The sequence below is a fragment of the Dasypus novemcinctus genome, chromosome 7 (assembly GCF_030445035.2).
Source record: "Dasypus novemcinctus isolate mDasNov1 chromosome 7, mDasNov1.1.hap2, whole genome shotgun sequence".
NCBI lineage: Eukaryota > Metazoa > Chordata > Mammalia > Cingulata > Dasypodidae > Dasypus > Dasypus novemcinctus.
This window is the reverse complement of record NC_080679.1, coordinates 12,224,212-12,294,952: the sequence shown is the minus strand read 5'-3', so window position 1 is coordinate 12,294,952 and position 70,741 is coordinate 12,224,212. Positions and strand designations below refer to the sequence as shown.

The following is a 70,741-nucleotide window of genomic DNA, read 5'->3' as shown; positions in this document are numbered from 1 at the left end:
CATCGCTATTTAGATGGTGTGTGTGTAAATGGAGAGCGCATAGAATCACACGGTATTGCCCTGACACTTGACCGGTCCTGGCCAAGCCCTTCGGTGGAGAGGATGTTCCTGCGGCCCCACCTGGATGTAAAGTCTAAGCGCTGGATGGTTCAATGGCCTTCTGGCTTTTAAGCGAGCATGCGGGGGAGGTCTGAGAGGCCAGAGGCCAGGTTACCCTGGGAGGTGACGGAAGCTCGTCTCGGGGGGTCTCCTGGGTCCTCGGCAGCAGCTCCAGGCCGGGCACGGGAGAACCACGCCAGTGGGCCCAGGCCGGGCAGCTGCAGCTCTGCTCTCTGCCAATGCGCCAGCCCCTCTCGGTTTGAGGGGAGAAGGCCGCAGAGCACACGGCCCTGCCCTCTGGGACCTGCCACCCTCCAGGCCCTCCCTGGACGCCTGACTTGACCTTTATAAAAAGAAAATAGACATGTTTATCTGGGTTTGGAGCATCTCCAGTATTCTTTTTTTTTTTTTTTAATCTGATTAAGTCAGTTCCACTGCTTTTTTTAAAAAAAAGATTTTTTTTTAAATTTCTCTCCCTTTTCCCCCCATTGTCTGCTCTCTCTGTCCATTTTGCTGTGTGTTCTTCTGCATCCGCTTGCATCATCCAGCGGCACTGGGAAACTGAGTCTCTCTTTTGTTGCGTCATCTGGCTGCATCAGCTCTCCGTGTGTGCGGAGCCACACCTGGGAGGGCTGCGATTTTTTCACATGGGGCAGCTTTCCTTGTGGGGTGCACTCCTTGCATGTGGGGCTCCCCTGTGCGGGGATGCCCCTGCATGGCACAGCACTCCTTTGTACACCGCAGCACTGCGCATGGGCCAGCTCACCACACGGGTCAGGAGGCCCTGGGGACCGAACCCTGGGCCCTCCATATGGTAGACGGACGTTCTATCAGTTGACCAACGTCCGCTTCCCAGTATTCTTGATAAGGACAGGGAAAGCAGAGAATGGGTCCCCGAAAGCTGACCCCCCGTGGCCAAGGTTTGAAGAGCTGTGGAGGTGATGCCGATGGACCGCGAGGAACGTAGTGGAAAAATCTCTCTGCTTCTGCCCTACTCCGTCTGCTCCTCTACAGGTTGCCCAGATGGTGCCCACTGGCACGGCCTTCCTCTGCCTCGGCGTGGGAGCAGCCCTGTCTCAAAAATCCCACCGGGGTGGGAGAACCCTCCGGGTTCAACCCAATGGTGTGACGGCAACTACTGTTTTGCCCTTGAGCCTACAGATGAGCTCAAGTCTGATCTTCCCATTTCTGGTCGTTTGGGGAGAAGGAAAGACTGGGTTTCTCAAAGATGAGAACACTCTCCTACTCAGGGTCAAAATACACCATCATAACTGGGTGTGGACTGGGTGGCTCTCCACAACACGCCCCTGGGAGCGCCTGCTCCCAGCCTCACACCTCCGCATTCCAAGATCGGAGGCCAGAAGGAGAGTTTTTAAATTCCAACAGCTAAACATATTCCAGCCTTCTGCTGGCTTCACTGGATACGAACAGTCCAAGGGGATAAATACCAGGACAGGGAGACACCACAACAGGGTTAGAGGTCATCTAACCCTCTGGCTTCCTGGACTTGTCCAGGCAACCTACCTGGAAGCACAGAGTCCTTGGAACGCTGGAAAAACGGTGGCCCCGCCAGAAGATTGGGGCTCCTTCTGCTCTTAGGAGCTAAGTCTCACCCAGCTCTCCAGGGGTTGCCCCAGCCCCACAATCTCTGCTGAGTAACTCTTGATCCCATTTGCTTCATTCTCAGCAAGGTGCAAATGGCTAGCAGCAGCTTAAATCACTACCCTTCCTCGGGAATAAAATAGGCAGGTAGAGGTTAAAGGTCCGATCAGAGACCAGGTGTCCCTCTGTAGGTTGGGAAGGATGTGGCCCAAGTCAAAAGAACAAAATAAACAAAACAGATTAATGTAAAAGAAAAACTCCTTGATAAACAAAATATCAAACTTTTCACAAAGACAAGTTCTGACCCTGCTTTTGCATGACCTCGCTTGCGGAACCCTAACCCAGCCCTGATTCTAACACAACCTGATGCACAGACACAGGCAGCCCGCCCACGGGCCAGAGTTAACTAGTTTGATTTTTCAAAAATATTGTATTAAGATATTATATATTTTGGGGTACCCCCTTAAATTTTGTGCCCAAGGAAAATGTCTGACTCCCTTGCTCCAGTCTGTGCTCCAGCCTGGGGGGTGGGGGTGGGGGTGGGGTCCTCCAGGGCCCTGCAGGTGAGCTGGACAGAGCGGCCTATGGCTACATGGCTGGGCCTGTCTCCTCAGTCAGTGCCTCACCCCTCACTGTGGTGAGCCATGTTGAGGGGTGTAGCAGTCAGCTTTTTCACAAACAAACCATTCCCAAAATTTAGTGGCTCGACACAGCAATCGATTAGCTGACAATTACGTGGCCCAGCAGCGGGGGCTAGAATCAGACAGAGGCTTCTCCTGCTGGGCCTGGCTGGGTCGGTCACACTGCGGCCAGTGAGCAGGCGCGGGCCTCACGTGTGTCCAGCAGCAGGCTGTTGGCTGGAGCCCTTGGTTCTCCTCCATGAGACTCGTGTCCCCCAGTAAGCAGAGGCATGGAGGCCAGAGGGGCTGACCTAAGAAGGGAGGCTGGAGCCAGGGGCCCTGACAGTGATCTTGGAGGTGCGGGGGAGGGCAGGCAGCAGTGGGGTGACACCTGACTTGTACCAGCTCCCAAGAGCTGAGTACAAAGTTTTCAGGAATCCTGCAGGCTTTTTGTTTTGTTTTGCTTTTTTTAGGAGGTACCGGGGATCAAAACCAGGACCTCATACGTGGGAAGCAGGCGCTCAACCACTTGAGCCCCATCGGTTCCCCTGCAAAAGCTGTTTTTAAACATAGCCATTACTAAAACTTAGAATTTAGTAGAATATATTAACAGCAAAGGTAACACATACTCAAAACTTTCCTCATTCTTTTGTGGCGTTTGCTCTCGTCTGGGCCCCAAGGCCATGAACTTCTACCGAGTCTGCGTGGTGGAAAGGCCACTTCCTGGCATAGGACTGCACATCTCTTCCCAATTCTGCGTTCAGTGCTGTGACGTTTGGTAGCTTGAAATTGATTGCTTTACACCCTGGAAATCAGCAAACACGACAGAGCGGTCCCTCTGCCCCCAGAGCTGGCTGCTCAGCTTTGCCAGCACACCACTGGCCCGAGCAGTGCAAGGAGATGCAGCCCCAGAGGCAGCGGCTGCAGGGCCCAGGGACCGCGCGGGGGCAAGTTGGAAACACCTGGCCCTGTGTGCCCCTGGCAGGGCGGCACATGCTCTGAGGTCCCTGGCACCTCTCTCTGCGCATCCTCCCTGGGCCCCCTCCGGCGCCCAGCATCATCTCACTTCCGGCCTCCGCCTTGCAGGAACGAGCCTGCAGCCCCCTCTCTGGGCACCCCGCCCGGTCACCTGGGGTTTCCTCGGGCACCCTCCTGCGTGGCGCACGGCTGGCACGCCCACTCTGCCATCTCCCTGCCTCGCGGGTGCGCACCCGCCGGCTGCATAAGGGTGCAGGCTGCAGACTTCAGCGGCTGATGACCCCTCCCTGGGGCTGAAGAGCCTGCCTTGGATACGCAGGCGGACGACGCGGACTTCCCACTGTGGTTCTCAAGTCAGCCTCGGGCGAAGGGCCTGGCGTGAAAGGGGGAGAAGCGTGGGGTGCCCTTGTCTTCCCAGGGAGAGGGGCGCACTGACCCGCAGCTCCAGAGGGGCAGGGCCGGGCCCCAGCTTTCCTGGATAAACTGCCTGAGCCAAAGGCAAGAACGGGGCCCGGGGACCCCATTCCTAGGCCAAAAGCCGGCCTTTAAGGGAGGGCCAGGGAAGCAGCAGGAGCTCGGGGCCAGGCGGGCTCCGGGGAGGCCCTCGGGCTCCGGGGTGGACCACAGCCCTCCGCTTTTTCACTGTTGCATATGATGGATGAATGTGAAGCCGGCTAATAAGATAGGGAATTCATAGACGGATCTGGAACCTGGCAGAGTCCACATGGACATCTGGAACCCCCAAGATGGCTGCTGGCGGACCCCCGCCCCCAGGATTCTGCTACCCAGAACAAAGACTTCTGGAAGCAAGGAAAAGCCCAGAGGTTCTGTAGGAACTTTATCCTTGGGTCCTCACTAAGGGATTGATGGGTGGGGTAATCAATCCAAACAGCAAGCAGCTGGAGTCCCTCCCCTGCCAGTAGCAAAGGGGGGGAATAATTAGCAATTTAAAAGCAAACGGTGAGGTTCGCGTCTGCTCTCTCGCCCTGCTGGTGGCCTTGTCCTACCTTCTCTGTGCTGCTCTCACCATTTTTCCTTTGCCCTGTGGCCACGCAAGTAACCCCGGAGATTTATAATCTGTAATGGAGAATTGTAGCTTGTAAATCAGCCCTCTTCATCCCTTTTCATCTCCTTCCTCACTACCTGGGACCCTGCTCTGTTACTTTCTGTTATTTTCTCCTATTTCTCTTCCCTCCCTACCTGAATAAATTACTGGCCTAACTCACCCGGCCTGCTCTTGAAATTCATTTCTGCAGCATAGCCAAGAACCTAGATAGAATCTGGTAACAAATGGGCTGGTAGCAGGATCCCATCTGGAAATGGCTTTGGGATTCCAGTCGACCTGGTCCATATTGCAAAGGAACAGGTGGGCGCACACGGGGTCCACTGCCGGGGGGAGCCGGCACTGAGCCGGCACTGAGCACCGTGGACAGGGCACTAGCTGGCCCGCGCAGAGAGGGGCAGAGGCCAGGGGCGCCGGGCGTGGCTCTGCGGGCTCAGGGCTCAGGCGCACCAGCGGGGAACAGGGCCCTCCCCCATTTCAGCCAGGTGCTCAGTGAGGCTCCAGCCAGGGGGAGCCCCGAAGCCCAGACCCTGCGTCCTTCTGGCTCTCGTGGCTTTGGGTAGAGCGTGCAGACGAGTCTTGGTGGGAAAATGCCCTTGCGGAGACTCCCAGCGGTGGCCAGGGGCGCCCCTTCACTAGAGGCGTGGAGCGGCAGCAAGGGGGAAAATGCAAAAGCTGGCAAGAGAAGAGAGACGGTTTTCTGAGCACTTCGGAGGCTCCCCGCTGGGGAAATGGGGTTGGTTGGCTTGGCTAATGGACAAACAACTCACAGGCACCCATGAACCATGCAAGGGCAGGGAGGCTGGGGTACCCCATCCATATTAGTCAGCCAAGGGGGTGCTGATGCAAAGTACCAGAAATCTGTTGGTTTTAATAAAGGGTATTTTTTTTTAAGATTTTTTTTTTGTTGTTTATTTCTCTCCCCTCCTCCCCCCGACCCCAGTTGTCTGCTCTCTGTGTCCATTCGCTGTGTGTTTATAAAGGGCATTTAGTTGCGGTAAATGCTTAGCGTTCCAAGGCCCTAAAGAGGCCAACTCAAGGTCGAGTTCTCACCCAAAGTCATTTGCCACGTGTTGAAGCAAGACGGCGGCCAATGTCTGCGAGGGCTCAGCCTTCCTCTTCTCCCTTAAGGCTCCATGGCCCAGCTTCTTCCGATCTCAGCTGTAGGCTGGGGGGTTTGTTTCTCTCTGGGCTCAGCTGCTCTGTCCTCTTCACAAGGTCAGCTGTAGACCATCAGGCGAATGGCTCGTCTCTCCCTGGGGCCGCAGGATCAAAGCTCTCTGCTCTGCCGTGTCTGTGGAGCTCTCTTCCTCTGTGTATTTGTCCCATGAGCTTGATCGAGTGTCCATTTATACAGCCTACCAAGGGGGCAGACACTCAACCCTGCACGCCCTAACGACGCGGTCGAATCAAAGCCTCTTGTGATTGGGGACGTTAAACTGGCCTTGTCTAAATATTTTGGTCGATCCTACTTGGTGTAATTAACACCTGTTTTAAAAGCTTGTATTTTACCAGGTATTTTAAAAATGGCTTTTCTATTTTAAAACATCTCCCCGGGGAGTGTGGTCTCTAGCTGGGCGGGAAGCGCCCTGTCCTTGTCAATGGCATAGCCCAGATGACAGCAGCTGGTGGCCCTGCCCCCATTCTGGAAAAAGCCACTGTGCAGTAGGAGAGAATGCGGAAAAGGCAGGGCAAGCTCTGGCCAGCTTACAGGTGTCCCAGCAAAGCCCTGCCCATTTCTGCTTATCTGCACCATCAGGTCCAGCTTACTTTCTTCTTTTCTTTTTCTTTCTTTCTTTCCTTTCATTATTTCATTCTTTCTTTCTCTCCTTCCTTCCTCCCTCCCTCCCTCTTTCTCTCCTCTTCTTTCATTCTTTCTCCTTTCTTTTCTTTCTTTCTACTTTTCTTTCTACTTCTTTCTATATTTCCTTCCTTCCTTCCTTCCTTCCTTCCTTCCTTCCTTCCTTCCTTCCTTCCTTCCTTCCTCCCTCCCTCCCTCTCTTCCTTCCTCCCTTCCTCCCTCCCTCCCTTCTTTTTAAAGCATTCTTCAAGTTGGTGCCAGTTGCTAGCAACCAAAAGATTTATAACTCGGGAGGCAGATGTAGCTCAGTGGTTGAGCACCTGCTTCCCGTCTCCCCATATGGGAGGATTCAGGTTCAATCCCTGGTACCTCCTAAAAAATGTTTTAAAATGAGAGATTTATAACTTGGGCTTGCCTGAGTTCTGCAGGCCACCTTCAAGACCCACCTCCAGTCCAGGCTGTGTAACACTTTTCTCTCTGCAGCCACCTCCCCACCCCAACCCACACACATCATCTTTACCTGGGCCACCGGGAAGACTGGCCAGGGTGGCCTGTGGCACCGGCCCTCGGCCTCGGGCTCTGTCCTTAGGGAGCCCTCATTAAGTCGGGTCCCTTCTGAGACTTTAGCGATGAACATGGCTTTCATGAAGTTCAAGACCAAGCCACCTTCCTTTTTCTTTCACAGTGGTGAGGGTCCCCTCGGTGCCAGAGAGGTGACGATGACACTGGTGGCTGGGGAACCCAGCAGGGGGAGTAAAGGTGGGGTGGGCACAAGGTGGGGCAGAAACGACACAAGTAGGGCCATGCTTATTGTCCAGCCGCCTTGTTCTGGTAATACAGCCTGTGCATAAATTCAAAATCATCTAATTCTGTATCCAAGTGTGCCTAGTCTCTAGAAATCCAAATAAGTAATATAGACCCTACAGGCTTTGAATATTCAGAAAGGATGTAAGACTGAATGTATATTCAAAGTTGCATCCAGATGGAATGTGGGCTAAATATTAATTCAACCTCACCAGAAACGTGGGGGATATGCTAATTCCAGCTCCCCTGAAATGTGGGGGTACGTTAATTCAAAACCTATCTGGTACTCAAATACTTAACAAGGAAAGTCATTTTCTTTCATAAAAGCACCGTTAAACTCCCCACCCTTATATCTTTTATGTATAAAAGGGAACCCAAAATTCTGTTCAGGGCTTGGTTTTTATTAGGACAGGAGTCCACCGAGTCTAGCCAGTCAAAATAAATCATCTTCCTTCTCAGAGTTCTCGTGTCCCGGCCTCGATACCGCATACACATGACATCTCTACTACACTAGAGGGGAAACTTCCTGCCAGGGTTTTTCAGGCCACCACAGGAGACCAGAGAGGTCAAAGTCACAGTTGCCCTTAAGTAAAACTTCTCAGAATCTCAGGCTGGCCCACGAATGAAATGCATCACCATCTTCTCCCACAGGGTGCTTTGGCTCGTAGAAACCATGACTGGTGGAAAGCCTCTCTGACCAGCTGCCCGGGGCCGGGACAGGCAGGCCTGGAGATGCTTTCACCTGGGGCAGCTCGGGGCTTGTCCACTCTGCCCTGCGAGCGACCCCCCAGCACTGCTGTCTGGGCCCAAGACGCTGGGCACCCTGGGCCAGCCCGGCCCCTCCCTGCCCTCACCCCAAAGCAGGTTCCCTGTGCCAGGCAGATGTGGCCTCCAGCCTGCCGTCTCCTGTCTTAGTTCGCTAGGGCTGCCCTACCGAAGGACCACAGGCTGGGTGGTTTAAAACCACAGCACTGTGTTGTCTCACGGTTCCAGAAGCCTGTCCAGCAGGCCCCTTCCTTACCTCTCCCAGCTGCTGTTGGGAGCAGCCATCCCCGGCGCTCCTTGACTTGCAGGCGCGTCACTCCAACCTCTGCCTCCATTTCCAGGTGGACTTCTCCTCCGCGTCTCTGTAGGCAGATTTCCTTTTTCTTTCTCAATGGGTAGAGCCTCCACCTACCACATGGGAGGTCCAGGGTTCAAACCCAGAGCCTCCTGACCCGTGTGGAGCTGGCCCACACGCAGTGCTGATGCGCGCAAGGAGTGCCCTGCCACGCAGGGGTGTCCCCGCGTAGGGGAGCCCCATGCACAAGGAGTGCCCCCGTAAGGGAGAGCCGCCCAGCGCAGATGAAAGTGCAGCCTGCCCAGGAATGGCACCGTGCTCATGGAGAGCTGATGCAGCAAAATGATGCAACAAAACGAGACACAGATTCCCAGTGCCACTGACAAGACTACAAGTGGACACAGAAGAACACACAGTGATGGACACAGAGAGCAGACAACTGGGGGGGAGGAGAGAAGGGGAGAGAAATAAAAAAATAAATCTTTAAAAAATAAAAAATAACAAAGACACCAGTCATGCTGGACTCAGGATCCACGCTGCTCCAGCAGGACCTCCCCTCAACTAATTCCACCTGCAACTTACCCCAGCCAGCTAACGTGGAGGTGAAGAAGGTCAACCACCACACCAGGGAGCCAAGAGTGCCTACAACTGCAAGCAGGAGAATTGCATCCAGCATCCATGTGGAATCTAAGCCCCCTCTTGATATAGATGTGGAATGGACATAACCATTCTAAGGTCCATAGGATGGAGGAATAGAGTATGGATTAGAATAGACTTACTGATATGCTATTCATGAACTATTGTGATTAGTAATCAAAGAAAATGTGGCATTGGTGTGGAGAAAGTGGCCACGGTGGCTGCTTGGGGGTAGGGAGTGGGAAGAAGAGATGTGATGTAGGGGCATTTTCAGGACTTGGAGTTGTCCTGGGTGGTACTGCAGGGACAGTTACTGGACATTGTATGTCCTCCCATGGCCCACTGGGTGGACTGGGGGAGAGTGTAAACTATAGTGTGGACCATTGACCATGTGGTGCAGCAGTGCTCAGAAATATATTCACCAAAGGCAATGAATGTCCCATGATGATGGAGAGGGTTGTTGTTATGAGAGGAGTGGGGTGAGGGGGGTGGGGGGTATATGGGGACCTCATATTTATTGAATGTAGCATTAAAAAAAAAAACAAAAAAAATTCCACCTGCAGCCACCCTAAATCCAGGTAAAGGCGCATTCTCAGGGGCTGGGAGCTAAGACTGCGGCACATCTTTTGGGAGGAACATAATTCAACCCAGAACACCTTGTAACCCAAAGAAGGGGCCTCCCTGCAGGATTCCAAGAGAGCATAGCCCTGTCGTCACCTTGATTTTAGACTTCTGCCCTTCCGAACCAGGAGATGAAAAATTCCTGGGGTCCCAAGCCACCCAGCCCGAGGGCCAGCAGCCCTAGGAAGCTCATAGAGGCCCCAGAGAGGGACTCAGAATTTAGGTCCGGGATGGAGTAAACGGTTTGAAACGTGAACCCCGATAAGAGGCAGCCCCCTGGTGGGACGGACCTTGGGTTAAAGAAGGACCATTCCTGGCTTCTCCCAGGTTTGACTGAGAAAGCTGGACAGGGACGGGGATGGGAGAGGAGCCGCCACTCAGAAGTGGGGTGGGGGATCCCCAGAAGCCTGCCCCGCAGGGGCCCCACGGCTGCCTGGAGGGCTCTCTGCGTGCGGGGAAGCGGCGGGAAGGGCGGGTCCAAGCTGGGACCTGGGTCAGGCTGGACCCGTGGAGTTCCCTTCCAAGGCCCCTTCTCTTTCGGTTGTCCCTGCCCCAGGGGGTGGGAAGTCCGGCTGTTCACCTCCCAGGCCGGCGCCTTCTCCGCTGCAACCTCGGCGGCCAGACGGCTGCGCACAGCCTTTGTAAACATGTTTACCTCCCGGGGCCAGGCCAGGGCGGCCCAGCAGCCAAGAGCCACCCAGCCTGTCTCGCCATCCCATCCTCCCTCTCAAGACCGAAAGGATCCCGCGGGCGCGGGCTTGCGGGCGCTTCGCAGAGGCACCGGCAGCTGGTGGGGGGGGGCCCGAAGATTTGAACGCAGCCTCCGGGGGGATGGGCACAGCCCCCAGAAATGGGCACCACGCTGGGTGTCTGAGAGGCCCCAGTTTTAGGGTCTCTGCTCCATGCCAGGTCCAGGTTAGGTGCTGAGGTGATGGTGGGCAGGAGAGCCCAGGCCCTGCCTTTACGGAGCTCAGCACCTGGGGCCTTAGGGAGCTCAGCACCCGGGGGCCTTGGGAGCTCAGCACCCGGGGGCCTTGGGAGCTCAGCACCCGGGGGCCTTAGGGAGCTCAGCACCCGGGGGCCTTGGGAGCTCAGCACCCGGGGGCCTTGGGAGCTCAGCACCCGGGGGCCTTGGGAGCTCAGCACCCGGGGGCCATGGGAGCTCAGCACCCGGGGGCCTTGGGAGCTCAGCACCCGGGGGCCTTAGGGAGCTCAGCACCCGGGGACCTTGGGAGCTCAGCACCCGGGGGCCTTAGGGAGCTCAGCACCCGGGGGCCTTAGGGAGCTCAGCACCCGGGGGCCTTAGGGAGCTCAGCACCCGGGGGCCTTAGGGAGCTCAGCACCCGGGGGCCTTAGGGAGCTCAGCACCCGGGGGCCTTAGGGAGCTCAGCACCCGGGGGCCTTGGGAGCTCAGCACCCGGGGACCTTGGGAGCTCAGCACCCGGGGGCCTTGGGAGCTCAGCACCCGGGGGCCTTGGGAGCTCAGCACCCGGGGGCCTTGGGAGCTCAGCACCCGGGGGCCTTGGGAGCTCAGCACCTGGGGACCTTGGGAGCTCAGCACCCGGGGACCTTGGGAGCTCAGCACCCGGGGGCCTTAGGGAGCTCAGCACCCGGGGGCCTTGGGAGCTCAGCACCCGGGGGCCTTGGGAGCTCAGCACCCGGGGGCCTTGGGAGCTCAGCACCCGGGGGCCTTGGGAGCTCAGCACCCGGGGGCCTTGGGAGCTCAGCACCCGGGGGCCTTGGGAGCTCAGCACCTGGGGCCTTGGGAGCTCAGCACTGGGGCCTTGGGGAGCTCAGCTCTTGGGGGCCTTGGGAGCTCAGCACCTGGGGCCATGGGAGCTCAGCACCTGGGGGCCTTAGGGAACTCAGCACCTGGGACCTTGGGAGCTCAGCACCTGGGGCCTTGGGAGCTCAGCACCTGGGGGAGGGAAGCAGACCAGGGACCCGGCAATGGATAGGCTACAGGCGCAAGGAACGTGGGAGCCTGGGCAGGGAGGGTCCCTGGAGGCAGGTGCTAAGTTGAGACCCTCTGAGGGGCCTCACCTGGTTGAAGGAGTGCCCCGCAGGCCCTGCAGGGAGGGGTTGGGCCCCCAGGCCCAGGTAGGGTTGCTCCTGGCTCCTGACTCTGCCTCCTTACCTCAGCACCCCTCTGACCTCGTCTGGCTGGGTGCCTTGGCCCTGCCAGTCCCCTCCTGCCCCTCCCCCCCACCCCTCCTGCTCCTCCTGCCCCCCCCCCCCGCCCCCCTCCCCACTCTCCTGTTCCCGGCGTGCTTCCCTCCAACTTCTGGCTGCAGCCTTCCCTGGGACACGCCCCACGCAGCCCCTCCCCCAGCTCTGGGCATGTGCACGTGCTATCCCGTGACCCCCCTCAGCTTACCCCGCCCCCTGTTCTGGTCACTGCATGGACACCTGCTCCTCAGAAGGGCTCCCCGCTCCCAGCCCCAGCTCCCCCAGCTCCTCTGATGTCCCTTTACAGCCCAGATCCCCTGCTGGCTCGATGCCTGAGGTTCCAGAGGGCGGGGAGGACCCGGGGCTGTCCCGCCACGCCCCGGGGGGGCTGGCACACCTCCAAGTGAGTGCATAGGGTGGCCTGGGCGGGCCTGGGGTCCTGGGTGCCTGCATTTCCAGCCTGCCTGGATGATGGGTGCTGCTCCATTCAGGGGCTCGAGGCCCTGCTCCCCACTTTTGGCCTCACCCGCAAACCCCAAGCTCCTGCAGGGTCCTAGACCTCTTTGTAACGGATTTACTGGGTGTGCGTGACAATCACCTGTGTGTGGTTAAGGGGAGATAAGCTTTGACCTTTGAACGAGGTGGTGAACTGTCCCTGGCCCCAGGAGCTTCCTCTAGCCCTGCCCCAGCCCTCGCCTCCCCCACCCTGGGCCACCAATGACCTTTCTGCCATCATACAGTAAGCTGCCTTTTCTAGGATTTCATGTATGTGTCTGTACGTAGAGAATACCATGGTGTCTGGCTTCTGCTCAGCATAAGTACACTGTTTACCAGTGGTTTCCTCCTTCTGATTCCTGAGAAGCTGTCCACTGTGTGGATGTGCCACAAATGGTGTATTTGGCCACCACAATTAAAGCTGCTCTGAGCATTCCTACACCAGGCTTTGTGTGGACATGTGCTCTGGTTTCTCTTTGACGGACACTTCCAAGTAGAATGGCTGGGTCACGTGGTAAGTGTATGTCTGACTTTCTAAGGAACCATCAAACTGGTTTCCAAAGTGGCTGTGCCATTCCGCATTCCCAGCCGCAGCCCAGGAGAGGCCCACTCCTCCACGTCCTCGCCAAGACTTCCTATGCTCAGTCTTTCTAAGTTCAGAGATTGGCACAGGTGTGGAGCAGTTCCCTAGTGTGTGCTTACCTCGCATCTCCCTACGGGCTAATGATGTTGAGCATCTTTTCATGGGCTTATTTGGCATTCGTATATATTATCGGGTTAAGTGTCCGTTCACACCTTTTGCTTTTTTTCCCATCCAGTTGTTTGCTTTCTTATTATCGTGTTTTAAGAGTTCTTTGTTTAATCCTTTTTTTTTAAAGGTGGCACCAGGGCTTGAACCCAGGCCCTCAAATGTGGGAAGCAGGTGCTCAACCACTGAGCTACACCCACTCCCCTGTATAATCTTGATAGTAGTCCTTCATCGGATATGTGCTTTTTAAAATTGAGATATATTCACATACCGCACAATCTATCCAAAGTGGGCAATCAAAGGCTCTTAGTATAATCACAGCATTGTGCGCTCATCACCACACAGAAATGTGCTTTGCAAAGAGATTCCCCCAATCTGTGGCTCGTCTTCTCATTCTCTTCCCAATATCTTTCAAAGAGCAGCAGTTCTTCATTTTGACGGAGCCCAATTCATCAAGCTTTTCTTCGATGAATCATGCTTTCGGTGTTGCCGCTAAGAGAGGCGCATCTCCCCTCCAGGGCCTGGCACCCGCGTTCCTGTATGCCCTTGTTGCTCAAGCCGTGTTTGTGAGAAGCGGAGAGGAGGAGGAAGGCAGCCAGGGCGAGGCAGGGAGGCCAGCAGGCTGAGGGGCTTTGGGCCTGGCTGTGGGAAGAGCAGAGGTCCGGGGAGCATGGCTCGAGGCCGCTGCCTAAGGCTCTGCCGGGAGAAGAAAGGCTGATGGTGCCTGAACACACCCCAGGAGGGGGGGGGCACTTGGGTGCTCAGATGCCCTTTCCTGTCATTTGAGGCCGAGCAGGCACTCAGCGTCTTGCTCTCCCACGGGGACGGTCGCCTGTCCTTGGGTGGGCAGCGGCTGCAACTGGAGAGGCTCCAGGCGTCGCCCACTGCCCCCGGACTGCTGGCCCTTGGAGTCCCCGTGAGCAGAGGAAGGTGCTGAGCGGTCACTGCTCCCACTGCTACCTGGGGTCCCCTGCATGTCCCCAGATCCCTCGCAGGGCCCCCTGGCCCTCCGGCTTTCATTCCCCCACCTCTTGGCTTCCACTCTCCTTGGCTCCCCCTTCCCTTTCCTCCCCCTTTAATAATGGAAAAAAAACAAGTATTGGTGTGGAAGGAGAGAAATTAGAACTCTCATGCCCTGCTGGTGGGAGTGCTGGATGGTTCAGTCACTGTGGAAAACAGCCTGGCAGTTCCTCAAAAATTCATCAGAGCATTACCTTACGACCCAGCAATTCCACTCCCAGGTGCATACGCGAGAGAAATGAAAGCACGCGTCCAAACGCTTGTACTCAAAGGTTCACAGCAGCCAAAAAGTGAGAGTATCCCCAGTATCCACCAACTGATAAACAGACAACAAAATGTGGTCTAGCCTTGGAGTGAAATAGAATTCAGCCACCAAAAGGCATGATGTTCTGATGCACGCTACAACATGGGTGAACCTGAAAACATCCTGCAGAGTGAAAGAAGCCAGACACCAAAAGGCACATATTATATAACTTCATTTATATGAAATATCCAGAATAGGCAAATCTAGAGGGACAGAAAGCAGATTCGTGGCTGCCAGGAGCTGGGCAAGAGGGGACTAGGAAGTAACTGTTTAATGGGTTTAGGGTTTTTCTTCTTGGCATGATGAAAATGTTCAGAAGTTAGTGGTGATGGTAACTCGGGAAGAGGACTTGGCCCAGTGGTTAGGGCGTCCGTCTACCACATGGGAGGTCCGCGGTTCAAACCCCAGGCCTCCTTGACCCCGTGTGGAGCTGGCCCATGCACAGTGCTGATGCACGCAAGGAATGCCCTGCCACACAGGGGTGTCCCCGGGTAGGGGAGCCCCACGCGCAAGGAATGTGCTCCAGAAGGAGAGCTGCCCAGCATGAAAAAGTGCAGTCTGCCCAGGAGTGACACCACACATATGATGAGCTGACGCAGCAAGATGACGCAACAAAAGACACAGATTCCGGGTGCTGCGGACACAAAGAACACACAGTGAATGGACAGAGAGAGCAGACAACTGCGGGGGGAGGCAGGTGGGGAGCAGGGGAAGGAGCGAAAAATAAAAAAATAAAATAAAATAAAATCTTTATAAAACAAAGAATAAAAAAACACATTGTGAATGTGCTAAAAGCATATTGTCAAATGGGTAAAACGGTGCGATTTGTGTTATGTGAATTTTACCTTAAAAAAAAGGAGAATAGTAATAATAGCATCTATTACACCAGCACTTCGGGTACCGATGTGAGGATTCGGCGCATGCCAGCGTAGCTGGCGCTGAGAAGACGGTGGAGTTCAGCAGGGGAAGTGTGGGGGCATCGCCCATTGCTGGAGCTGCCCCAAAGCCAAGCACCCACCCCATGTGTGGGACCTGGGGAGAGGTGGGACCTGCCTCCTCCAAAAGCCAAAGGGTCCAGTTCCCACCTGGCAGCAACCACACCCCAGGCTCAGCCCGTGGATGCTCCCAGCCAGGGTTTTAATCAGAAGGTGACACAAAAAGGCAGGATTAGCTGGTGGCAAGTCAGAGCCAAGTCGTGACAGCAGTGAAAGCCCAAGGGTCTGACTTTGCATGAGCTCCTCCCGTGCCCCTTGCCCGGAGGCGCCCGTGGCTCTAACCTGCCGTCCCTGGGCAGGTCTCCACTTTCCAGAAAGGGCTCTCCTTCCCATGAGCACTTTCCTGCTCGGCACGGCCTAAGTTACTGGTTTCTGTAGTTGGCAACGGAGAGCCCTGACGGGTTGTGGCAGACACGGGCGTTGCCTCCCCAATATCTGTGCTCTCGCCCCTCCTGCCTATCAGAACCCCGACCTGTCCACCTTCTGCTCCCGGGTCCATGCCCATGGCTCCATTCTGTGTGTCTACAATTTGGGGCAATGAAATGTGGTGAAGAGTTTCAGGAAAGGAGAGAGCTCCTCAGCTTATTTCGATGGTGAGGGTCACATTGAGATTGATGCCAAAACAGTGTGACCGTGAGGGGAGCCAAGTTGTGGGTGAATCGACACACTGGAACAGCAGAGCATAAAGATGGGGGAGCCTGGTTCCTTGCGTGCATCGCCGTGCTGCTGAGTCAGCCAGCCCTGGAGCCACCCTCCCCGGCCTACCTGGGAAGCGTGATGATAAATCCTCCTTGCGTTGGACATGGCGCTGAGGTTTCTGTTTCTTGCAGCCCAAAGCATCCCCGGTGCCCCATTTCTCTTCCCCACCCTTCCATGAGATCGTTGGGCGCTCCGCCATCTCCATACCCCAGAGTTGCAAACTGTGTGGCACAAGGTGGGTTCCCAGCAAGAGCTGGTTGAATTTAATTGAGTTTTTTCTTTCCCGGTCCTCCAGATGCCAGAGGCAGTGCGGGTGCCAGCGCCTCCAGTGATGGCTTAAACGCCTCTGACACCACAGACTGGTCACCGGTGCTGGTCACCAGCCCTCTGTATTGGCTTCCTCTGGCTGCTGTAACAAATGACCTCCAGTGCAAATAGCACCAGTGTATTACCTTCTGGAGGTCAGAAGGCTGATAGGCTCTCCCTGGGGTTAAAAATCAAAGTGTCCACAGGCTCCTTCCTTTCTGGAAGCTCTAGGGAAGAAGCCATTTCCCGCCTTTCCCATCTCCTAGAGGCCGGCCACCTTCCTCGGCTCATGGCCCCGTGGCTCCCTCTTCAAAACCAGCAGCGTTGGCTCCCCCTCTGGCTCTCTCCCACTTTTCAGCACCCGTGATTACCCAGGGCCCTCTCAGAAAATCCAGGATTATCTCCACATCTTAAAGTCAGCTGGTTAGCAACCAGGTAATGTACCGTAGGCACAGGCTCTGGGGCTGAGGGCAGGGACAGCCTGGAGAGCCCTTTTTTGCCTACCACACCCTCTGAACCCCGTCTCTTCCCCCTGGCTCCCCTCAAAGCTCTCAGTTTTCCTTCTGAGGCCTCTGCCACACTCGACCCCCCATGCTGAGTCAGAGCTCCTACATCCCCCTGGGGTCTCCTTGGAGGTGGGGGCTGGTCCTAGAAGATCTCGAGCTCGGCTAGCTGGCCCTGACATCCGGGCACACAGTCTGGCCCTCGTAGCCAGGCATGGCCACATGGCTCGGGGCAGCCCTGAGGGGTGCAGCTGTGAGGGAGCGGGGGGGGGGTCCTTCCTGCTGCCCAGAAAGCATCGTGAACCATCGTGAGGGCGGTTCAGGGCAACACTCACCCGGCTGCCACCTTCACCTGGACCGCCAGCAGAGCGAGAAGAACGTCCACCTTGCTTAAGCCACTGTCCTTTGTGGCCTCTCCGGTGCAGCTGAACCTATGGTCTAACTAATTCAGTAGTACATGCTCATCAAGGCAGAGTGGGAGGAAAAAGTCGACCACGTCCTCACCACCCACAAGCAGCCACTAATACGTTGGTCATATTTCTTTTTTTTTTTTAAAGCACTTTTATTGAGATATAGTCACATACTATACACTCTATCTAAAATGTTCAAGTTTTAGTATAATCACAGTGCTGTGCATTCATCACTACAAAAAGTTTAGAACAATTTCATTCATCCAGAAAGGTTTGTATTTCTTAAAGATCTTTTTTTCTCTTCACAGGTCCATTACCCACAGTTGTGTATATATATATAATTTTTGTATCCTAATCTTTTTCACTCAACATTCTATCATGCATATTTTCACCTTTAACGGTTATGCACTATGCCATTACATATTTAACCCTATTGCTGGGCATGGAAGTTCTATCCTATTTAAACTTCTCAGGTGCATTAAGCTTTTGTTACTATGATTATCATCATTGTCATTATTAAGGGCAAAAGTGTAATTACTATGTCAAATCATACTAACATTTTAAGACCATTGGTACATGCAAACAGTGTTTTCCACAAGAATGAAACCAAATCCTGTTGCCTCCAACAAAGGACAATTGTCCATCTTACTTCATCCTTACCAGAACTGAGCATTATCTTTTTTTTGCCATTAATTTTTTTATCTTATTTTTAAAAGATACATAAATCACACAAAATGTCACATTAAAAAATATAACAGGTTCCCATATACCCCACTCCCCACACGCCCCTTCCTCCCACACTGACGACTTCTTTCATTAGCATGGTACATTCATTGCATTTGATGAGTACGTTTTGGAGCACGGCTACACAGCAGGGATTATGGTTTATCTTGTAGCTTTCACTCTCTCCCAGTCCATTCATACTTAGCAGAAAATGGCATTTGTCCCCTTCCTCCCTCCCTCCTCCTTTCCTTCTTCGACGTCCTCTTTATTTCTTCTGGGGACGGCCACTTCTCTTGATTGTGAGCCAGCTCTTCCGTCAACGCTTTGCTTCCTTCCATGGCGGCATTGCTCTCTCGGGGTCTCCTTGCTTTTCCATCTATGTGAATTCTGCATGTGGTGAAGACACCACCCTTTCTACCCAGTTGCTGCACAGAGAAGGCGTGGCCTTCTACGTCTTCTGACCCTGCCGGCCTTTGTAAGCTTCGGCCGGCAGAACCTTCTCCAACCAGCCGCCCGCCTGCCCCCCAGGCCTGGCTCCCTGCGCGGTTAAGCTCAGCTTTGCAGGGGAAGGGGGGGGAGGGCCGGCATTTGGCCTGGTGAGGAAGGGGTGGAGCTGGCCCCTGAGGGACCCGCAGTCACTCTCACACCTTTGCTGTCCCCAAGCTTGGGTGGGGGGGGCTGGGGGGAAGGGCTGGGTCCCTGGGTCCCCCGGTCTCCCTGGCGAGCAAGCTGAGCGTGGTGAAGGAGACAGGTTACATCAGTCAGGAGTCTTCACTGGTGGGTGACCAAATCCACAAATGGAAAATTATTAGCTCCTGGAACAAAACCAGGGGAGGTTGAGTGGCACCAGCTATATTAGTTTCTTACTGCCGGTGTATCAAGTTACCCGATGCAGGGGGTTAAAGCGACACAGATTTACTCTCTCACAGTTTTGGAGCTCAGAGGCTCGGGCTGGCTCGGCTGGCCGAACAGTTCTGGGTTCTACGAGGTCTGATGCCAGGTGCCAGCCCCAGCTGGGCTCCTACCGAGAGAGCCCGGCTCCCTCAGGGTGGCAGAACCCAGCCCGGCGCAGCTGAGGTCCCCATTTCCTTGCTGGCTGCCAGGGGGGCACCCCGAGCTCTTAGAGGCCCCTCTCCAGCCTTCAGCCGCGGCGCCCTCTTCCTCAGAGCCAGCGAAGGCCCCGCGACGCCTCGGCTTGGCGTCACTCTGACTCCTTCTGCCGCTTGCCAGGGCCGCGGTGACCCGACTGGGCCCACCTGGGTAAAGCCAAGCACTCCCGCCGTCTGAGGGCCGCAGCCTCCTCCCGTGACACCGTCTTTGCCACGTCAGGTGGCAGGGCCCGGGTCCTGGGAGGAGGCACGGACATTCCCGCGGCCTTACTCTGCTCCTGGAGTCCCCTGAGATCTCATGAGCCGGCTGGGGGTTTGGAGACGGCGGGTGCCCATGGCAGGACGTTTCCCGCACACGTTCAGAGCTGCACCCTCCAGACCGCGCCATCACAGAGGAGGGGGTGTCTCTCTTCCAGGGCCGGTCTGAAAACCCCCAGGGAAGGACCCTGCTTGGCCCAGCTCTGGGCACTGGACCAAACACACTGGCCAGAGGAGGGACGCTCGGGGGCTACGATGGGCCCGGCCGAGAGCCCGCCCCTGCGACGAGAGGGGTGAGGCCTGGTCCAAAAAACAGCCGAGGGTGCCGGGCCCAAAACCAAGAGCTGGTTTTTGTGCAAATCGTGATCACAGTGCCCAGGGGCCTGGCCCACACTCCCTTTTACAGAGTCCCAGCCCCACCACTCACCTTTCCCCAAGCCTCAGTTTCCTCCCCTGTAAAATGGGCAGAAGGAGCCCCTGCCCAGCCAGCTATTGCAGGCCCTGGGCAGCCAACGGGAGGATGTGTGAGGAGGGGGCTCTGGGTGAGCGAGGAGGCCCTGGCTGGAGCTTCTGGGCTCGGGGCTCTGAGTGCGGAAGCTGCCACCTCTGCCCCTTGGCCGGTCCCTCTGGCCCTCCAGCCCACCCCTCGGGCCTTGTCCTTCTGGGCGCAGCACCAGGGGCAGAGAGATGGGAGCAGGCGCTGCCCGGAAGGCACCCAGCCGGGCTCTGGACCATGAGCGGGCGCCCGCTCGGAGCTGGCTTGGACAGGAACCAGGTGACGAGTGACAGCGGCCGTTGGAGCCGAGGAGGCCTCAGCGCAGGGGGAGAGCAGGCGGGCGGCGGGGGGGAGGCGCGGCGAGGGAAGACTAAGCCAGTGTTTGAGGCCGAGGGGCTGAAAGGAGGCTGTGTGTGCCCGGGCGGGCGGGGGCGTGAGTCACTGGTGGCCGGGGGAGGGCGCGGCCTGGGCCCAGCTGTCCGGGCCGAGGGCGGCGGCCACCGCGTGTGAATGTGCACCAGTGTGAGCTGGAACGTGCGTGCTGGGGCGGGGGTGTCTGTGTCTGCAAATGTCTGCGCCGCCCCAGGCTCCCGGGGGGAGGGGGGCAGCGTCCCGGAGGCGGGCACATCCTGTCGCCCTCTGAACCTGGCTGAGGCAAGGCTGGCCCTCCACCCTGCCAGGGGCTCCTCCGGCACCAGCGCTGGCAAGTCGTGCCCCCCTAATTCAACAAGGGGCCCTGGCACCTGCCCCCGCCCCCATGCTGCCCGCCAGGAAAGCAGAAAGGTGGAGGAGGGACAGACAGACATGCTTGCCCAGGGTGCCCAGGACAAGATGAGCAGGGCTCCCCTCCACGCAGAAGGGGGCAAGCACATTTGAAGGAAGGGGGCGGCTCCTGGTGAGCGGGAACCGGTAGGGCTGTTGCTGGCACAGGGACTCGGGGGCCAGGGAGCGCTTTTTGGCCTGTGGGCAGCGTGCAGAGGCCCCCCGGAGGTCAGGGAGGCACAGGATTGAGGACCTGGGGACGACCACAAAGGACTATTCACAGCCCCACTGTGGGCCCGCCCCCATCCCGGAGCCCTTCCCAAGGGCATGGCAGGCAGGGCTCCAGCAGGGCGCAGAGGAGTTGGTCCGGGAAGGCTACTCCCACCTAGGAAAGGCCTTGGGCCTGTGTGGGGGGGGGGTGTGGAGGTGCGTGTGTCCCTCTGGGAGTGAGACTCTGTGCGAGTCTGGATGTGTGTGTGCATGAGACTGTGTGTGTCTTTGGATGGATGAATGTGCCTGTGTTTCTCTCTGGGGGTGTGTGTGTACAAGTGTGTGTCTCTCTGGAGGTGTGTATATCTGTGTGTGCACATGTCCTTCTGTGTGTGTTGCATGCATATCTGTGTGTGCCTGGGTGAGTGTGCCCATGTCTCTCTGTGTATATGTGAGTGCCGGGGTGAGTGTGTCTGTCTCTCTGTGCATATGTGAGCATGTGGGAGTGTGCGTGCCTGGTGAGAGTGCCCGCCTGGCCCGTGTCAGGCAGGAGCTGCTGGCCGGCATGCAGGAGGCACTGTTTAGGCCCTGGCCAGCTCCTGCCATGGCCCCGCGCCCGCCTGCTCCTCTGGGCCTCTCTCGGCTGCCCGGCTCCTCCCCCACCTGCCCGGCTCCCAGGCCAGGGAAGCCACGGCAGCCAGCGGGTGCCCGGCGCAGGAACCGGCCAGCACGGCGGGCACTGGCCGGCCTGGGGGCGCCGCCCAGGGGAGGAGCTGTCGCAAGTGCGCGGGACATGCCTTCCTCCTCCCTGAGCTCCGGGCCGTGGGGTGTTGGGGGGCAGCTCCAGAGCACAGGGGCCTTGGCGCGAGAGGCCGGGCCAGCTGTCAGCGGGCCTCTGGAATGGGGTGCCCTTCCCCCAGGTGTCCTGATAACAGCAGCTGCTGTGCCCCCTCCAGGTTGCTCCCTTGGGGCTGCTCATCGCAGGCCCAGGCTGCAGGCCGGGGTCAACACTCCCCGCCGTCCTTTCCGGGCTCCCCAGATCCCCGCAGCTTTCCCCCTCTTCTCAGGCTCCTAAATCCACTTCTGCTTCCTCTGCTGTGGGAAAATCAAACTTCCCCGTCTCTCCCCATCTCTGTGCCTGATCTCCTTCACAGCCGTTCCCCATTCTGTCTTCTTCTCCCCAGTCTTGCAGGATGAGGCCCCTCCCCTTGCCCGTGCCCATGGTCGTCCAAGGCAGCTGGAGTGGGAGGACTCCAGGGCAGGGGTCCCAAGCCCACCGACACATCGGGAACCCTGGTCCTGCCTAGACGTGTACTGTCCGCGTTGGCCAGGGCTGCTGGGACAGAGCCACACCCCGGCGGGCTGAAGCAGCAGGTACTGACGGCCTCACCGTTTGGGGTGCTAGGAGTCCAGCACCAAGGGAACTGCAGGCCCTGCTCGCTCCTGGATCTGTGGCCTTCTCGAGCTGGCTGCACCATCCAGGGACTCCCCGGCCGATGGAGGCAGCGCTGCCTTGCCTACCTGGCCAGCTCTCCGTGCCTCCTCCCCAGTGCCTGCCTCCCTGTCCAGTTTCCTTTGCTGGCAAGGACTTTGGCCATTGTGGATTAAGGTCCTATCCTTCAGCTGCGCCGCACCCTAACTAAAAAATCTTCAAAGGTCCTCAGCACTCAGCACGGGGGGTCAAGACTTGAACATGGTTTTTGTGGGGCACCATGCAATCCCCAGCACCTACTGAGTCAGATTCTGGGGGCCCTGGGACAGCATCTTTCAAACGTGGTCATGGCAACAATGACCACCACACCTCTCCCCTCCTTTCTTGTTTTAAAAGGAGGCTTGAACCCTGGACCTTGAAGCAGGCACTGACCACTGAACTATACCTGCTTCCCCTCCCCAGGCTTCTGTCGGGCCCCATCTTGGCCTCCTCTGCTTCCCGCCCCTGAAGGAGTGGCCCCATTCCCCGGGAAGACCGTTCCCCTCTTCCCTTTCCCCACCCACCTCCCTCGGACCCGGATGTACCCAGGCTTCATGGCGGGGAGGGGGTCCAACAGCTCATTTCTCTCATGAGTCCTTCTCAGTGCAGGTTGGTGCCTGGCCTGTGGGGGGCACCCCTTGACTTGGCCGTTTCAAGGTCCCTCGGGGACAGACCTCCGATGACCAGGGGCAGACGAGGGTGACGGGCTCACCCCACGCCTCCTTAGCAGGGCCTGCGTTGATGTGAGCTATGGGTGGGAGGCTCTTTGTCTCTTAACAGATAACCTAAGCTGTCTGTGACTTGTGGGTGTGGGACGGTAAGAGGCTGCAGTCCTGCCCTTGGTGACCATGGCAGCAACTCCAGTCCCAGGAAACGGTTTGACAATGCAAAGTCTATAAACTTTAAATATTCAGGGAAAATGCAGACCAAATGGGCTAGAGGCTTATCTGGAATGTGTGAAGTCCATGCTGGGGGCTTAGCCAGGAAGTGGAAGATGTATGCTAATTCAAGCCTATTGAGAACTGAGACAAAAGGACATTTGGTTTCCTCTCTGTATAAAAGGGACTCAAAAATCTTGTTCCGGGCTCAGGATTGAAACAGAAAGCTCCCGAGTCCGGCTGGCTGTCAATAAACCATTTTTCCTTCTCAAAATCATTCCTGAGTCCTGGTCTCTCTATACGCAAATAATTGAACCTCTCTCAACTTCCACAACAACGTTACAGGGCAATCAAGGCTCAGGTCAGCTGCTTCCTGCTTACATCCCCTCCTGAGCAGCCTGTCTGTCCGGAAGGACAGGCCGCTCCGTCCATCCTCTCAGGCACAGCAGCCAGCACTTCGAAGGAAAGGCTCTCTCCACGGGGAATTCGAGGACGTCTTCACCGAAGGCTTGGCTGGCCTTGCAGTCAGATCATCATGTGTGGGAGCCCAAGGCCAGTGAGAGAAAGTTCTAGACCCAGGCACTGCTCCCTGGATTCCCACTCAGTCGGGCCCGGGCAGACTCTTCAGCCACGCCCTTCACTAAGGACCGGTGATTTCTGACTCCCTGGCCAAGCCACAGACCCTCCGGGGCTGATGAGAGCGACGCCGGAAGCTCAGGCCGGGGCTGCCCCGGAGTGGCCTCCTGCTCCGGGCCGTTCCAGCACCAGCTAGGATGAACTCACGCACGCACATGCGCGCGCCACACTGTCACCCTGAAGTGGGTACAACCAGAGCCGCTCTCTCCCCGCCAGCTGCGGTCCAGTGGGGGGGCGGTGCCCTCCAGGTGCAGCTCAGATCCCGCTTTAGCTTCTGTTCTCTCTGGCCCCCAACTTGCCTCTCTGCCGGTGGTTCCCCCACACCCAAGGCCTCAGCAGGCCCTCCCGGCCTGGGGTCTAACCAGCTTAGAAGGGAGGAGAAAGGGGATGGAAAGACATGGGAATGGGGCGGCGGAAGGGGGATGCAAGGAGGGGAGGAGGGGCTGAGGATGGGGATGGGTCCAAGGGGGAGGGGAGGGGGAGGAGAGGAGGGAGGGAAAATGAGGCTGAGGTGCCTAAAGGGGGCTAGGGAAGAGGACAGAAGAGGGGGGAAGGGGGTGACGGGAGCTCCTTGGGATTTTCCCATATCCAGGTTCACTGAGCCCCCCCTTCCAGGAATGTCTCCCTGGGGGGAGCAGAGGGTAGCCCTGTGACAGAGACAGGAGCCCACCTGCAGCTACTGGCCCCTCTGGTCCTCCCACCCCCCTTAGGGCTCTGGGAAGACCCCCTTCCACCCCCCACTATGCTGGCCCATCTTTCCATCTCCCCCTGAGCTCTGCCTTCAGCCAGGGGGAGTGGGGCAGGAGCTTGCTCGACCACCCCAGCTGTGGCCGCGGACAGCCCCCCGAAATCCGCAGGGGCACTCTGTCCTCAGGAGCAGGAACTAGTGGAGAGGTGAGCCCTCGAGTGGGGGAGGGAGGGTGTCACTGTGCTTCCTCACAGGAAATGGCCCAGGGGGCGGGCCAGGCTGACATCTGACCTCTCACACCTCTGACCGCCCCAGAGAGGCCAGCATATAATTGTCACTCCTTTCCCCTTTCTGAGCAGATGAACCCTGGATGACAAGCTGTTCAGCTCCACCTGCCAGATTCCAGGCAAGCATCTGGGGTCTCCCATTACCACCTCCTCAAACCCAGTGGGTTCTGGGACCCTGGCATTGGGCGGAAGATTGACGATAAGAATAATTAATAGCGATGTCACCAGGGAGGACCTGCATTTCACAGGCGTTGCTGCACCTAACAATGTGAGGACAGGAAACTGAGGTCCCCAGGGCATAAGCCACCTGCCCCTAGTGGAGCCAGGAAGTACAGAGCCCTGACCCACCCCTGCCTTCTAGTCGCCACACCTGGGCTCAAGTCCCCTCCCCAGGGAGGTGGCTAGCCCTCACAGCGCCCGAGGAAACCCAGGGACACCTTCTCCGTAGGCGCCTTGTTTGAGGGAGGGGACGCAGGCCGGCCCTGAGCCTTCCCAGAAGCCATGTTTGCTGGGCTGTCGGGGGCAGGAGTGGGCCTCCAAGCTGAGACGAGCCAGAGGGGCCGGGGACCCGTGGGGCTGCGGGTGACCCTGTAGCAGTAGCCAGGCCCAAAGGGCCCTGGACTGTAAGTCGGGCCTGCCTCTCCTCTCTGTCCCACAGGGCCACTAGAGAAGCTCCTCACCTTCCTGGACTAGAATTTACAGTCCCCTGTCATTCCTCAGGGTGTCCCTCCTTCTCCGAGGGGCCCCTAAACCTCGAGGGGAAATGAAGGAGAGGGTCCTTGATCCGAAGGCTCAGGGACCAGGGACCCAGACTGGCAAAAGCAGCCTGGGGTCTCCGGGTACCCTCCTCGGCGGGGCGCCCCTGTGTGCGTGTGGTCTCTGGAATGGGGAGACGCCTGCGTTGACTGTGGGACCTCACCCCACAGCTTTCCCCTCTCAGCACCCCCATTTCCTCCCGGGCAAAGCGCAGTGATAAGTGTGCAGGCCTCTAGCACTGAGTCATTCGCGCAGCAGCCTCAACTGCTGCTTGGCAAACGGCAACCACTCAAAAAATGTTCGGTGTTTATTTCCTGGACGTGCTTGCATTTCAAGTCTGTGGGCAGTTTTGAGGTCCCGCTCTGCACCAGACCCCACAGGGAACAAGAGGGCACAGCCAGCTGAGCACGATGGGGTGCGCCCTCCCAATCCTGATGGCCCCGTGCTGCCCCCTCCCTGCGAGGAGCTGGGCCTGGCAGCAGGAGGAGAGGCACAGACTCGGGGACAGAAAGCATTCTGTGGGCAATATCTGTTGACCGATGCTAAGAAAGGAAAGGCTGGGCCCAGGCAGATAGGCGGGCACCCCAGAGGTGAGGGGCCCATCTGGGGACTCAGCCCCATTTCCGTCTCCTCTCCCAGGGAGTGCGGTCGTGGGAGCTTTGCTCTGCCCGCTCCAGCCCCCACGGCTTGTTGGGGGGCTGGTGGGAGGGAGGACATGGACTGCCTGGGCAGGGGGAAACGGCGAGGGCAGAAGGAAGGGGGGCGCAGTTGAAAAGGAACCTCCTTTCTGCCTCCCCCCCCCCCAAGTTAGAGGGACCAGAGAGAAAACGGGGCTGGGGGGCAGCGCGGACTTGGTACACTGCCAGGAAGGGCCGGGGGCTCCGGGGGGGTGACTGGGGCGTGGGAACCTCCGTGTGACTCGGGACCGGGACACCGCGGCCCGGGGTGGACGCGGCCCTCGTGGGTCCGAAGTCGCGACCCGGCGGCTGGCAGTCGGGCCCCGGTGCTCGGGGGTCTCCGGGGCCGCCTCGGGGGAAACGGGTGGCGCCGCCCGCCCGCCGGGCAGCGCGCGCGGAAGGGGTTAAGGCACCTGGGCCGCCAGGGCCCCTCCCGGCCCCTCCTCCCGCTGCGGGAAAAGGAAAGTCACCAGCGGGGGCGCGGCCCGACCTCCGCCCGTCCCCGCGCGCGGCGCGCTCAGCTGCGACCCGCGCCCGCTCCGCCGCCGCCCCGGCCCGGGCCGCCATGTCTCTGGGGTGAGTAGGGGGCGGCGGGGCGCCCGGGCCCCCACCCCCCGCTTGAACCCCCAGGTGTGCGGCCACGGCGCGCGGGGCTGGGAAAGTGGCGCCGCGGGACGCGGACGCGGACCGGCCCTCGCCTCCCGGGCCTCAGTTTCCCGGGGACCCAGGGGACTCCTGCGCCGCGTGCGGAGATGCCCCCGGCGGGCGCGGCTCCGGGGACCGCAGGGCGGGGCGCTGTCCCCGGGGTCGCGGGGCCGAGAGGGGCGCCCCAACTCCCGGGGCCCGAGGGCCCCGGGATCTCCCTGGCCACGACCGGGCTCAGAGGCTCCCCCACCCCCGAGGGCCCCCCCGTGCCCTGGGGCCCCCGCCCAGGCTCCGCACGCCCCACGCGCCCCTGGCCAACCTCCCCGGCGGGAGCTCCGGCCCCGCCGGCCCCGCGGGGCTCCTAAAGGAGCGGGGCGGCGCAGGTGGAGCCGGCCAGCGGCCGCGGTGGGGGCCACCCCGCCGGACCTCCTGCTCCCACGCCTCCTGCTCAGGCTGCCGGGGCGGGGTCCGCTGGGACCCCCAGGGCCAGGGAAGCAGAGGGACCCGAGGTGACCCCGTCTTCCGCCACCTGCGTGCCCCAGGAAGCCATGCACCTCGCACCCGCCAGTGTTGAGATGGAGATACGGCCCACCCCCTCCAGGCGCCCGCACCGACCTCCCTGCAGGCTCTGTCTCCAGCACCCTGGCCCCCCGGAGCTCCCGCTTTTCTGACCCACCTTTACCCAGGTCCTCAGCCCCCACCCCCCGGACTCCTAGGAGAGATTCCTCCAGGCCACCTGGCTGCCCCCAGAGGCAGGTGTGAGAGGGCCTCAGGCCACACAGGCCCGGAGGGGCCCTGGAGAGGGTGGGAATGGGGTCCCCTTCCAGGGCTGGAGAGCTAGGGGGCCCCTCTCTCCCAGTGGGAGGTTAAGGGAGTGGGGCCCTGGTGGAGGAGGGAGGGGCGGTGGTCCTACGGTGGGGGGAGGCGGGGGATGCTCGATCCCTTTGCAGGCCTCCAGCTTCCACCAGGGCTTTCCTTTCTGTTGGATGGGGGGGTTGGGGAGAAGGGGGGGAGAAGGGGAGAGAAGGGGGCGCAGGCCCAGAATCCCCCGTGCCATTACGCTCCCAGACTGCAGAGAAGGTGCAGTCTCTGCCCCTCCCCAGGGCCCCCGTTCAAGTCACCTAATGACACCCCTGCCCACGGCTCCCAGGATTTGCACAGGAAAATGAAAACAAGCAGGGAGCTTGGTAGGGGTCTGGGGGGCGGCGGCGGGAGGAGCGCAGAGTTCTCCCGACTATACAGCACCACGTGCACTTTAGTTAGCCAGTCCTGGGCTGTTATTCCCGTTTGGGGGAAGAAGACATCAGGAATTCAGGAAGTTAAGTGGACACCCGGTTATTTATCTCAGAGTGGCCGAGCCGGATTTGCACCCAGGTAGCCCGACTCCATGGTGCCCGTGTGTAAGCTCTGGGCTGTGTGGCTGTCCCCGAGAGAGGCAAGGCGAGAGCTCAGGGCCCCCCGAGCCCCAGGGATCCACGTGCCCACCTGGGGCCACCCAGCCTCCAGGAGAGGGCCGCCGGGGAGTCCCAGGGGCTCCGGCCTTACCTCTGTCCTCTACGCCACCATGCCCTCCCCAGGAAGAAAACCCTGTACAAGAGTGTGTGTCTGTCCCTGGCCCTGCTGGTGGCCGTGACGGTGTTCCAGCGCAGCCTGACCCCCCGTCAGTTTCTGCCAGACTCCCTGCCGCCCACCCAGAGGCCACCGAAGGACCAGAAGCCAAGCGGACACCTCGTGGGCCCCAACAGCTTCTGGAAGGACCCGAGGGAGGTGGCCACCCCCACCCCCATGGCCTCGCGGGGGCCCCAGGTCTGGGATGTGACGACCAACAACTGCTCGGCCAATCTCAACCTGTCCCACGAGGCCTGGTTCCAGGCCCTGGAGCCGCACTTCCAGCAGTTTCTGCTCTATCGCCACTGCCGGTACTTCCCCATGCTGCTGAACCACCCCGAGAAGTGCCAGGGCGACGTCCACCTGCTGGTGGTGGTCAAGTCGGTCATCACGCAGCACGACCGCCGCGAGGCCATCCGCCAGACCTGGGGCCGCGAGGAGGCGGCGGGCGGTGGGCGCGGGGCCCTGCGCACCCTCTTCCTGCTGGGCACGTCCGCCAAGCGGGAGGAGCGCGCCCACTACCAGCAGCTGCTGACCTACGAGGACCGCCTCTACGGCGACATCCTGCAGTGGGACTTCCTCGACAGCTTCTTCAACCTGACCCTCAAGGAGATCCACTTCCTCAAGTGGCTGGACACCTACTGCCCGCACGTCCGCTTCGTCTTCAAGGGCGACGACGACGTCTTCGTCCACCCCACCAACCTGCTGGAGTTTCTGGCCGACCGGCGGCCGCAGGAGGACCTGTTGGTGGGCGACGTCCTGGAGCACGCCCGGCCCATCCGCAGGAAGGACAACAAGTACTACATCCCCGGGGCCCTGTACAGCAAGGCCAGCTACCCCCCGTACGCGGGCGGCGGCGGCTTCCTGATGGCCGGCGGCCTGGCCCGCCGCCTGCACCGCGCCTGCGGCACCCTGCAGCTCTACCCCATCGACGACGTCTTCCTGGGCATGTGCCTGGAGGTGCTGGGCGTGCGGCCCGTGGCCCACGAGGGCTTCAAGACGTTCGGCATCTCGCGGAACCGCCACAGCCGCATGAACAAGGAGCCCTGCTTCTTCCGCGCCATGCTGGTGGTGCACAAGCTGCTGCCGGCCGAGCTGCTGGCCATGTGGGGGCTGGTGCACGGCAACCTCACCTGCTCCCTCAAGCTGCAGGTGCTCTGACCCCCGGCCGGGGGGCCACAGCTCTCCAGCCCGCCCCCCCCGTGCCCCGCAGCCCCCCCCCCCGCAAGGAGCCGGCCCAGCCCTGTGTGCCCCGCGCCCCCACCCCGAGGATGGCGGGGTGCAGGTGGCCAGAGTGGGGCTCCCTGGGCAGACACTTCCTGGAAGGTGGCGTCGAGGCCCTGGAACGACGGGAAGAGCGCAGACTAGAGAAGGTTCTCCCAGAAGGAGAGACCCTCACCTGAACTGGCGGGGACCCTGGTGGCCCCTGAAGGAACCCTGTGCTCAGGTGTCTGGGCTAGGCCCGCCCCGCACAGCTCTGTGGCTGCCCTTTTGCCCAACAGAGAAGAGTGTCCTTTTCTGAATAGCCTCAGTCTCCCCGCAGGGCCCGTGCCCTTTCGGGAGGAGGGCAATCATGTGCAGGCTCACAGCACCCCTCCCCTAGGCTATGACCCTGGATCTCCCGGGAGACAGAGCTTAGAAGCCCCCCGCCCGCCCCCCACCCACGCCAGGTGCCCGGCTGCTCACGGGGCTCCCAGCTGCTTCCCTCCTGGCCGCCTCCCCCCGGCTCCGTCTGGACCCCCGCCCGGAAGGCGCAGCTGGCCACCGACTACCTCAGGGCTCCTCAGACCCTCTGGAGGGGCTCCAGCCCCTGGCCCACCCCCGGACGCTGGGCCACAGAGCCGCGCTCTGGCCCGCGCCGTCCTGGTGCTCCTGCCCCTGGCCCGGCTCCCGCTGCAGCCCCCTGGCTGGAAAGCGGCGGCGGCGGCCCTGGAAGCTGCATTCCTCTGTTACTGTGAAGTCCTGTGTGTGAAGAAGCTGGAGGAAGAGGGCTCCAGGCCGCAGCAGGTGGTGGCCCGCCTCCCTTCAGCACCCCCAGTGCCCCCGGGCCCTCATGCCCCCACCCCCGCCCCCCAGAGCCCTGCCCTTCCCGCACCCCGGCCTGGTTAGACCCCCACTCGCCCCTGGGAAGGGAACCGGGCTGCCCGGCCAGGCTCCACGGGGTGGGCACAGAAGGTGCACCGCCTACCTCAGGGTGAGTCCCCCGCGTAGAGTCTGAGGGGCCGTCTCTGTTTTCTCAATAAAGGGCCTTTGGGTTTCTCCTGGCGCGAAACTCCCTTGCCAGCTCCATGACACGGGCCAGAGACTGGAAGACTCGGCTTGCTCCTCGGGCTTGCCTGGTGACTTTGTAGGGAGCCTGTGGGCCACCTGAGAGGGGGCGAGCCACCAGCGTCCCCCAGAGGCCACAGGGCCCAGGGTCGAGAAAGAAGTCCCCTGGGGGAGGCGAGGGCAGGAGAGGCCCGTGTACCAAGAGCACCCCCTGGCCCCGCTGGGCCCCATCTGCGGAGCTAAGACCAGGGTTGACACTGAGGCCAGTGAGGGGCACGACAGTGGGTGGCATCGGGTGGGGGCATGCAAGGGCTGGGGGCTCCCACTCAGCCTCGAAAGGGAGACCCACAGAGGTGGGAAGGTGGTGGACCAGAAGCATTAACCAGTGGCCGGAGTCAGGCAGCAGGAGGTTCAGGGTGTGTCCCAGAGTGGGACAGATGTCCCCAGAAAGCACCCACTTCTTGATATCTACACAGGGCTTCTCCAGGCTAGTGGAGGGAAGGTCCTAAGAGAATGCAACATCTCGACTCTGGCACAGAGCAGGGTGGGGGGAGGTGTGGGACCAAAGGACCCAAAGGAGTCCGTGGTGGCCTGAGGGAAGGAGCAGGGCCAGCTCCTAGTTCCTGTCCCTGCGCCCTCCCACTTGTCCTTCGCTGCGTGATACGAGGTTTTATAAGCCCTTAAGAATTCCTGGGCAGCCACAGCAGAGCGGCAGGCCCTTGCCTGGGGTGACCGCCCTGCTCTCATGTCCCCGGCCGGTTTGCTCTGTGGAGTGGGGAGCTGGGGCCCCTTCCCAGAATCACAGTCCTTGAGAGAGAGCAGTAGAGGGTCACCCAGGAGACAGTAGGTGGCTGGAGCGCTAGGCCCATGCAGGGCTGGGGGAGGGGTGCAGGGGCCACAGTGGGCCGATGCCGGGACCAAAGGACGATGGGAAGGCCGGAGGAACAGCCGGAGGGGACGGAGAAGGTGGGTGCCCAGTGAAGCCGAGGAGCTCAGCAGGGCCAGAGCTGGGGTGTGGGAAGGGGGGCTGCCGGAAGGCGATGGGGCTGGATCCGGAGAGCAGGGGCTGATGGGGTGCGGGTGAGCAAAGGGAGGGAGCGGGGTGGGGGGCCAGCAGAGCTTCACGGTCCCTGCTTCCCTTCCTCCTGCTTGCACACTGGGGTGCCTCAGTGGACTGGGAGGCCTGAGTGGAAGCTGCACCCTCCCTGGGCCGGGGGGGCAGGCGCGCTGAGCCCTTAGTGCCCTGCCACCCTCGGCCTCTGCCCCAAGGGCCTTGCGCCCAAGCCCATGTCATTCCTCAGGGGCCCAGGGGGGGTTGTCAGCAGAAGCAAGGGAGGGAGCCCCCCTAAGTGGGAGGAGCACAGGGTGGGGAGAAGTCTCCCCGCCTCCCAGGCCCACCTTGAGGTTGGTGGAAGCAACAGAGGGACAGACAGACCAGGCCAGGGACACAGGCAAAAGCCCAACGTGCAAAGAAGCAGAGCTCCGGGAGGCGCAGCCAGCCGCGGGGTGTGGAGTGGTGGGAAGGGGTGCTCGCGGGTGCGGCCCTGGTGGGACAGCGGCCTCCGGGAGGCCAGCGGGCCCGGAGCGGACGCCTCTGCGGGCGTGGAGGAGCCCACCCTGCTCGCGAAGCCGGAAAGGAACGAGCAGATGGGAGTCGTGGGAACATGCCCTCACCCCATCTCCCACTTGGGGCAAGGCGAGGCGGCGGGTGCCAGGTCCTGTGGGCTGGGCAGCACCCCCCACTGCCGTCCCCGGGCATCGTAGCAAAAGGGCCCCTGGAAAGAAGAAGCTGTCGCCCAGGAGAGCCGCCACTTCACGGCGCATGCGTGTTACGCCTGGCCCACTTAACACTAGTCAGTGTGGCCTGCTTCCTTGACGCAGGGTACAAGCAGGGCTACATTTTCGTTTTTCTCATTGGTTGCTCCAGTCCTTTATATACCCTTATTGGCAAAAAAAAAAATCTATCATTACTTCTTGGAGCCCACTTGTTCCCAAATTGTCCAAGAACTTCACAGGCTTGCTTAGTCCAAAGGGTCTGGTCTCCAGCAAGCCCCAACAGCCATCGTCAGCCATTGCGTCTCTGTCCACACGGCGGCGCTGTTGAACCCTGGGCCTGCACAGCCCTGCAGCTTCCAAGCCACTACCTTTGTGGGTCGGGTAAGCCATTACTCGGGAGCAAAAGCGTCCTCCTAGTCCACCCTCCCCCCCAAAGAGAGCAGCCACTAGGTGTGCCGGGGCCAGACCCGCTGGAGGAACCCCACAAACCGGCTCGGACTCCCTTTTCTCCTGGTGAAGTAACTTGCCAGCCCTCAAGCCTTTCCTGAATGTCAATTTTACCCAGTCCCAGCCTGCCGTGGGGGGGCAGGTTAGGGCGTTGGTCTCAAGTTTTTTCCACCCTAAGGCCCTGGGCTTGGGATGCAAATTGGTTCACCTTCTCGCTGGCCACCCGCTCTGCATTCCAAGGGGCCTGGAGAAGGGACAGCCTTTGTCAGACCACAAAAGGGCGAGTTCCGCTCTCCCCCCAGGGCGGTGGGTGCCTCCTCGGCCACATTTACATAACTAAAGGAGACCACTGCAAAGGATCCTACCCCTAACAAAGAAAGCCTCAGTCCACCGAAGCTGAGACGGAGCAAGGAGGGAAGCTTCTGGAACTCTATTATACGCCACTTTCAAATGAAGAAATGGAGGCTCCCAGGAGAAGGATCACACAGATATAGTGTGACAGGGCATGATTTGAACTCCGTGCTGTGTCCCTGTGGGGGCATGCTCCCAGCCCCCGTACCTGCTGACTCCCCAGAGTTCCAACCTTCTTCTTTTCCTGCTCTCAGCGGTAACTTAACACGTATGTGTTGAGTTTTGCCCAAAAGCCCAAAGAGTAGAAAAATGTTATGTCCAATAAATGACTGGAAATTTGGTAATTTGGTGTTTGGCAGGGGCCCAGTGGCATTAGCACAGTAAGAAAATTTTAAAAATTTCCCGAGAGAGCTACTTAAAATGTATAGAGAGAAGTTTTGTGTTCCGTTGAAAAACTATGTATTGTCCACAGAACCCTGCGGCAGCCGCCTGTTTTTAAATTGCCAGTACTGATGGATATGCAAACTGTCTTGTCCCTTAGAGCTTTCTTTGACTTCTCTCTCCCCTGTGGAAAAAACAGTTTGCAATTCAATTCCTTTACTCCATTAAATTTGTGCTTCTGGATTTTTCCTTTTAACTGATTATAGCCATCTACCCTGTCTCCAGTATCCAATGAGTAAAATCAGTTCTTTAAAATGCATTTGTTTTTATATCTTTAAATCATGAATGGACTTTTTCCTAAAATTATCTTTTAACAATTGGACACAGATACATGATTGAGCAGAACGCAATGTTTTTTTAAACTATTTATTTAATGTTTTTTAATTAAAGTTAATAGATCACAGAAAACATAAGAGTTTCCCATATAACCCAATTTTTGAATTCATTTTTCTAACTCAAAACGTGACTATTCCGATAAATTCCGATAAGCTGACAACGACTCCGGGCCTTTCAAAGTTGACGCATCCTTCCGCAAGAGGCTCTGAACCCCCCCGCAGCCTTTAAAAATACTTTTGTCCGCGCCCCAACCCGGACGGGTTAAAGTCTAAAGTCCGGGAGCGGCCCCAGCCCTGCGGGTTGTAGCCTCCCGCAGGCGGTGCGGCCGCAGCCAGGCTGGAAGCGCAGGCCGGGGCTGGAAGCGCAGGCCCGGGCTGGGCTGCGCTCAGCGTGCGGCGCGGCGAGGGGCCTGGACCCCATCACCCCCGGCGCCACCGAGTCCGAGCGGAATGAGCGGAATTCCCGCCGCCGCCGTCCAGGCTGAGCACCTCCCGCCCTCCCCAGCCCCGGCTCTCCCTGCACGCGGGACCTTGCCCTCGCGGGGACAGAAAAGAGGCGCTGGGTGGGGGCGTGCGCCCGAGGCCGCCCGGCAAGGCCGCTTCGGGCTTCAGTGGGGGGCGCTCGCATTGCACAGTCGAGGAGTGGGGGTGAACCCCAAGTGTTTGGTGGGGCGCGGGATCCGCTGGGTCCGGGAAGGCCGGGGATCGCCGAGTCCGCACCCCGGGGCGAGGGCATTTTCACGCGGGACCCACGGGCAGGTCCTCCTCGGGTGCTGACGTGGGCGCGGGGGGTGCCGCGTGGCGGGGCTGGAGGCCTGGAGGAGCCCCCGGGGCCTGCGCGAGCCCAGGAGAGGGCAGGGGGCGCCCCCAGCTGGCCACGGTGGGACATCGTGACAAGGCGGGAGAGGCCGTGAGCTCTGGCGGGAATTCTGTGACGTTTGCATTACCTCCAGGCTTGTGCGCCTCGGAATACCGCAAGGTCCCGCACCAAACTGGTGAACAGGAGTGGGTAGTGGGATTCGAGGAGGTTTTTTCTTTTCCTTTCTCTGTGTGGAAGAGATTTTCTGTCCTGAGCACGTATCACCGAGGTGGGGCTTAGTGTTAGGAGAGAGAAGCAGGCTAAGATCGGAGCAGAAAGAAGGAATGCGGCTTGTTCTACAGGCCAAAGAGAAATGCAGTCCCTCCCTGGTTACAGAAATCGCCGAGACCTCCTGACCTGAGATCAGAAAGCAGGCCTTAGGTAAGAGGAAGCAGTATGCTGCTGTTGGAATTGTTTAATCTCCAGAGCTCTCGTAGATTAATACTACACAAATACCTTTTCCCGCATGAAAGCTAACATGTACAGCCAACATTGATTAGGATGTGTTTGGTGGTAAGTGACAGAATAATCAGCTCAGACCAAACCCCCAAGGGGATTTGCTGACTCAAAGGAGTGGAAGCCCAAGGGCAGCCGCCTCCAGGGTGACTCTGACTCCGTTTCTCACCCGGGACCGACGCACAAAGCGGTCGCCCGCTTGCCGAAGCGGTCTGGCTGGGAAGCGGTGGGTGAGATGGGTGCTCGGGCTCCCTGGCGGCAAAGGCCCCCCCACTGAGCACGGGGGGCCTGGAAACAGCTGGCCATGTCCGTGGTCACCTGCAGACAGTGGAAACCAGCTGCTGGGTGAAAGGCCAGGCTCGAGTCAGGCAGCCCAGCTCATCCACACCTCCCCTGTCAAAAACTTCCTTGCAAAAGTTTATGTCTTTTGAAGTTGTGTTGGCTGGACCCCCAAAAATTGAGAGTCACTTTCCACTGATAAGATATGCATCCTATAAAGAAAACACTGGAACCTCTGTGCTCATGAGGCACCCAGCGCGCACCAGCAGTGTCACCCCCTGCTCCCCGGAACCTGTGCGTGTGATGACACCCCACTCCCAGGCTCATAGGACAGTCCATGGCCCAGCTGACCTTGAGAGGGACCTTATCTGGGTGGGCCTGATCTGATCACATGAGCCTTTAAAAGCAGAGAGCCTTCTCTGGCTGGTGGACCCTGGAGGAGGCAGAGAGATTTGAAGCAGGAGGAGTTGATGCACCATTGCTGACTAGAAGATGGACAGGTAATGAGGCTGCCTCCTTAGAAGTTGAGAGCGGCCCCTGGCTGGCAGTCAGCAAGGAAATGGGGGGCTTTGGCACTATAATTGCAAGGAACTGAATTTTGCCTCTTCCAGGAATGAGTTTGGAATTGGACCCCAAGCTCTAGATGACTAGACAGTCAGTCAACACCTTGACTTCAGCCTGAGCCAAGAACCCAGCCACTCCATGCCCGACATCTCACCTCCAGAACTGTGACTGCATTAATAGAAACTCTTTTAAAATAAATAAATAAAAATATTTTTTAAAGCCCTGCAAATAAGGATGGGAATCCAAAGAGATTTTGCCAGAATCCCAAATGTAATGAGAGTCCTTACCATACTGCTATCCGCCTACTCCAGAGTTAATCGACAAAAATTAAAGAAGACAAAGACCAAACACTACTGAAGCCGGGGAAGTGCTGTATTCCTCTGAAGCAGGCTTGTAAGATAGGAAATCAATAGATGGATCTGGAACCTGGAGAGAAGTCCATGCATCATTTGGTACCCCCAAGGTGGCTGCTGGAATACCCCTGTGAGAAATCCAATTTGGATTGAGATTTCTTCCAGAAGTCAGGAAAAGCCCCAGATATTCTCCAGGGGCCTTATCATTGGGCCTTCCTGGGGGATTGATAGGTGGGGTAATCAATCAAAACAGCAAACAGCTGGGACTCCTCCCATGTCATTAGCAAAGGGGCAAATAATAATGGTTTAAAAAGCAAGCACAAAGCCTCGCTTGCTCTCTCTGCGCTCTCTCTTGCCTTTGCCCGGTCCTGGTGCCCGTTTGTGCCTTATTCTGCCTTCTTCGTTCCCACCTGGATCAATACATAAGTAATCCTGGGCATTTATAGTCTATAATGGGAAATTGTAGTCTGTAAATCAGCCTGCTCTATCACTTTCGGTCCCTTCCTTTCTAACCTGGGATCCATGATCTGTTATTTTTTCCCATTTCTCTTCCCTCCCTACCTTAATAAATTACTGGCCTGGGAAGTAGACATGGCTCAACTGATATAGCATCCATCTACCATATGGAGGGTTCAGGGTTCGTTCCCCAGGGCCTCCTACCCGCGTGGTGAGCTGGCCCATGCGCAGTGCTGTCACATGCAAGGAGTGCTGTGACATGCAGGGGCGCCCCTCTATAGAGGTACCCCATGCACAAGGAGTGTGCCCCGAAAGGAGAGCCACCCCACGTGAAAAAAAGCACAGCCTGCCCAGGAGTGTTGCCACACACACATGGAGAGCTGACGCAACAAGATGGTGCAACAAAAAGAGAGACCTAGTTTTCCAGTGCCGCCAGATAATGCAAGCAGACGCAGAAGAACACATAGCGAATGGACACAGAGAGCAGACAACGGGGCAGAAGGGGAGAGAAATAAAATAAATCTTTAAAAAATAATAATAATAAAATAAATAACTGTCCTAACTCATCCAACATGCCCTTGAAATTCATTTCTGTAGCAAAGTCAAAAACCTAGACAAAATCCGGTTATACCTCTAGATTCTTGGCTATGTTGCATAAGAATTTAAGAACATGCCGGTTTAGTTAGGCCAGTAAAAAGCATGTATTGGGAAATGGGGGAAAAGAACAGAGCTTGCTGAGTGAGAAATGGAGAGAAGGATGGAAACATGCACCAAGATTTGGTGTGGGCTCCTCTAGGCAGAGAGCCAGCTTTGGCTTGTGAGATAATGTTTTAAGGTATTAATTATTCCTTCCCTTGCTAATGCTAAGGGGAGGGGCCCCAGCTGTTATTGGTTACCCCAGCCAATGGTCAAGGTCAAGGTCTCCAGGGTCTTGCGCCATATTGTCTGTCAGCCATGTTGTAGCTCATCTTCTCATTTCCCTGTCCTAACTGCCTCGCTATCATGAATGAGGAAACCAAAGCTCTGCACCAACACAGCTTGCACTTTCTTTTTGCACATGGAATAAATGTTCACAGGAAAGCAAGAAGATGTCAAACACCCCCCAAAGCAGAAACTGAACAGGCCAAACTCTAGGTTAAGAACACCAGTGAAAACCAGAAACTAGCCACAAAAGCAAACCAAACAAGAACAATGCCAAAATGCCTAGCCTCTTTCTCATAACTATTGGATCAAAGAGAAAATTAGAAATTCAATGCTTGATTATTTTAAAATCAGGAATCCCACATAATTATATTGTGGAGAGAATGCCAATTTATGTCGTGACTTTAAGGAGTGGGACAGGTTAGTTCCTGGCCTGAAGCTGTGGTTTTTTAACAATGTGAAATTTAACAAGTTTCAATGCATTCATTATGGTAAGAAAAAAATAAATAAATAAATATTTCAACTCAACATTTCAGAAAAAAAACAATTTTAAAGCAGACTAAAATGAAGCAGGAAAAGGAAATTAAAATGTAAGATAAAAGTAGAATTTAATAAATTTAAGAGCAGAATTGAGAGGTTTAAAAGTTGATTCTTTTTTTAAAAAAAGCATTGCGGTAACTATTTTTCTTTTTTTAAGATTTATTTATTTTCCCCTCTTCCCCTCCTCCCTCCCTGCCATTTTTGCTGTCTGTGTTGTTCCCTTCTCATTTTCTCTTCTCAGGATTCAATCCTGGAGACCTCTGATGAGGAGAGGTTCCCTGTCAATTGTGCCACCTCAGATCCTGGTTTCTGCTGCGCTTCACCTTGACTGTCCCCTTGACTCTCTTTTGATGCGTCATCATCTTGCTGCATGACTCAGTTGCACGGGGCACTGGCTCAACACGCAGGCACTGGCTCACCACGCAGGCACACTTTCTCTTCTTTTTCACCAGGAGGCCCCAGGGATCAAACCCAGGTCCTCCCATATGGTAGGCGGAGGTCTTATCACTTGAGCCATATCCACTTCCCTGCAGTAACTAAATCTATGTTAAATCTAGGAAAGGAAAAGGAAGTTGATGTGTGATTCATATAGAGGGAAATTTTAAATTATAAGAAGTATGCAGGTGAATATGTGAATAGATTTTTGTATCTTACTGAAAGGTATGGTTCAAATAAATAAGCAAAAGGGACAGATTCACTAGAAGGAAGGGAGGCAAGGAGGGAGGGCGAGGAGAAACCCATATACTCCCATAGCAGGAAGAATTTGAAAAAGGTATCAAAGAATCCCTTTCCCAAAGTCTCTGGAGACCATTTGGGTAGTAAGTTCTTTCAGACTCCCCAGAAACAACTTATTCCAGCCTGTGTAACTCCTCTTTGACCACGGAAAAGAATGGCAGGCTCCCAGATCCATTTTACAAAGTTAATATGGATCCTGATCCCAAACACAGCAGAGCTAAATGACCCCTGACTCTGGCAAACTGTCTAGCCAGAACGTCCCTCCATCTCCCAGGATTTCCCATTGTCCCTAAATCCTACTGATCAGTAGTTGCCCCTCTCAAAGGCAAATCCAGTCTTCCCTTTTCAGAATTGTCTCTGGGAGTCCCCAAGGGGCTTGTCTTCCAGATATTTCCCACCATGGCTGGGTTTTGCCCACTGTCCTACTGGTCACTGTCATTGACTTTTCCCCCAGACAGCGACCAGTCACTCGTCACCCTGTGCCCACACTGCTGCCTTTGCCTCTGAGCCCCGAGGGCCAGCTGCATTGCCCTGGGTAGCCTGTGGCGTTGCCGACCAGCCCTGGACCAGGCAGCCAAGACAAGGCAGGGTGCAGCCTGCCCTTCGTGGAGTGGCTGCACCCCTGGAACGCTCTCAAGAGCACCTCTGTCTCTCCAGCCAGCTGAGATGCAGCTCCCCTTCTCAATATCACGGGCTCTTACTGGAGAGTGGATCTCATGGTAGAGGTTGCTTGGGTCCCAGGAGGATGTGGTACTCTCAGGTTCACCGCAAACTTTTCCTATCCAGTTGTGGTTACCAATACTCTCTTCTACAGATGACCCAGCTCCAAATGAGTTCAAGAACTAAAGACCTTTGACTAGATACAACTGAAATCTCTAGGGCTTCAGGCATGGCTGGGGCCAGGTGCTTAAATGAGTGTTCTTCATCTATTAGTTCTGCTTTTCCGAGTCATCCTAGTTCTCCAGCAGGATTTCCCTGGTCGGAGGGAAAGAGGGCCACAGACAGTTCCAGACTTACATGGTCTTTACAGCTCACAATCCAAAGGGGGAAGAATGAACGTCTTTCCTGATATTTCTGGCAAAAGTCCAAGGGAGGATGCTGATTAGGCTGCTGAGATCAAATGTCCCAGGCTGGGCTAATGTCCATGGCAAGGAGAACGGAGTCCTCTAATTGATACATCAACAAGATTGGGACAGGGTTAGTCCCTCCTGATTCATATGATTACAGGATTACAATGGAAAGAAGGAAGTGATAGGAAGATGGATTCCTCAAAAGAAGAGGTTGGAAGAAGATAAAAAATATCTACAGACTCAGCTCACAGAACCCCAGGCTAGGCTAGGCTGCAGTCAACCACCCGTCGTGGGCAAGAGCGAATGCTTCCCCCACACTTGGGTCCCCAGATGAGCCTGCACCCTCCATCAAATCCCTTCCTCACAAACGACTGCTCTCCTCTTGGGAGGTACTGAGTCTCCTCGCAATCGGACTTCTAGTCCTTGCCCACCAGAGTCCTCCAGGAATGTTTACTTGTGGCTGAACCCAATTTTTAGAGAGCGTTCACGTCACTCTCCAAGGGGCCTTCGGGCCTATGTAAATCTGGAGAAGTGGCTTTGACCCCGGATTTGGAGTGAGGGAAGTAGGAATGCAGGGCAGAAGAAAGGGAGCTGAAATTTTCATCTTTACCCGTGCCTTCGAGGACTGAAGCCTGTATTAGTTATTAGTTACTGTGTATTATCCCGAGGTGTAACACGCTGAAACAACAATAGTGACTGTCTCAAGGATTTTGCTGGGTCAGCAGTATGGGAGCAGCTTTGCTGGGTGTCGTGGCCTCCGAGGGCTTGTGCGGGGCTGGGAGATCCAGTTCCAAGGAGGCGCAGGCACCCGGCTGATGAGTGGGCGCTGGCTGTTGGGCCCCGCCTCAGTTTTCCACCAAGTGGAGCTGTCTGTTGGCTGCCTGAGTGTCCAAACTACGCGGCAGCAGGCTTCCCCCAGGTGAGTGATCTAAGAGAGCAAGAGGGACTTAGCAATGTCCTTCGTGATCTAGCCTCAGAAATCACACACCGGCCACTTCTGCCGCAGGTCAGGTCTAGTTAACCTGAGGGGCCTCATCAAAGGTGGGATCACTGAGGGGAAAAAATCATTCTTCCCCTGCATAAAATACAAAACATACACATGAAAACAAAAGAGGCAATCTAAGTAGGGAAAAGAAGGCAGACCGCTGGCTCAGCTCACACCCATCTAGGGTCCCCTGAGGCCAAAATCCCAAATGAAAGGTTAGATTTAGTAGCACTTTACAAATACAGTTAACCACGGAGCAGGTATGGTGCAGACTTCGAGATGGGACCCAAAGATGCCCACTTCCTGGTGTGACCCCCCTCCCCTTCCACGTGGGTGGAAACTACGACTTGCTTCTAACCGCTAGAACACGACAAAAGGGACTGGATATCCCTTCTGTCTTTAGAGTCTCTCTTGCCAACAGACCCTCTCGGGGCTCCTGGGGGAGGTCCCTGAAGTAAGGAACTGAGCAGGAGCTGGCAAGGGGTGAGGCCCTCAGCTCAGCAGCACCCAGGAACTGACACCCTCCCAACACCAGCGGGAGCTGAGAGGCAGGGCACAGCACCGCGGGGGCAGCTGGGGAGTGGAGAAGCTCAGCACGGCAGGGGCAGCTGGGGAGTGGAGAAGCTCAGCACGGCAGGGGCAGCCGGGGGGTGGAGGGACGCAGCACTATGCGGTGGGCACCAAGGTACGCCCACCTGTACGTCTGAGGCTGACGTACAGCCAGCACCCAGGCGCTGAAAGCACTGACCGCCTACTGCTGACTGCCGGGTCCCTCTGGGAGAGCAGCCCGCCCGAGCTATCCTCACTCCCGCTGGGTGTAGCTCACCTCCAAAGTCAGGTCAAGGAGGGCAGGCAAAAGCCCCGCTCTTGTTCCATGCTGGCCTGTTTCAGCGCATCACAGTCAGCTTCTGCCCAGTGCTCTTCCTCACTCCCTTGCAGGTGGTCCTGAGACTGCTCCCCAACAAACCTGCTGCAGATCTCCATCTCCACATCTGTGTCTGTATTAGCCAAAGGGGTGCTGATGCAAAAGACCAGAAATTGGTTGGTTTTTATAAAGGGTACTTATCTGGGGTAGGAGCTTACAGATACCAGGCCATAAAGCCTAAGTTACTTCCCTCACAAAGTCTATTTTCACGTGTTGGAGCAAGATGGCTGCCGACATCTGCAAGGGCTCAGGCTTCCTGGGCTCCTCTGGGCTCAGCTCCTCTGGTTCCTCCACAAGGTCAGCTGTAGACTATCAGGTGAACAGCTCTGTCTCTTTCCCAGGGCTCCAGCTTAAGACTTCAGCATTAAACTCCAACATTAAAACTCCAACATTAAAACTCTAACATTAGGGAAACGGACTTGGCCCAGTGGTTAGGGCGTCCGTCTACCACTTGGGAGGTCCACGGTTCAAACCCCGGGCCTCCTTGACCCGTGTGGAGCTGGCCCATGCGCAGCGCTGATGCGCGCAAGGAGTGTCGCGCCATGCAGGGGTGTCCCCCACGCAGGGGAGCCCCACATGCAAGGAGTGCGCCCCATAAGGAGAGCTGCCCAGCGCAAAAGAAAGTGCAGCCTGCCCAGGAATGGCGCCGCCCACACTTCCTGTGCCGCTGACGACAACAGAAGCGGACAAAGAAACAAGACGCAGCAAATAGACACAGAGAACAGACAACCGGGGGAGGGGAGGGGAATTAAATAAATAAATAAATAAATCTTTTAAAAAAAAAAAAACTCTAACATTAAGAGCCCTGTGAGTCCTACCCACCAAGGGGTGGGGACTCAACGCCCTAATGACGTGGCCCAATCAAAACCCAGGTACAGGCCAGCTTACAAACATAATCCAGTATCTGTTTTTGGAATTCATAACCATATCAAACTGCCATAGTGTCCAAGGGTACCTGACCTAAGACACCGCCTCTGAGGTGTTCTTACAAAAAAAAAAATTTGAACTTCGATCTGATCAATTCTCCAGAAACACAGGGGGCAGAAAAACATGTAAAACACCCCACAGGAATGTAATCAGAAAATCAAGAGTATAAGCAATTATGTGAGACAAATTACTTGTTTTTTCCAACAAACAAAGAGCAAGAAACTTAAGAAGGGGGAAGGAGAACATATAGTTTAAAAGTGATTTAATCATCTCTACAACTAGTGGCTCTTGTTTGGATGTGGATTTGAAGGAACCAAATGAAAAAATTATTATATAATCAGAGAAAAAAATTTTTTTAAGCAGAACTCTTTTTTTTTAAGGTTTATTTTTTATTTATTTCTCTCCCCTTTTCCACCCTCCCCGCCCCCAACAGTTGTCTGCTCTCTGTGTCCATTCACTGTGTGTTCTTCTGTGTCCCCTTATATTCTTGTCAGTAGCACTGGGAATCTGTGTCTCTTTTTGTTGAGTCATTTTGCTCCGTCAACTCTCCGTGTGTGCAGCACCACCCTGGGCAGGCTGCACTTTCTTCATGCTGGGCGGCTCTCCTTATGGAGCACACTCCTTGCGCATGGGGCTCCCCTACGCGGGGGATACCCCTGCATGGCATGGCACTCCTTGCACACATCAGCACTGCGCATGGGCCAGCTCATCACATGAGTCAGGAGGCCCTGGGTTTGAACCCTGGACCTCCCATGTGGTAGGTGGATGCTCTATTCATTGAGCTAAATCTGCTTCCCAATCAGAGAAATGTGAACACGGATTTGTATTTAATGATATTGAGGAATTAAGGTTTAGTTCTTAAGGTATGATAATGACATTATAGTTATTTCTTTTTAAAAAGAAGTCATTAACTTTCAGAGATATATATTAAAATATTTCTGGATAAAATGGTATAATATTGGGAATATGTATCAAAATTAACCAGAGGCAAGAAGTGTGAGAGGGTGGGGGACAGATTAAACAAGATTGGCCAAAGCTGGGGTTTGGGGACTATGAGGTTCATTATTTTAGTCTTCCTACTTAAATATATGATTGGCAATGTCCATAATAAAAGGTTTAAAAACAAATCAATTTGAATCCAAATGTTGACATCTTATATAATGGCAAAACAATAGCATTGCTCTCAAGAACTAAGACAAAACACATTGCTCACCCCACAATCATGAGTTAGCTTGGGTCTGGAGGACCATCATGCAAGAAGATATGTAACAAAAACAAGAAATATAATTAGTGGGGGAAAAGTGACATAGTTATATGATTTGCAGATTCTATAATTGGTTGCCTCAAAATAAAATAATTCAAACATATGACAGTGCAGCAAAAGGCTAGCTGCAAGAGAAGCACTCATATAAGAAGAGCAGAAATGCTTTGTTGTATATTAATAACAAGCAGTTAGGTTACATAATAGTGGGAAAGACCCCCATCAAAATAATCAAAAAATGTATACTAAAAGTAGTCTTAAAATAAACATGAGAGGCCTATGAAAAAATATAAAATTTTTTCTTTTTTTTTTTTTTCGTATTTTTTAGAAGATACAGAGATCACAAAAAATGTTACATTAAAAAATATAAGAGTTTCCCAGATCCCCATACCCACCCCACCCATTCCTCCCATATCAACAACCTATTTCATCATTGTGGCACATTCATTGCATTTGGTGAATACATTTTGGAGCACTGCTATACCACATGGATAATAGTTTACCCTGTAGTTCACACTCTCCCCCAGTACATTCAGTGGGTTATGGCAGGAAATATAATGTCCAGCATCTGTCCCTGCAGTATCATTTAGGACAACTCCAAGTCCCAAAAAATGCCCCCACATCACATCTCTTCTTCCCTTTCCCTGCCTTCAGCAACTACTGTGACCACTTTCTCCACCTCAATGCTACAATTTCTTCCATTACTAGTCACAATAGTTCTATAGTAGAATACCAGGAAGTCCACTCTAATCCATATTTTATTCTTCCATTCTGTGGACCCTGGGATGGTGATGTCCCCTCCACCTCTATATCAAGAGGGGGCTTAGATCCCACATGGTTGATGGATGCAATTCTCCTGCTTGCATTGTAGGCACTCTTGGTTCCCTGGTATGGTAGTTGACCATCTTCACCTCCCTATTAGCTGACCTGGATAAGACCAACGAACCAGAGAGTAGGAGTTGCAACTCTGCTGAGGTTCAGGGTCCAGCTGGCACATGGCCAGTCCAGAGATTCAAGTCTCCTGAATATATTCCAACCTCAGTGCCAACCACAAGTTCAGTAAAAGTGACAAAGAGGCATGTGTAGAAAGGTCACATCTGAGTCCAACTCCATCACACTCAGGAACCCAAATTTCAAATAGGGCCACTGACAAGGCACTGAGCTCCAGAACCATCTGCCATGACCATAAAACCTGTGTGTCTCTATAGGCCTCAGGAGGACCAGTACATGGGGTTGTATCTACTTTGGCTCTCTCTGGGATCCTGCTGAGGCATGTGTAAGTGCGACCCTTCTGATGACCTCCCAACTCTTTTCTGAAGACTCTTAGCCATATAAACTCATTTGTCTTTACCATTTCCCACTTTTATTCAACATCGTTTTCTAGTTGTTTCACCAGTTAGTGATTGGTAGTAATCCCTCAGCACCAGGGAGGCTCATCCCCAGGAGTCATGTCCCATGCTGAGGGGAATATAATGCATTTACATGCTGAGTTTGGCTTAGAGAGTGGCCACATTTGAGCAACATGGAGGCTCTCAGGAGGTAACTCTTAGGTACCCTGAAGCTCTAGGCCTGTTGAAATTTAAGGCACACAGGTTCTAGCCTGATGAATTCCAAAAAGAAATATTGGATTATGTTTGTAAACTGACCTTCTCCTCCGGGCATGTTAGATTATATTGGATTCTTTTGCCAGTAGGGTGTTGATAAAAGTCATGACAAAGGACAGAGTTGTGGGGTTTTGATGTTGGAGTTTGATACTGAAACCTTAAGCTGGAACCCCAGGAAAAGAAGAACCCTGAATCCAGAGAGAAGCAAGACTCTGGAAGGGAGGAACCCAGGAAGCCTGAACCCTCGCAGACATTGGCAGCCATCTTGCTCCAACACAGGAAAATAGACTTTGGTGAGTCTATTGCTTTATGGCCTGGTATCTACAAGCTTCTAACCCAAATAAATACCCTTTATAAAAACCAACACATTTCTGGTATTTTGCATCAGCACCCCTTTGGCTGACTAATACACAGGCTCATAAGCATAGTCATCAGTATTAAGGGCTCATTATTGGACTATTCTTCTTCACTGGTCTTTGCCCTTGTACTTGGGGGATTTTTGCTGTTCCATTGGGGAATGTGACAGAGCTCCCCTGGCTAGGAACTCAGCACTCCCTTGGTTGTCATTTGTAATTGTAACTACTATGAAAATACCCAATTAATATCCAAACATTTTTATATACCCTATATACATGCCCTCCCAACAATGTGTCCCCCATCAATAACACCCCACACCAGTGCTCCTCCCCTGCCATAGTTGAACCACTCTGTGGTCCAAAACTTCTTCAACAATGAAGCCTAAAATATTGCCAAATTCAATTAGTCGGAAAATGAAATAGTAATGATAGGTTTTAAGATTAGAAATGGAATACATACTAATTTAGAAAAACTAAAATAAAGTAAAAATGAATTGGGATATTAAAAAATGAAAAATATCATAAATCTTTATTTTTGATGTTTTGCCTTTCATCACTGTAATAGGTGTTACCCTGTATGTACAGTGGCAAGGCAATTTCTTTCATTCCTTCCTCAGTGTCTACATTTTTTTTTTTAATTTTAAATTTTGTCTTCAAAAAAGTTTTAGATCACAGTAAAATCATATATACAATATAGGGGACTCCCATAAATCCAGCGTCAAACCCTTTTCCACTTTCCCCAGCAATGATCTTTTTACATGTTCATGTTATATTTGCTGTAGCTGATGTACAGACATTGAAACGTAGCTACCAAACATGGTTTCATTTTGGTTTACATTATGGTTTATATTTTAGACTGTACAATTTTCTAAATTTTTAGTTACATTATGGTTTACATTTTAGCCTATAGACTTTTATACATTTTTTGGTGAAATTTAACATGTCCAATATCCATCATTGCATGATCTTGTGGAACACTTCCATTGCCCCCTAGTTACTCTGTTTCCATCCATTCTATTACTCTCTGCCCCTCCCCTCAGGGCCCACAGTGACAACCACACTTCACTGCTTGAAGGACCAGACACAACAAAAAGAAACACAGATTCCTGGTGCTGCTGATAAGGATAGAAGCGGTCACAGAAGAACACACAGCGAATGGACACAGAGAGCAGACAACTGGGAGGGGGCGAAGGGAAGAGAAATTGAAAAAAAAAAAAAGAAGGACCAGATTCACAGATACTTGCAACAATGCTGAGGGCTTGACATTCTAGACTGTCCTTCTCCATTGAAAGCCACCAATTCTCTCGAGAGACATAATTCCCTATGTCTGAGAACATCAGGCCTCCCCAGGATGGGGGTACACCTTCCCACACATTGTATGGGTCTCCACCCAATGATATAACATACAATGACATGATGAGCACTCACAAACTCCCCAGAAGCCTGCCCCTGTGCCTGATGCGCCCCTTAAGCACCTTAAACAGGTAACCCTTCTTTATTATATTTTCTAAAGAGTTTTCTCAGCATTAGAGTTTCACCCACATACCCGACACTCTCCCAGGTTTATCTGTTTCCCCAACTCCCCCCAATTCCTTGGGCCATCTGACCCATCCTTCCAACCCTAGCTCCCCTCAAGCCTGCAAAGCCCCACCTAATAGTATCCCTTACAGGAAAGTGGGGGGGAGAGGAACGCTGTGAGCTGACACCTGCATGGTAAAATCTATGATAAAGTGGAGGTAAGTAGTTGTACATGGAAGGGATAAGACAGGGGCATAGGGATAAAATTTTTTCTTAGTGATATAAAACGTGTGGGCAACATATGCCCTGGATGGAAAATTTGAGTATTGTAAGATGCCAATCTTTCCAAGTTAACGTTTAGGTTTAAACACAATTCTAACCAAAATTCTTTTTTTTTTTCAGTATTATTGAAATAAAATACATTCCACATATTTAAAGTATACAATTTGGTAAGATTTGGCACCTGCATACACTCATGAAACCATGACCACCATCGAAATACTGGAATATCCATCACCACCAAGTTCTGTCATGCCCCTTTGTAATCCCCTTTGCCTTCCCTCCCATTTGCCTTCCCCTCTCCAGGTCCCAGGCAACCAACGATCTGCTTTCTGTCAGTAAAGAGCAGTGTGCATTTTCTAGAATTTTATATAAATGGAATTACACTGTTTTTTGTTTGTCATGTTCTCTTTCATGCAGCATGATTACTTTAAGATTCACCCATGTTGTCGGATACATCACTGCATGAGTAGTGTTTCATTATATGGCTATATATATCACAGTTTGTTTTATCCCTTCATCGACTGATGGATATTTGGGCTGTTTCCAGTTTGGGAATATTAGAAGTAAAGTTAACATGAACATTAGTCTACAAGTGCTTACGTGGACATATGTTTTCTTTGCTCTTGGGTAAATATCTAGGAGTAAATGACTAGTTCGTATGATAGATGTATGCCTAGGTTTTTAAGAAACTGCCAAACTGTAGTCCAAAATAGATGTGTCATTTTGCACCACCCCCACCCCCGGGTCACACAGTATGTGGGGGTTCCACCTTCTGCACATACTCTCAACACTTAGTATAGCCAGTCTTTTTAAATTTCAGTCATTCTAATAGAGAATGCAGTGGTATCTCATTGCAGGTTTCATTTGTAAGTCCTTAATGATTACTGATGTTGAGCATCTTTTCATGTGCTTATTGGCCATCCATATGTCTTCTTTGATAAAGCATCTATTAAAATCTCTTGTGCTCATTTTAAAAATTGGATTCTTTTCTTATTACTGTGTTTTGAGAGTTCTTGATACATTCTGGGTATGGGTCCTTTATCAGATATATGGTTTCCAAAGATTTTTTTCCCAGTATGTGAATTGTCTTTTGAAGAGAAGTTCTTAGTAGTGATGGAGTCCAATTTATTAAAATTTTTCTCTTATGGATCATGCTTTTGGTGTTGGGATCTAAGAAATCTTTGTCAAACCCAGGGTCACAAAGATTTTCTTCTGTGATTTCTTCCAAAAGTTTTCATTTTAGCTTTTACGCTTAGGTCTCTGGTCCATTTTGAATTCTTTTTTTTTTTTTTTTTTTTGTATATTATCTGAGGTATGAATCTAACACTGTGTTTCTCAATCTTCTTTTCATTATGGCCTCTGTCTTAGTTTGCCAAAGAGCTGCCAATGCAAAATACCAGAAATGGGTTGGCTTTTATAATGGGAAATTTATTAGGAGTAAAATCTTACAGTTCTGAGGTCGAGAAATGTCCAAATCAAGGCACCCTCAGAGTTGCTTTCCCACCAAAGTCAGCTGCCACGGGGTGACACAAGATGGCGGGCCATGTCTGCCTGGTCTCAGCCTTCCCTCAGGCTCACCTCTCTTGGAGCCCAGCCCCCGGGGCGCAGCTGTGAGCAGCCAGACACAGGGCTCATCTCTTTCCGGGCTCCTCTCTCAGCAGCTGCTCCACTTGAGCTGCTCTGTGGGCCCAGCCCCTCGGGCGGCCTTTTTCCCTGCCTCTGTGGGTTCCAGACTCTGGGACCTCTCTCAGCCCACAGGGCTTCTCTGCTTTCTGCAGTCCTCTCTCTCTCACATGGCAGGATCAACATGGCGGCTTCCTTTTCCTCCGTGTGTGTCTCTCTCTATCATCCCCAGTAAGAAGGCCAAAACTCAACCTGAGTCCTGCCTCACTGACTTATCCAACCAAAAAGTGTCTCACACCCACAGGAATGGACTAGTTCAAAAACATCGTCTTTCTCTTTTTTGGGATTCATAAAAGAATTTTAAACTGTCACACTCACCTAAGGAGAAAGCTTAAATTAACTTAAATTTTAATGTTTAATTTGAATTTAAACTTAATTTAATTCACTTCTAATGAGAAAGCTATGATGTGTTGTCCTTCGAAGAACCAGTTTTTACCTCCTTCTTGGCAATATCACCTCCATTGAGAAGGTATGATCTAGATTGGTTTGTTTGGTTTTTGTTTTGCTTTTTTCCCCCTTTGCACATAGAAATCCAATTGTTCCAGCACCTTTGGTTGAAAAGATTGTGTTTTCCCCACTGAATTGTCTTTACATCTTTGTCAAAAATCAATGACCATGGGGAGCAGATGACTCCAGCAGTTGAGAGCCTGCTTCCAACACGGGAGGAAGCAGACGTGGGTTTGGTTCCTGGTGCCTCCTAAGGAAAACGGAAACAAACAACAAGCCAAAACAAATGTGAAAACCAACTCCGGGGAGCCGATGTGGCTCAGTAGTTGAGCACCAGCTTCCCACAGAGGTCCCAGGTTCATTCTCCCACCTCCAATACCTCAAAAAAATAAAAATAAAAAATAAATTGGCCAGAAAGTTCCTGCACTGCTGGGTGGTGCAGCGCCCAGTCCAAGCCAGTGCCACTGAAGTTAGACCAACAGAGGCAGTGCCGGCTGGCAGGGGCAACAGTCCTTTGGCTGACCCCAGAGACAATGGCAGTGTTTCATGACAAGGTAGAGATCAAAGACTTCCAATATGATGAGGACTCAGAGATGTATTTCTACCCTTGCCCGTTTGGGGATAACTTCTCCACCACCAAGGTGTGGGGAAACAATCCCAGCACCTCCCACCAACAAAGAATTAGTTAAATGCTGAAGAAGGCCTTAAGAATCCAAACTCAAATAGTTGGGACTGAGCCAAGATGGAAAAATCAAATGCAAAGTTACACACCTCTTCACAAGGACAACCTTTTTTGGTTTGTTCTGTTACAGACTGTGGATTCTTTCTGTCGACTACAACATTCACCTTCTTTTTTTTTAAATTTTATTTTATTTTTTTATTTTTTAAAAGATTTATTTTATTTATTTCTCTCCCCTTCCCCTCCCACCCAGTTGTCTGTTCTCTGTGTCCATTTGCTGCATGTTCTTCTTTTTGTCCGCTTCTGATGTTGTCAGCAGCATGTCAGCAGCACAGGAATCTGTGTCTCTCTTTGTTGCGTCATCTTGGTGTCACCTCTCCGTGTGTGCAGTGCCATTTTTGGGCAGGCTGCACTTTCTTTCACGCTGGGCGGCTCTCCTTACGGGGCGCACTCCTTGCACGTGGGGCTCCCCTATGCAGGGGGACACCCCTGCGTGGCAGGGCACTCCTTGTGTGCATCAGCACTGCACATGGGCCAGCTCCACATGGGTCAAGGAGGCCGGGGCTTTGAACCTTGGACCTCCCATGTGGTAGGCAGATGCTCTATCCACTGGACCAAGTCCACTTCCTGGAATCTGCATTTTAACAAGAGCCTCTCAGCACTGCATTTGCAGTTCACGCACGAGACCTGTCTCCTCGTTGTTAGAATGTTCATGTTCTGGTAAACAGGACTTTTCTCTCATGCTTCATGCCTCGGGTGCTGGCTGTGGGATTAAAGAGAAAATACAGTGAGAGCTAAAAAAGTTAGTGAATAAGAAGGAAAGTAAAAAGTGGAACGGTCAAAGAATATCGAGGTCCTTTGCAAAATTGTTAACTGAATGACAGCAGCAGAACATGTCAACTTTGTAAAGGAGATGCTTGAATGATTTCGCCAGATCAGAGCAGATAGCATTTCTACATGTGGGTTTTGTTTGTTGTTGTTTTTTTTTATGAAATAAAAGCTAACGAAATTGAACTCCCGGTGGGGGCTAATGCTCAGTCTTTAAGGCTAGAGGCAATGTTTTCAGCTTGATTACAGTATCCGGTTTTACTCCTAAAATGTGAAGCCTCTACAGTGTTTGCTGAAGAAGGCCTTGAAAACTAGAGGTCTATGCAGAATAAACATGACCGTGGGGACACATTTAATGTCTTATAACCGACAACCAAACCAGACGTGCAGAAAAATGTTGCCCTGGAGGAAAATAAATATGTAAAGAGAGGCCACTAACCTTCCTTTGCTCCAGTGCTGAGAAGTAGCACAAAATTAGAGCCATTTATATGGGAATTCAAAAATCCCCTTTATATATGCAACTTTCCTTTGTGTATATAAAGTCGATAAAAATGAACTGATGTCTGGTAGGTTGTTTGGGAAATGGCTCCCACAATTAAAGAGAAAAAAATGGCTTGCAAGAATTTGAACATTCTATTATTGATTGATAAATGTGCTACACATATTCACTGGAGGTTTAAAAGAAAACAAGTGAGTAGCCTTTTGCCTGCCTACAGCATGGCTATCTGCAGCCATTAGGCTAAGACATAATAAATGACTGTGGTATATCATGTGAAGCATTACATGGCAAATTCTTTTTTTTTAAGATTTTATTTATTTCTCTCCCTTCCCTGCCCCCCGTTGTCTGCTCTCTGTGTCCATTCACTGTGTGTTCTTCTGTGCCCACTTGCATTCCCGGCAGCACCAGGAATCTGTGTCTCCTTTTGTTGCGTCATCATGCTGCGTCAGCTCTCCATGTGGGCAGCGCCACTCCTGGGCGGGCCATGCTTTTCGCGCAGGGTGGCTCTCCTTGCGGGGCGCACTCCTTGTGCATGGAGCACCCCTACGCAGGGGACACCCCTGCGTGGCACAGCACCCCTTGCGTGCGGCACCACTGTGCGTGGGCCAGCTCACCACACGGGCCAGGAGGCCCTGGGTTTGAACCCTGGACCTCCCATTACCTGGCATATTCTCGATGTGCTGAGAAATCTCATTGCAATGTGGAACAATGACACCCCTGAAGTAATCCACAACTGCTTGGTAAACGCTGGTCTCAGAACCAATAGCTTTTCAAAGGGGCACAGCAGAATACGTGATAATTCTGACTGGAATGAGCCGCCCCAAACTCAAATGTTGATGGTCTGTATATATTGGTACGGTGTTAGCTCTCTCTGCTGCTGCTGAAGTTCCAACAAGGACACCCGTCGTAGGTCTTTTATGAGCACAGGAGAACAGGAAGGAAAGTCGCCGAAGTTGGAACATCCCAAAAGAAAAGAAAGCAGCACAGGCAATCAGTGATTGGTGATAACCTGCCCTGGTGGGAATGATTTTGTTGCCAAAGCAACCGCATCACTAAATTTGTTTGCGAACAACAAAAGAACCATCCGCATTCACTCTTGGGTTAAGCAGAAAGTAAAACCAGGGTTGTTTTAGATAGGACTAGAGTTCTGTGTGATATATGTGCCTTATTTAGCCCAACAGACATTTCTGGAGAATTCCAAGAATCTATTTGTAATCCAGGCTCCTGGCTTATTAGCTTATATATATAATTTATATATATAATATATATATATATATTAGCTTATAATTTTTGACAATGCCAGTGGATTCCTTATCTACAATTGGGTAATTGCTTTCTGAACTGTCAGTTCTATAATGTCAGGTTTGGTGGCTTGCAGGAAATGAAATGGCATATGAAACGCAAATGATCTAAATGATGAGTGACAGAGGAAGAGCCTTTGTTGTTCAAAAGCTTGAAGTTACCACACCGATGAATTTAAAAATTAAAAAGACAGCTGTTTAAATGGTTCTACATACACTTTAGTGTATACCTCCAGAAACATTTTCTTCAGAAAGTGCCCAACATTTTTTGCATTTGTACATATTAATTTATCATGGTAAACTATTACCATGCTAAATAAAGTCAGATAATTCAAATCCAAAAAAAAATCAATTGACCATATATATCTGTGAGTCTATTTCTGGATAATATTCTCCTACATAGATGTATTTGTGTATCTCTGCACCAGTACCACATTATCTCAATTTCGGCAGAATTGTCTTTTTTTTTTTTTAAGATTTTTTTTCTCTCCCCTTCCCCCGCCCCCCCGCCCGCCCCTAGTTGTCTGCTCTCTGTGTCCATTTGCTGTGTGTTCTTCTGTGTCTGCTTGTATTCTTGTCAGTGGCACTGGGAATCTGTGTCTCTTTTTGTTGTGTCATCTTGCTGCATCAGTTCTGTGTGTGTGCAGCGCCACTCCTGGGCAGGCTGCACTTTTTTTGCATGGGTCAGGTTTCCATGTGGGGCGCACTCCTTGCGCATGGGGCTCCCCTGTGCAGGGGCTACCCCTGCGTGGCACGGCACTCCTTGCGTGCATCAGCACTGTGCATGGGCCGGGAGGCCCTGGATTTGAACCCTGGACCTCCTATATGGTAGGCAGACACTCTATCCGTTGAGCCAAATCTGCTTCCCTACATTAAGTTTTGGTACCAGATAATCTAAGTTCACAAACTTTGTTCTTTTTTTTCCAAGTTGCTTTGGTTATTCCAGGTCTTTTACATTTCCATATAAACGTTAGAATCATCTTATCAATTTCGACAAAAAAGCCGCTGGGATTTGATTGGGATTGCACTGAATTTAGAAATCAGTTTTGGATAGTTTAACAATATTGAGTCTTCTGATACATTATATATGTATATATAGTATGTGTGTGTGTATATAAAGCCTCCCTGGCACCAAGGGATTATTATCAAGCGCCAACCAGTGATGCATGTGGAAATAAACCTTGACCGAAAAGGGGAAGCATTAAATAAATAACAAAAATTCATGGCTAAGATATATCAAAGTGTGTCAGGAGGTCATTCCAGAGGTTATACTTCTGCAGGTCTCACAGATTTCACTAACTGCCATATAACACAAAGTCCCCAACAACCATGTTCCTGAGGGCTCTAGGGATATCCAGACAGCACAGGCAAGCCATACAATCTCAAAATCAGCACCCCCTGCAGTGGGCAGTCTGAGGATATAAGAAACTCTATTCCCCCAATATAACATTGTTATACTTACTTATAATTCCTTTAATCATGATTCTTTTACTCTTTTTATTTGAACCTATAATTTTCAACTTACCTCTTACCTATATTTCTCAGAGACTTAAATCTTTGGATTGTTCGTATGCTGGTTGAATCCTGAAACCCAGCAGAGTTGCAGCCAAATCCTATTCTCCAGTACTTTGAGCTTGCCCTGGACAACTAACAAAACAGTGATGATGGACCAGTTCCATCATGAAAACTAGGAGTGTCTTCGACTGCAAGCAAGACAGTTCCTTTCCTCTGCCCCATAATCTCTAAGTCCCCTCAGCCTGAAGCAGTCAGAGCAGACATCACCCCAAATCCCTCAAGACTGAGGAATGAACAAAAATAAAGGGGGAGATTGATTGTAACTGTAGTTATTACCTTGTGTTAATGGAGTAACTGGTAGCATTGACATAAAATTAAACTTTAAAAATTAAGAATAATCTTAATAAACATGAGAGGCATATGCAGAAGCAGAATTTATTTCTTTGTGATATAAAACATGGGAATGATCCCTGGCACTAAGGGATTACTACCAATCACTGGCTGGTGATGCAACTGGAAAAAGACCTTGAATAAAAGGGGGAAATGTTAAGGACAAATGAGTTTATAAGGCTAAGAGACTTCAAAGTGAGTTGGGAGGTCATCAGAGAGGTAATGCTTATGCACGTCTCAGCAGGATCTCATAGACAGCCAAAGTAGATACTACCCCAGATGGTGGTGCTCCTGAGCCTACAGAGACACCCAGGTCCTAAGGTCATGGCAGATGTCTCTGGAGTTTGGTGCCCTACCAGTAGGACCTACTTTGGATTTTGTGGTCCTGAGTGACAGAGTTGGACTCAGATGTGACTTGTCTACTGTTAGAAAGAAATCTTCTTCTGGAAGAAAATAAGGCTCACCGGATTGTGGAGAAGAAAAGAATTTATTCTCAATCTTGCAAGAAGGGGCACACAACCAGGAAACACAGCTGGCGCCCTGAACAAAGAAAAATGACACAATTTATACCCCTAAGCCTAGCACACAAGCCCGTCCTCTGTTTCTCCATAGATTGGATACTTCAGAAGTTACAGCCTATCCGAGAAGATCTAACTTTCCAGCGCAAAAGTTTGTGATTAACCGCTTCCCCCATCACATTCCAACCACTTTAGTTTTTACTTGCTCCCCTTTGCCAAATAAGGAATGGAATTTAGTGCTGAATTGGTATTGACTTAGCTCTTTCTTGGGCATCTTTTTATTGCCTATAGGACTGGCTTAAGCTGGTTTCCTTTGTTGCTGTTTAACCCGGGAGTGGGAGACTGAGGCAGTAGGCTACCAAGTTACATTAATCAATATTTTCTTCCTTTATGTGAAAGCTAAACTAATCTTTGTTTCTTACATCTACACATGCCTCTTCCATTCCTTTTACTGAAACTATAGTTGGCGCTGGAGTTGGTAGGTGTATGTCCCAGAGACTTGAATCTCTGGGCTGTCCATGTGCCAGCTGGGCCCTGAGCCTCAGTAGAGTTGCAACACCTACTCTCCAGTTCATTGGACTCACCCAGGACAACTAACAAGGAGGTGAGGATGGACAACCACCACACTAAGGAACTGAGAGAGTCGCCAAGTGCAAGCAAGAGAGTCCCATCCATCAGCCATGTGGAATGGAAGCCCCCTCTCAATTAGAGGTGGAGTGGGCATCACCATCCCAGGATCCTCAGGATTGGGGAATAAAATATGGACTAGGGGGGGCTTACTGGTATTCTACTATAAACTCACTGTGATTCTAGCAATGGAAGCAATGGCCACTGCAGGTGCTGAAGTCAGGGAGAGGGAAAAAGTGGGATAATATGGGGGCATTTTCAGGAGTTGGAACTTCCTGAATGACATTACAAAGACAGATACAGGATGTTATATATACTGCCATAGCCTACAGAATTGTGTGGGAGAGAGTATACACTACAACACAAAACCATCATCTATACTTGGTGGCAATGCTCATCAATTGCAATGAATGTACCACACTAATGAAAGAAGTTGTTAATGTGGAAAAGTGAGAGGTGTGGGGAGTGGAGCATATGGGCATCCCCTATATTTTTTTATGTAAAATTTTATGTATTAAAAATATGTCTAAAGAAACATGGGAATGATATATTTCAGGACAGAAGTATGAATATTAATGTTTAGGTTTTAACACAATTGTAACCAAAATTATATGTTACTTTTTCTTTTTTTTTGGAAAATTGTGAAAAGCTCTTTCAAAAGCCATCTGAAAGGCCAGCTAAGACCCAGTCAAGGCTAGCTGAAAAGGAAAGGAATGAACCTCACCAGATTAAAAACCTATTACAGGGGAGTGGGTGTAGCTCAGCAGTTTGAGTGCCTACTTTCAATATACAAAGTCCCAGGTTCGATCCCCAGTACCTCCTAAAAAAAGAAAAGGGAAAAAAAACATTACAAATTAGTATTGTCCAGAAGATAATACATAGTCAAATGAATGATACTTAATAGGTAAGAAATGGACACTGGGATCATCAGGATTGTCATCTATAACAAAGGACAGAGCTATAAGACAGATGTCTATAAGACAGATGATTATTTGGAAAATAAAACAAAATAAAACCCAGAGAAATTAAAGAATGAATAGTAATGAAGAGGAGGAGGAAGAAAGCAGAACGACCGTAGCTGAATATGTGTTGCTCTCTGCTCAAAGAAACGGAGGAAGTCACAAAGAAAAGGCACAAAACTTCAGTCACATTTCAACCTTCTGGGCTTCAGAAGTCCACGGGCACTGGAAAGGGGCTGCAGGGTCAGGGCTAGCTGGGCAGGGGGCAGAAAATCAGAGGACTCACCAGGTGAGAGAGGCCAAGGGTGGGACAGGGAGGGCAGCCACCTGGGACCCAGCCCACGCCCCTCCCAGCCATTGGGGCTGGAGGCCCAGAGCCCTTCCAGCTGAAGCCTGGGAGGGCAACTTTTCTTCCCTGCAGCCCCAGGGCCCTTGGCCAAGCTCGGCTTAATTAAACGCAGAGAAAGGCAGAAGCTCAGAAAGGAAGACAATACTTTATAACTGAGCAGAAATGCCTAGGGGCTGAGAATGCTAAAGGACTCAAGGTGAGAGCTCCAAGGGAGAAGCTGCCTGGGCAGCTACTGACTTGAGCCCGCAGCCCCTGGCCGCCCAGGCTGTCAGGTGTGTGACAGAACAGTGTCTGTTTTCAAGGCAAGACGTCAAAACAATCTCCAGGAATGTTGTTGTTCTGCTGCTGCTGTTGTTTTAGCAGCAGCAAAGAGCACGAGCTCTGGAAGCGTAGTCTGAGGAGAGCCAGGGAGCAGAAAAAACAAAAAGTGGTCAGAACTGAAGTCTGAGGAACAGACTTGTGGGGTCAGGCGCTGGGCCTTGGAGCCCCCTGCAGCCTGGCCAAGCACCCCAGCCCCAGGTGCCACCCACTTTTCAGGGTCTTTGAATGGAGGGCTTGTCCTTCACTGCATCCCTGGGCCAGCCCCCCTCTCTGGTGCTGCCAGAACCCAGCGGCCTACAGTGACCCACGCCCGGGCCTGCTCTTGTTCTGGCTTCAGCAGAGCTTTCAAAGCCCTTGTTGGAAGCGCTTGTTTCCTGGCCCTGCTCCCCTCACCCTGGGGGGCTGGGCTGTCACCCTGGGTCACAGATCTGCTTTATCCCTGGGCTGCCGCTCCATGCTGCCAGCCTTGCTGGGCCTCCCCGGATTCTGTGGGCCACCCCTTTGGCCACCAGAGCTCCTGACAGTCACTGGAAGAGAAAAGCACATGGCCAGGCAGAAGGGGCTGCTGTGAAGTTTCCCACTCCAGCCTCGTCTGGGCCAGAACTCCTGCACCCCACAAATCAGTTCTTCTCCCTCTCTATCACCTGGGAAGTTGTGTTTGTTTCTTCTTTGGTCCTTTCCTTTTTAAACTATCTTACCTACTTTTTGAATATGTAATTGTGGTAGTTTGAGACTGTAAGTACCCCAGAAAAGGTCACATCCTTACAGCTAATCAGTCCTGTGGGCATGAACCTACTGTAGGTGGGAACTTCTGATTAACTTACCTCAGTAAGGCATAATCCAGGGTGGGTCTTAATCCTCTTTCTGGAGTCCTTTACAAATGGGATGAAGACAGAGAGGGAAAAAAGACAAGAACCCACAGAAGCTGAAAGAGAAAAGCACAGACAGAGCAGGCAGAGGCTGAAAGCAACAGAGCTGGGAGAAGTCAGAGGCCAGCAGACACGGCCAGGTGCAGAGGAGTCCAGGATGGCCCACGGCCACGTCTATGGGGACAGAGCGCCACCTGGTGCTTTGATTAGGACGTTTTTCTCAGCCTCGGAGCTGTAAGCTTATAAGTTAATAAATTGCCATTGTAAAAGCCAACTCATTTCTAGCATATTGCCTTGGCAGCTGTTAGCAAACTAAAACAGAGAAAACACATGCACATCACCCAGAAGTACAAAGGCGAATATACTAGAGGATCGTCCTTCTCCCTCCCTTGTCCCATCCGCCGAGGCAGTCACGGTCACCTGTCTTTATGCATCCTTTTAGAGGTGATCCATGCAAATACAAGCAGATAGAGAGCTATGGCCCTCTTTTTATCTCTTACACAATTGCAGCATACTAGGTCGCTGAACTTTACTTTTGCACTTAGCGGTAAATCCGAGATCATGAAGCTGCATGGTGTATGTATGAATGAATCATGATGCACTTAACCAACTTCTGTTGATGGAACATGCTGGACCATGCTGGACCATACTGGACCAACCACTGTTAAAGTAACATCACCTCATCCCCTTTTACATCTCCCCTGCATTTCTAGAACCCCTTTCCAGAATGTTCCAGGCTGAGTTCTGCCCATGAGGGACACCCTCACCAGATTTGGAAGGCAAAAAGATATAGAAGCCATTGCTTTTCTTTTCTTTTTTTAATTTTTTATTTATCGCCCTCCCCCCCTCCCCCCACACAGTTCTCTGCTCTCTGTGTCCATTCACTGTGTGTTCTTCTGTGACCGCCTCTATCAGCGGCACCGGGAATCTGTGTTTCTTTGTTGCATCATCTTGTTGCGTCAGCTCTCTGTATGTGCGGCACCATTCCTGGGCAGGCTGTACTTTCTTTCACGCTGGGCAGCTCTCCTTACGGGGTGCATTCCTTGTGCGCGGGGCTCCCCTACACGGGGGACACCCCTGCATGGCAGGGCACTCCCTGCACTTATCAGCACTGCGCATGGGCCAGCTCCACACGGGTCAAGGAGGCCTGGGGTTTGAACTGTGGACCTCCCATGTGGTAGGTGGGTGGCCTATCCATTGGGCCAAGTCCGCTTCCCGAGAAGCCATTGCTTTTCAGTGACAGCTGTAAATAAGCAGCAAAAATCACTGGTGGATTCATTCCATGGCTCCTGGGTGCCCTCTCATAACCCCCCACGGTGGTGCTACAGGCAGCCGAGATCCATAGTGGCAGCAATGGACCGTGCCAGGTGTCCTCTGGGGACCACCCGCTGCAGTCCCCCCCAGCACCCAGCATCATTGGTGGTGCCTTCTCTGCCATCTCCTCACTTCCAAGTTCCCCGAGAATGCCTTCCCAACCGTTCCTCCCCCAGTACTTCCAATGTTTCTTCAGGTCTCCAATTCCCTATATTAAATCTCTTTCTACTCAAAATACCTAGAGTGGCTTCTGTTTTCCTGACAGAGCCCGACTATGAACAAAACTGCGTGCATACCTTTGCATGTGCTCATGAATACATGTGCCCTGTGTCTTAGGAATAAATTCCTGGAAGTGAAATTTCTACAGCGATTGCCAAGTTGCTCTCCCTAAAGATTGTACCAAATTGCATGCCCTAGAGCAGCACACAAAGAAGCCCTGTCCCCACACACTTGCCCACAGAGTGCATTACCAAACTTAGTGAGTTTACCAATCTTAAAGAAAAGAAAAAATAACTAACATCATTATGGTTTTAATTTGCATTTCTCTTACTCGGAGTAAGGTTAACACCTTCTCATGTGTGTGAATCATTTCTATTTCCTTTTCTGAAAAAGATTTGTTCAATTTCTTTTGGTTTATTCATCTTTTTTCTTATAGATTTATGGAAGGGCTTCATTAAGGAAATCTATCTGATGCATCATGTGAATATTTTTCCATTTGTTGTTTATCTTTTGAATTAGTACTTTTCCACAATACAAAATTTTATTTTTATGTAAATTATCCATCTTTTCTTTTATGGCTTCTATGTTCTATATCATTCTTAGGAAGTCTTTTCTAAATCTAAGATTATAAAACAAATTCTCCTATATTTTTTCCTAGTACTTTTATTTATTTATTTTTAAAGATTTATTTCTCCCCCCTCCCTCCATTGTCTGCTCTCTGTGTCCATTTGCTGTGTGTTCTTCTGCTTGTATTCTCATTAGGCAGCTCTGGGAACCAATCCTGGGACCTTCCGGAGTGGGAGAGAGGTAATCATTCTCTTGTGCCACCTCACCTCCCTGGTGTGCTCCATCTCTTATTGTCTCTCCTCTGTGTCTCTTTTTGTTGCATCATCTTGCAGCATCAGCTCTCCGCGTGGGCCAGCACTCCTATGTGGGGCAGCCCTTCTTGTGCAGGACAGCACTCTTCATGGGCCAGCTTACCATATGGGCCAGCTTGCCTTCACCAGGAGGCCCTGCGTATCAAACCTGGACCTCCTATATGGTAGACAGGAGCCCAATTGCTTGAGCCACATCTGCTTCCCTCTAGTACTTTTATATTTCATTTTCTACCTGAATACCTTTGATCTACCTGAAATTTACTTTAATATATGGCATGAGGTATTAGCCTAATTTCTTCCTAGGCATGTAGTTATCCAGTTGTCCCGAAGTTATTTATTGACCATTCTATCTTCTTTCCACCAATTCAAAGTGCCAAGTTCTTTAGATCCTGAATTTTCATGTACATTTGGGTCTATTCTGTGCTTCCTATGCCTGAGACTATGTGAGACTTGCTCCACTCTTCTCCAACTGTGGAACAAGTTGCTGTATGTTGTGCCTTGGGAACACAGCTTCAGGCACCACAGAAACTCTCAGCAAACTCCCGCTTTCTTATTACACAACACAAAGAGATGGAAAGGGCAGGTGAAGAGACCCCGTCATGGTCCATATCCAGGGGAGGCCAACAACCACTCTGGTCAGGGTGGTGGGGGGCAGCTCCGCAGGCCCCACTTAGTCGAGGAGAAGAGACCCTGTGCTCTCTACACCCCAGGGAGGAGGGGACCCTGCCCCAGAGAGTTCCCACCCTGATAAGCAGCTGAGGTGCTTGGTCCTGGTTTCTGCCTTTCAGGTGTGGTCAGGCTTTTGCATTAGACCTCATATGTCCCGCTGGGCTGCAGAATAAACAGATTGAAACATTTGCACACAAAAGAAAAGGAGGCTGGGGTAATCAGGGGCTGGGAGGTGGCCGCTGGCTGTGTCCCTGACTTCCCCTGCACCAACTCTGACTCCAACATCTCCCTAGTGCTCATCAGGGACCTCGCATCCTAATTCACCGAAGACACAGAAGACCTTGTGGGAGAGTGCCTCCAATTTTAACTGGAGGGCCAGCCCTCTCTCTTTTCTAAGGCAGCCTCCTGCCCGAGTTTCAGAGCCCACCTTACCAAACCCTAAGACGCCTTCTCTCCTGTGTCGTTGATGTGGGCTATGGGTGGGAGGCTCTTTGTCTCTTCAGAGATAACCTAAGCTCTCTGACTTGTGGGTGTGACGGGTAAGAGGCTGCAGTCCTGCCCTTGGTAACAATGGCAAGGACTACAGCCCCAGGAAACAGTTTAACAATGCAAGGTCTATAAACTTTAAGTATTTAGGGGAAATGCAAACTAAACATGCTAAAAGCTTACCTAGAATGTCTGAAGTCCATGCTAAAAGCTTACCTAAGATGTGGAAGATATATATGCTAATTGAAGCCTATTGAGAACTGAAACAAAGGGACCATGTGGCCTTTCCTCTCTGTATAAAAGGGATTCAAAAATCTTGTTTGGGGCTCGGGATTCAAACAGAAAGCTCCCGAGTCCGGCCGGCTGTCAATAAACCATTTTTCCTTCTCAAAATCATTCCTGAGTCCTGGCCTCTCTATAGGCAAATAATTGAACCTCTCTCAAATTCTACAACATGGTCAACAACACTCCTCTAGTCCATCCCCACGGCCAATAAGATGGATTCAGTTCTCTCATTATTAAGAAATTTTTAAAAAACTTCCTCAATCCCAGCATCCTCTTCAGCTACTCCCTTTTTTCTGGCTCTCACAGCCAAAGTCCCCAAAAGAATTGTCTCATTGTCATTCTTGTTGAATGGTCTGTCTTCCCAAATCTGACGGCCAAGCAGGTATTCAGGCTGGACGAGAAGCAGCCAGCACCTCCACTTCCGCAGAGCTCCTGGTAGGGGGCTCAAAAAGCAGGACGGTGTGGGGGCAGCCACCCTTTCGACACCCCTTGGTGAGAGGAAGACAAGGCCAGCCGTCCTTGCATTTCAGCCAGCATCCTTGCGTTTTTCCACAGCTGCCGAAGAGAGTCACAGAATTGCATTCCCTGTTGCCTTACATTTGTAAGAGTAGAGCCGGAGTCCTTAGCTTTTTGCATTTACCCCTGATCAAGTGATGCTTGACATGGGGGTTGAAATGGAGAGAGACTGGGCCTCATGAGTCCCTTGAAATTGCTGGTAAGGCTTTATGTGGGTTTTTCTGGAAACAGGGTTCATGACTTTCTTCAAATTCTCAAAGTCACATTTGCAGGTGCCAAGACATGAGGTGCAACAGATCCATCTGAGGATTTTTCTGGGCAAACAAGCAGGTGCTAGGATGTTTACCAGGTGCCAAGAGACCAGAAGAAGGAGATCAGATCACTAGGGAGCTCTCTGAAGATCGCAAGGTCACTTTGGGAGGAACGTCCTATCTGAACGCTTCCATCGGATCATTCTAGGGCCACGTGTCTTGGGATGTACATGGCCATGGTGTTGGAAAGGGTGCGTGAAATGTGGAGGGGCAGATGTGGTGCCTGGTGGAAACAGCATTCCCTAGGCAGGAGCCTGGGGTGGGAACTACAGATTCCAGGAAAAATGTGCAAATGCCCCGGCCCTGATCACAGAGGGGGTCCAGATCGTTCAGGGACAGAACCCCCCAAAGCCAGAGTCTGAAGCAGGGTGACATCTTTACCTGAAGCAGCGAGATGTCAAGGCAAAGGAATCTGACAGAGTTGAACTCTGAGAGTAAGGTAAGACAGGTTCAGCTTAGCACAGAAAAATCACCGTGCGCGTGGTGCCAGCTCAGGAGGCCCAGGTCTCATCCACGAAATAGGAACAAGACAATCTCTTTTGGAGAGTGGCTATGGGGCCAATGGGACTGCGCTTTAGGAAACACCAGCAACTGGAAGTAAAACGCAGGCCTGGTCAAGAATGACGTGGGCTATGGGTGGGAGGCTCTTCATCTCTTTGTAGATAACCTAAGCTGTCTGTGACTTGTGGGTGTGGGACGGTAAGAGGCTGCAGTCCTGCCCTTGGTGACCATGGCAGCGACTCCAGTCCCAGGAAACAGTTTAGCAATGCAAACTCTATAAACTTTCAATATTCAGGGAAAATGCACACCAAATGTGCTAAAAGCTTATTTAGAATGTATAAGGTCCATGCTAAAAGCTTACCTAGGATGTGGACGATATATGCTAATTCAAGCCTATTGAGCACTGAAACAAAGAACAATTTGACCCTTCCTCTCTCTATAAAAGGAACTCAAAATTCTTGTTCAGGGCTCAGGTTTGAAATAGAAAGCTCCTGAGACCGGCCGGCCGTCAGTAAATCATTTTTCCTTCTCAAATTCATTCCTGAGTCCTGGCCTTTCTATACGCAAATAATTGAACCTCTCTCAAATTCTACAACAAGAAGGACCAAGGCCCAACCCCGTGGCCTGGGGGACAATGACAGCAGGAAGTCCTCATGTCCCCAGGACTCTAAGAGGACAGGCACTCTGCCTGGAGAGGACGAAACCTCCAGGAGCAGCCAGCCACGCCCTGAGAGCGCTTGACCAGCATAGATCCTGGGAGGCAGACTGCCAGTGGGGGGTGCTTGCACAGAAAAGATAGGCTCAGGCCCGAAAGAGGGAGAGGGTGGCTGCACGGGGGATAGAAGCCAGCTTGCACCTGAAATAGAGCTGAGGCAGGTACCCAGCTGGCCTTCGAAAGCTCCATCTTCAAATGCCGAGGAGGCCACCAAGGCTGTGACATCTCACATGCTGGCAGCAAGTGATGAGGCGTGGACTGAGAATGGCGATCACTTAGCAATGGCTGCAGCAGACAGGGAAAGAGGTGAAAACGCTGAGTGCTCTCTGTATTATGAATCTCTCCTAACACTCCAGGAAGGTCCTTGGCAGCCAGCATGGGCGCAGCCAAGGCTACCGGGAGGCCACGGCAGAAGAAGCCGAGCAGGAAAGGGACTTGCCAATGGCCGGCACAGTCCAGCCGAAGGGAGCACTGCTGCCTCCGTCTGGACAAAACAGGCATAAAAGGAGAGTCTTATTTTTTCTTTTTAATATAAGTCATCCAGAGCAGTGCCAGCCTTCCTCAGCAGCAGAGAACAGTTACGGAGAGGTCCAGAAAGGGTCAGAAAGGGCCACCTCCCCCGCCCAAGAGCCCTCCCTGTCCTGGAACCCCTGTCAGCAGGCTCAAACTTCCCACTTGTGAGAAGCCGCGGACCTCGCCCAGGGGATCTGTGCCCACTGACTGCAGCAGGTCTCCCCACGTGTCTACTTGGCCCCTGGGGTATAGGGAACCCCCATTCCCATGACTGGGGCCAGGCACTTTCCTAAGTCTGTACACGCTTCGTGTCCTTTCACCCTCAACCACCCTCTAGGCCAGGTTATTAGCCCCTTTTCCAGTCTAGGCGACTGGGACCCCAAGAGGCTGCCCGGAGACCAGAGGGGACGTGCGTCGGATGCCCCAGGACAAGGTGAGGGAAAGCTGGCTGCTTAAAGGAAGAAATGCCGAGGTGCCCTGCTGGGGAGCACATTCCGCCCGCTTTGGGCAGCTCCCGAGGTTTGGGCCTAGAAGAGGCCTTGCCCCCAGCGCGGTCCGGAGCAGGCCACGGCCGGGGCTACCGACCACCCGCCCGCGGGCGCCGCTGCGGAAGGGAAGAGCCCAGGGTGGGGGGCGGTGACCGGTGGGGGGAATAAGACCTCGGACCCTGACCCGCCGGCCTGGGCAGCTCAGGGGGGTGGGCACGAGCCCAAAGCTGGTACAGGCCCTGGGCAGCGAGGCGGCGGGACGCTTTGGCGGCAATCCTCGGAGCTCGCCTCCAGAGGGGACGGTGACGGGCTGAATGGCGTCCCCTACACAGCCTGTCCCGGCCCCCAAGCCGAGCGTGCGACCTCGGGGGGGACTAGTCCCTGGGGCTGTGAGTCGTTAACGTGAGGCCAAACTGGGCGAGGGCAGACCCTCAGCCACTGTGACCGGAGCTTCCGTCTAAGAAGAGGAGATTTGCACAGAGACGGGCAGACCCGCGAGCAGGACGCACAGGTGGCGGGCCCCGCCCGCGCCGTCCCCGCCCCGCCCCTCCCGCCCGCAGCCCGGGCGGCCCGCGCGCGCCCCCTCGCGGCCGGCCAGGCCTGCGCACCTTTGTGCCGAGGGGCCTCGAGGGCCAGATGCACCCCTGCTGCCCAGGCCTGAGGGGCACCCCGGAATAAGGGACATTTGGATTTACCGTTGAGACAGCTTCTGGCACCTTGTGAGCAGACACGAAGCGCTGAGCTCACGCCCCCACCCCTGCGATCCGCCTGCAGCCAGCGCCCAGGGCAAGGGGTCCCCCGAAGCCCCCCCCTCTTTGCCGTGTGACCCCGCCGAGCGCCCACAGGGCCACCTGCTCACCACGCAGCCTGGCCTGCCTGCCTGCTCCTGGCCACCCAGCCCTGCTTCCCTACCAGCGATTCCTGGGCTCGCCGCCCAAATGGGTTTGAATTCTAGTCTCTGGGTCTCCATTAACCCAAACTAAGACACCACCTCCCAGAAAGACGGTGGGGACCCGTTAACATGAGACCAGGAGCGGGAAAGAGCTTTATTAAGGGACACCCTGGCTGCGTTGGAGGGCTGGCAACAAATGCTTGTGGAAAGAGTAAATGGACTCAAAACTCACTGACTTAGGGAAGCGGATTTGGTTCAACAGATAGAGTGTCCGCCTACCACCTGGGAGGTCCAGGGTTCAAACCCGGGGCCTCCTTGACCGGTGTGGAGCTGGCCCACGTGCAGTGCTGATGCGCACAAGGAGTGCCCTGCCACACAGGGTGTCCCCCACGTAGGGGAGCCCCATGTGCAAGGAGTGCGCCCCATAAGGAGAGCCGCCCAGCAGGAGGGAAAGTGCAACTTGCCCAGGAATGGCACCGCACACACGGAGATCTGACACAACAAAATGCGACACAGATTCCATGTGCCACTGACAAGAGTACAAGTGGACACAGAAGAACAAACAGCAAGTGGACACAGAGAGCAGACAACTGGGGACGGGCAGGGGGGTGGAGAAGGGGAGAGAAAAATAAAAAACAAAATTCATGGACTTAAATGCTGTTGGGAGCCTCCTGGCACTGCAGGCACTCTCTGCTAGGAGCACCGCTGTGGACAAACCAGGGAGGACCCTGGCCTCATAGCGCTTATGTTCTGATGGATGGACGGAGGGCTGGACAAGATGGTATGATTCCTTTTTGGGTGAGCAGCCCACCTTCACAATGAAACCAGCCAGTCAGAGCCATCTCACCTTCTGGAAAGCGGTGGTAGAACCTGAGCACATCCACGGGCAGCTGAGGAATCGCCCGGGCAATGAAGCAGGTTTTACTGGCTAACTTAACAAAAAAGGAAAAGGTGAGTTTGTCCACACAGGAGGAGGGTTTAAAGTATCAGAGAAGAGGCGGACAGCATGCCTGCCCCTGAGGCTTGGCACCGGGAGGGACCCAGGAGCTGTCCCCTGTGGGCCACCCCTCCCAACCTGTGGACACGCACTGTTTCTCCGGCCAGACAGCCTCGGGGACCACAATGGCTTGAGTGGTGACCATGGAGTCACGCGGGCAATGCTGTTGGCCAGGCAGGGCTCCCAACATTGCCTCCAGCCTACACGACCTCGGATAATGCGGTCAGAGCCATCCTCTGCTCTACTTCAGATGCCCATGGGGTCCAAAGAGAGAATTCCAGGGGCCCATAAACTTGGAAGGGAAAAAAAATGACATTTTTATTCTCACCATGCCCTAACGTCCCTTCATTTGTCAACGCAGATAACAAACCCCAGTGGTATTGGCAATTCTGCGACTATGTCACTGTATCAGTCAGGGTTCAACCAGAGCAAGAGCAGTAGTAGGAGATGGATATTAGGAGATTTATTGCAGAGAATGGGCTTCTGCACCTGGGGGGGGAGGGGCTGGCAGGGGGAGCCCAAAATCCATAGCGCAGGCCATCAGGTACGGCGGCTGGACCACTCCAGCACGGGCTAAAAGTGCAGTTGACAGGCAGAATTTCTTCCTCAGGGAGCCTCAGCTCTGCTCTTAGGGCCCTTCATTTTTGAATCAGGATAATTTGGATAACGTCCCTTACTTAAAGTCAACTGATTATGGACTTTTAAATCACACCTACAAAATACCTTCACAGAAACACCTACATTAATGTTTCATTGAATAATTTGGGACGGTAGCCTGGTCAGACTGACACATAAAACTGACCATTGTATCATGTTACAGTTGTGCGGTAGTTTGCAGCTGTCTGTACCCCAGAAAAATATGTTCTTAAGTCTAATTCATTCCTGTTGGTGTGACTCCATGGTAAGTAGGACCTTCTGATGAGGTTGCTTCAGGGAAGCTGTGGCCTATCTCCATCAGGTCTTAATCTTATCACTGGAGTGCTTTGTAAGAGAATGAAACTCAGAGAGAAAACCACAGAAGCAAGGAGCTGAAAGCAATGAAACCTGGAAGAGAAGGGAGAGACCAGCAGACCCTGCTGTGTGCCACAGCATGTGACAAGCTGAGGACCGAGGGTCACCAGCAGCCAGTCTCAAAAAACCACAGTCTTTGGGAGAAAGTGTCACCTGGATGATCCCTTGATCTGGAATTTTCCCAGCCTCAAAACTTTATGCTTGGGAAACGGACTTAGGCCCAGTGGTTAGGGCGTCCGTCTACCATATGGGAGGTCCGCGGTTCAAACCCCGGGCCTCCTTGACCCGTGTGGAGCTGGCCATGCGCAGTGCTGATGCGCGCAAAGAGTGCCCTGCCACGCAAGGGTGTCCCCCGCGTGGGGGAGCCCCACGCGCAAGGAGTGCGCCCGTGAGGAAAGCCGCCCAGCGTGAAAAGAAAGAGCAGCCTGCCCAGGAATGGCGCCGCCCGCACTTCCTGTGCCAATGACGACAACAGAAGCGGACAAAGAAACAAGACGCAGCAAATAGACACAGAGAACAGACAACCGGGGGAGGGGGGAAATTAAATAAATAAATCTTTAAAAAAAAAAACAACTTTATGCTTAAGAAATCCCTGTTTTTTCAGAAACCCCATATCATGATATGGTTTCATATATAAACAGCAGAGGAAACTAAACCAGGTTTTAACACAGAAGAGAATATGATGAAGACTACGCATTACCCAGTTTCCCTTGTAATAATGGACATGATGGGACACAAAAGCCATAGTGTTTTTTGTGTGGAGAATTCCTGTCAATGCAAGAATGAAAGCAGCAAACCTGAAAGGGCAGAACATATCTGTCCTTTCTGAAAATGCATTTTAAGATGCAGAGGTTTGTGTGTATGTGTGTGTAGGAAAGCACAATTCAAAAAAGTTGTGAAGTAGTGAATCCAAGCATTGTTAAGTATCCCAATAATCTTTTACTGAAGCATCCTCTAAAATGCTTACCAGGTTGCCAAACCAAAAAAGTCCCACACTGTTAAAAGACTTTGGTAAGGGCATGTGCAGGGAAATTGTTGAGCTGCTTTTGGTTTGGATTGGAAGTAAAAACTGGGAGCAGTTCCCTTGTCAAATGACATGGCACGTTCTACAATGGAGGATATGCATTTAACTTTTTTTACACTTGATCTTGGCCAAAAGGCCAAGAAGCAATTTAACTTTTTTTAAATTTTCATTTTGCATTTAACATTTTGCGGCGGTTCATCGAGGAACCAGCAGCCTGGCCGTTCGGCTTGAATATGCCCCTGGATGGGATGAGAGAGCGCGCAAGCTGGGCTCCTTGCTCTGCTCACAAGGGTGTGCAGAGCCTATCAAAGAAGAAGTCTTACTCTGTGAGTTGCTTTTGCAAACTACAAAGGCTGTTGACAATTTGGAAATGATAAAAGGTTGTTTGCCAAATAAAACTTTGCCTGGAAAGAAAGGCTCCTGCAAAGCTGATTTTGCTACTGTAGTGAAAAAGCAAGCTCCTAGCATCTGAATGACCTTTTTTTGCACAGACTTTTTCGACATCTCTGAAAGATGGTTAGTCAGCATTTGTAAAAGTCATCAGCTTTATCAGGAGCGGGTCACAATCATTTCATTCCAAAGGGTTTATCGGGAAATAGGAGAACAGTATAGGAAGGGCTTCTCGCTGGTTTTCAAAAAGGACAAGTCCTGAACCATTTGTTCAAAAGCAGAGGTTTCACTTTTTCTGAAAGAAAAAGGAAGCCCACTCTTGAAAGAAAAGATTTATCCTGGGTTGACCTACCAGGCAGATTACTTTAACCATATGAATGAGATAAAACTTTCTATTCAAGGCCCTGAAGTCCCCATTTTGGATGTCAGTACCACAAGTCAAGCTTTCTGGGCTAAATTGCCAATATAGCAGAGAATATGGTGCTGCATTCAGCTCACAATAGGTTGGTTCAAAGGGAAGGCAACGCAGAAATAAAGGTAGAGACACAAGAGGGGAAACAAACCTGGCACCAGGGGACTCACAGCTTTTGGAACTGAGAGCCTTGACTAGTTTTCCCATCACATTTATTGGAACACTACCAAGCAGCTGTTTGCTATCTGAACTGCAACATCATTTACGATAACAGGGAACAACTGCAATA

At 52.9% G+C, this 70,741-nt stretch overlaps 1 protein-coding gene across 1 annotated transcript; it reads left to right on the top strand.

Moving 5' to 3' along the window:
• The first annotated feature begins 26,390 nt into the window (after positions 1 to 26,390).
• B3GNT7 (UDP-GlcNAc:betaGal beta-1,3-N-acetylglucosaminyltransferase 7) lies at positions 26,391 to 30,402 on the top strand. Its single transcript, XM_004447071.2, has 2 exons — positions 26,391 to 26,460; positions 28,107 to 30,402. The coding sequence occupies exons 1-2, from the start codon at positions 26,450 to 26,452 to the stop codon at positions 29,296 to 29,298; spliced, it is 1,203 nt and encodes a 400-aa protein (XP_004447128.2). The 5' UTR covers positions 26,391 to 26,449; the 3' UTR covers positions 29,299 to 30,402.
• The last annotated feature ends 40,339 nt before the right edge of the window (positions 30,403 to 70,741 follow it).